At 38.2% G+C, this 72,089-nt stretch overlaps 9 protein-coding genes and 1 pseudogene across 10 annotated transcripts; 7 read left to right on the top strand and 3 right to left on the bottom strand.

The window, feature by feature from the left end:
- Window positions 1-16,578: 16,578 nt before the first annotated feature.
- On the top strand, window positions 16,579-25,902 carry LOC306757145 (von Willebrand factor A domain-containing protein 1-like; the record flags this gene model as incomplete). The annotated part of the gene is made up of 7 exons (XM_079242109.1): window positions 16,579-16,613; window positions 20,058-20,068; window positions 22,767-23,300; window positions 23,444-23,722; window positions 25,006-25,281; window positions 25,491-25,790; window positions 25,880-25,902. The coding sequence occupies 7 exons, from the start codon at window positions 16,579-16,581 to the stop codon at window positions 25,900-25,902; spliced, it is 1,458 nt and encodes a 485-aa protein (XP_079098235.1).
- A 4,452-nt stretch (window positions 25,903-30,354) lies between these two features.
- On the top strand, window positions 30,355-32,415 carry LOC306757144 (olfactory receptor class A-like protein 4; the record flags this gene model as incomplete). The annotated part of the gene is made up of 4 exons (XM_079242108.1): window positions 30,355-30,567; window positions 30,759-31,022; window positions 31,755-32,000; window positions 32,203-32,415. The coding sequence occupies 4 exons, from the start codon at window positions 30,355-30,357 to the stop codon at window positions 32,413-32,415; spliced, it is 936 nt and encodes a 311-aa protein (XP_079098234.1).
- A 2,087-nt stretch (window positions 32,416-34,502) lies between these two features.
- Window positions 34,503-35,684, bottom strand: LOC306757143 (olfactory receptor class A-like protein 4; the record flags this gene model as incomplete). Its single annotated transcript, XM_079242107.1, has 2 exons — window positions 34,503-35,510; window positions 35,598-35,684. 2 exons carry the CDS (start codon window positions 35,682-35,684, stop codon window positions 34,503-34,505), a joined length of 1,095 nt encoding a protein of 364 aa, XP_079098233.1.
- Window positions 35,685-37,460: 1,776 nt separating this feature from the next.
- On the top strand, window positions 37,461-41,271 carry LOC306757141 (von Willebrand factor A domain-containing protein 1-like; the record flags this gene model as incomplete). The annotated part of the gene is made up of 6 exons (XM_079242105.1): window positions 37,461-37,491; window positions 38,136-38,669; window positions 38,813-39,091; window positions 40,375-40,650; window positions 40,860-41,159; window positions 41,249-41,271. The coding sequence occupies 6 exons, from the start codon at window positions 37,461-37,463 to the stop codon at window positions 41,269-41,271; spliced, it is 1,443 nt and encodes a 480-aa protein (XP_079098231.1).
- A 4,440-nt stretch (window positions 41,272-45,711) lies between these two features.
- LOC306757140 (olfactory receptor class A-like protein 4) lies at window positions 45,712-47,772 on the top strand (the record flags this gene model as incomplete). Its single annotated transcript, XM_079242104.1, has 4 exons — window positions 45,712-45,924; window positions 46,116-46,379; window positions 47,112-47,357; window positions 47,560-47,772. The coding sequence occupies 4 exons, from the start codon at window positions 45,712-45,714 to the stop codon at window positions 47,770-47,772; spliced, it is 936 nt and encodes a 311-aa protein (XP_079098230.1).
- Window positions 47,773-49,888: 2,116 nt separating this feature from the next.
- On the bottom strand, window positions 49,889-51,070 carry LOC306757139 (olfactory receptor class A-like protein 4; the record flags this gene model as incomplete). The annotated part of the gene is made up of 2 exons (XM_079242103.1): window positions 49,889-50,896; window positions 50,984-51,070. 2 exons carry the CDS (start codon window positions 51,068-51,070, stop codon window positions 49,889-49,891), a joined length of 1,095 nt encoding a protein of 364 aa, XP_079098229.1.
- A 1,775-nt stretch (window positions 51,071-52,845) lies between these two features.
- LOC306757138 (von Willebrand factor A domain-containing protein 1-like) lies at window positions 52,846-56,659 on the top strand (the record flags this gene model as incomplete). The annotated part of the gene is made up of 6 exons (XM_079242102.1): window positions 52,846-52,876; window positions 53,523-54,056; window positions 54,200-54,478; window positions 55,763-56,038; window positions 56,248-56,547; window positions 56,637-56,659. 6 exons carry the CDS (start codon window positions 52,846-52,848, stop codon window positions 56,657-56,659), a joined length of 1,443 nt encoding a protein of 480 aa, XP_079098228.1.
- A 4,459-nt stretch (window positions 56,660-61,118) lies between these two features.
- Window positions 61,119-63,174, top strand: LOC306757137 (olfactory receptor class A-like protein 4; annotated as a pseudogene). Its single transcript has 4 exons — window positions 61,119-61,331; window positions 61,523-61,786; window positions 62,513-62,759; window positions 62,962-63,174. The product of its transcript is annotated as an olfactory receptor class A-like protein 4 (transcript).
- Window positions 63,175-65,268: 2,094 nt separating this feature from the next.
- On the bottom strand, window positions 65,269-66,450 carry ora4 (olfactory receptor class A related 4; the record flags this gene model as incomplete). Its single annotated transcript, XM_079242101.1, has 2 exons — window positions 65,269-66,276; window positions 66,364-66,450. The coding sequence occupies 2 exons, from the start codon at window positions 66,448-66,450 to the stop codon at window positions 65,269-65,271; spliced, it is 1,095 nt and encodes a 364-aa protein (XP_079098227.1).
- A 2,631-nt stretch (window positions 66,451-69,081) lies between these two features.
- Window positions 69,082-70,116, top strand: fndc10 (fibronectin type III domain containing 10; the record flags this gene model as incomplete). Its single annotated transcript, XM_079242100.1, has 1 exon — window positions 69,082-70,116. One exon carries the CDS (start codon window positions 69,082-69,084, stop codon window positions 70,114-70,116), a length of 1,035 nt encoding a protein of 344 aa, XP_079098226.1.
- Window positions 70,117-72,089: the final 1,973 nt, after the last annotated feature.

Genomic DNA, 72,089 nt, shown 5'->3' with positions numbered 1-72,089 from the left:
ATAAAAATCACCATACCCTACAAATCTGTAAGTATACTACACATCTCCGAAGAATTCATGTATTCTCATTCACTCATCAGTTGTTTTCCACAACTCCCAGTCCATGCATCACAAAAACTCCCTGCTGCCATCATATCTTGTTTAAATGAGTTATTGTCATGGAAATAAATGAGGTTTTTGCTCCGTTAGTTCTATTGTAAGTAATGTCAGAGACTGCAGAAAGTGGATTAATCCATACAGACCTCTTCAATCAGTCTGGTCATGTGCAGGTAGAGAAGGTCAGCCCGCTTCTCTCAAGAACTTCTCCAACTTGTCTTTCATTTTGCCTAATTTGTCCAAACCAAAAAACAAAACAATAGAACAGAAATGTGAGGCTACGCACACGCTGACAAAGAGCTGGTTTAACCTCTATCTGATCAGCAGGCTGAGCAGGGCTCTTTCTCCAACCACATCAACCAGTAATAACCAATAAATTCTCCAACTGCAGCACCCATACAGGTCTTATGCTCATACCTTTAAATAGACCTCAATATGGGCATAATGTAAATCAAGTCCCTTACAAGTGCAAGGAGGAAAATCTGACTTGGATGAACATCCCTATATCAGAGCAGTCACCATTCTCTGCTGTTTTCCTTAAAAATACAAAACAAAACAAAGAATTGTCATAAGGAGGTCAGGAGGTGTTAGTGTTGTATTCTTCTCAGTATTATTATTATAATTATTATTGTTATTATTAATATCATTAATATTTTATAATAATAATCATAATAATAATATAATAATAATAATTATTATTATTATTATTATTATCATCATTATTATTAGTATTATTATTATTATTGTTATATGGCACATTTACATCTTAAACAGTTGACATGTCTCACTTTTCATGCAATCTCTGTTATGTCTGTTGTCTTTTTCTTTTTTATTGCTGAACACACTTTCTGGAAATATGAAAACTGTTAATAAATCAGACATCATGCAAAGTTCAGTCTGAGATTAACGCAAATACAGCAGCTGAGGATAAAAAGGTTAATTAAATTAGGAAACAGAGCTCATTTTAATCATCTTGCTTTATTAAAAGACACCATCATGCTAATTATTTAAAGTTACAAGAACAGCAGTAACGCACAACACTGATTGCCTCATCTGCTCCATGCCAGGAGCTCCTGCTGTGTTTGTAGAGGAGCTCAGAACAAGTACAAACAAATTCCAGTCAAGGTATTTTCAAGGTGAACCAACTAAATAAATCACTTCTACTGATTTGAAAGCTTTTGGTTAAAACACCTCACTGGTGCCTAAGCGTGTCATCATCATCTCAGCTGCAACGCACCAGATGTTATTAAAAGTCCATTAAAACACTGTGAAAGCACCAGAAACATTATCTGATTGCGGTATCATAAATAACAGACTGCAGAGCTGTTTGCTTTTGACATCTGTGCTGCATGTGTGGGTGGTGCCTTCATGTTCTCCCTTGTTATCACAGTGCATTAGTGTTGACATTAATGTACAATGCTGGACTGGAAAACAAAGGAAACTGAGGATGAACTCAGTTTGCGAACATTAACAGGTGTAAAAAAATAAAAAGTCATATGAAGCATGACAACATACTGAGGAGTTCTAGTGTAAATGTAATGTCTCTATTTTATTGGTTGGGAACTAATGCTAATGCCTTTATCTTTAAAAACTAATTGAACATTTTTTCACAAATGGTGAGTCCATTTTGTTAGGGGTCTTCCAAGCTAGTAACCAGCGGTGTAGTCCAGGGTATACGTGGGTACACGGAGTATATCCACTTCTTTTTCAGTCAGCATAGAGTATTCCCACTTCTAAACTTCTAAGCTCCCTGTGATGCTGCTTTCATCATTACAAATGTCCCCACACATGTCGCTACGTCACCCAGCAGCTCAGCTAGGGTTACCAATGCTACACTGGTAGCATCTTATTTTTTAGTCAGCATTGAGTATACTCACTTCTAAGGCCCCTATGATGCTGCTTTTACAGTTACAAACATGCCAAATGTACGTCAACCAGCAGCTGAGCTAATGTTACTGATGCCAAACTGGTGCAGTTAGCCAGCAGCTACATTTACCTTAGCCTGCTCATTGACATAATAAAGATGTTTATGTCTAACAGCCTGACATCCGTGACCACTGATTGAGAGTATACCCACTTCTTGAAGGACCGCTAAACCTCTGATTAAGATAATTAGCAACCTAGATCAGTTCAGATCTACTGCCATCTGGAATATTTCAGCGAGATGACAGTCAATTGGACTGGTCATGCCACAAACTACAGGTAAAGCTTGTGTGGTGGTAGAGAACCATGTTGTTCTTTTTTTAAATTTTTTTTTAATTTTTATTTACGGACGTTAATTGGGCCCTTAGGGTGCATGATTAATCAGGTTACACCACTAAATCTGGGGTCATTGTGAGATCAGCTTGTGGCACGCTCTGAGAAAAACACCAACCACCACATTGGAAGACATCCTCACACTGCCTTTAGCCCTTCAGGGCCGATGAATCAAGAGTCCACCTGACTGAAAATGTTTTCTTTTCATCACTGCCTCTGCAGCACACCTGTCAGTAGCCCAGCATGTCACTTCAGGGTTTGTATGTCCAACATCAGCTGAGCCTGAAAATACAGTTTTGTGGATATAGTGCAGACACATTCACCCTTAAATCAACACAAATGCACAAATAAATAATAAAAAATAAAATGATATCCATCTTTACATTGTAAAGTATCCTTTAAGAAATTGTAGATCCAGGAGGTGATCCGGATCAGCCCCAAAACTGAATCACTTCTTTCTTATTGTATTTCAGAGATTTCAATAAAATATAATAAAAATCTGTCCAAAATGAGTTATGCAACAGGCTGACAGACAGACACAAGCGACTGAATACATGATCTCTGTCTTGTGAAGGAAATAATCAACTAGAATGTGCTTCCATACAAAAAAATACATGTTTTCACAATATATTGGCTTCTATGGCTTTAATACCAAAATAATCAATAAAGGCAGATCGCAGACTGCTTTCATCATATTTTACACAAGGCTAACTCTAATTCATTCAGTAATATGAATATAAAATATTAACCAAAGCCAGTAAACCAAAAGACAAATTACTTATAAGTGTTAAAATCAGAATAATTAAGTCAGGCTGTTGACTTTTACCTAATTTCATGTGTAAAACCTCCGGTCAGCTGCTCCCCTCTGTGCTCTGGTGTTATCTCGTTAATCACGCCTGATTAGAATCAGCCATGATTAACGAGCTAACACCAGAGTCCTGAGGTGTGACGCCGGTGATGATTGGACAGTGGCAGTCAGAAGCAGCACAGCTCTGAGACCTGCTGAGGTCGAACAGCGGGACTCTCGCAGGCCTAAGTGAAGTACGCTGCAGAATGGTGAGTGCTGGAGGCAGAAGAAGAACATGTGTGAAGAGTGCAAATTGAGAAGGACAAATGCATCTTTACAGTTGTACTAAATGTAAGGACACGTGGATGAAGATGATGTTCTAATAGAGAGATCACTGATGAAAAGGATCTGATTTATATGCATAGAAAAAGTCCATTTATATGTGTTGCTTTCTGTGTTAAAAGCCACATATGATGCTGGTGAGGAACTGCAGGAAGAAGAGAATGTAAAAATGAAGACTAATACATTTGTTGACTGGATTTTGTTGCTAAAACAGTGTAAAAAAAAAAAACCCACAAAAAAACATCATGTTTGCAAGCTATAGTGAAGAAAAACAACAAATTCTAGAAATGTTGTTAATAAAACAAATATGAAATTTAATAAACAAATAAAATGCACCTAAAGGTAAAGATCAGATTCATGTAATAATGCGATGTTTAGTTAAAGATTAAGTCTTTTTTTTTCTCCCTCTTTCTCGTTGAAGATTTATCCTGACATTTGAAATTGTACTACAGGAAACCTCAATCCTGGTCCTCGAAGGCCAGTGTCCTTCAGATTTTAGAAGTTTCCCCATTGCAACACAATTGACTCACATCAGTGGAAATTAGCAGACTTGTGCAGCTTATCATTAAATGTGAGTCTGAATCACAATTAAAGATCTCTGTTGTACAAGATTTAATGTTTACACATTATAATATTGAGCATCTGCTCAGCTCAAACGTCTTCTCTGCAGTTTTATCTTAAGGTTGGCACTGGTTCTGTATCTGCTAACCAACTGGAACTTTGTGAATTTCACATGTACATTAAACCATATGAGTTTCAAAACTTTGGATTGCATGAGGACTTCAGCGGACAAGGCTTCGAAGGCTCGAACGTCTGCAATGCAGATGATGATTGTTACATCAGACACTGGTGTGCAGGCAGATGCTAAAAGCATGAACTGACCAGTACCTTTCAGACAAGAATCCCAGTTTACTATCAAACTTCCAGAATCTGTAAACTTAAATCCAACTTTGTTTTTTTTTCTTCTGTAAAAGCTGAAACTCCTAGTCAGGCACATACAGTCTCAGGATTTGACTCTGCTTCCTCCAGCAGACTGCCTGCCATATTCAGACATGAAAGCCTTAAAAAAAATCTCCTGTAATGTGTTGAATCTGTAATCCAAACAGAGAAAACTGGTAAAGAGGTTATTATTTCCTCCCAATGTGCAGCTCTGTGAGTAAAGCCAGACTCCTAAGTTTGCCTGGAAGGGTAGATGAAAGGGAAATACTGATGAGAAGGAAACAGGTGATGGAGGTCAGTGTGGGGGAAAGTGGATGTTGGAAAGTTAAGAGAATTCAGAGGTTCAATGTAAGGAGGGGTCAGATGAGGGGGAAAAAAGAAGCGAGTTATGAAGAAATGCATGAGGATGCAGTTATTTTCAGTTCTCTCTGGAAACATCTGGTCCATTATGTGGGTCTAAACCAAAGGTGTCAAACTCCAGTCCTCGAGGGCCGGTATCCGGCAGGTTTTTGTTGTTTCCCTCTTTCAACACAGCTGATTCAACTCAAATGGACCCAGCAGCTTCTTGTCAGTCTAATTATGAACTTATGAGGTGTGTTGAAGCATGGAGACAACACAAACCTGCAGGATACCAGCCCTCGAGGACTGGAGTTTGACACCTGTGGCTCTAAACAGTGTAACTTTTGAGCTAAGATGAGCTCTCCCACCAAACCCTAAAAAAAAAACAACCCTATAATCTTAATTTTTGTTTGTACTGTGGTTCAGCAGTCCTCACTTCAGAAACATTCTGGAAGTCATTATGATTAACTAGCCTAAACATATAAAACTGGTACATGTAGCCCCAGATCTCTACCTAAAATAACTAAACTGGTCATTAAATTGTGACATTTCACAGCTGAAAAGAGAAGCTGAGAATAACATGGAAAAATGTTTCATTCTTTTTCATACCTAAAACAATGCTACATAAGTTTCTGACCTAAAGCTCTTTGCTACTGACTTGTTTTGATGGCAAAATGACATTTATTATGCAGATTAATGGAGCCTTCATTACCTGCACCACACACCAGTAAATGGATCTCAGCACACTGGCTGTTTGGCTGATTCAGCAGAGCAATCCAAACATACAGGAGTATGTCAGGAAAGGAAAGAGAGTTTGGAGAAGAGACTGAATGCAAAACTGATGCTGGATTAGCATTTTTGGGTGCAGGTGCTGATGTGTGACAATTGGGTTTTCATTGGTGTTGCTTTAAAGTCAGTCTGAAGTCTAAGTTGTGGTCCATTAATGGTTTGATTATGAAGGCTGATCATGCACAGTAAGCATATCAATCATTTAAGTCAACTTCAGGATCCATGTTGACAAAACAGAGCTGCAGAGCAAGCAAGAACAAACAACGTGTCTAAATAAACCTACTCATGAATTCAGCTTCATATCTGGGTAAAGAAAACTGAAAAATCTCCATTGCAGTCCCTGTAAATATGCTATTTCTATGTCAAAGAGTTACAACTACATGAGGGGATAGGCTGGAGATAATAACTCAATCTTGAATCTGTTTTAAAATATATATATATGTAAAAAAAAAAACAACAAAAAAAAAAACAACCCAAAGTTCTTCTTAGCATACTGGTATCAGATGTTTTGTCTGCAGGTAATTCTGAACAGCAGGCCTCTTGGCTTTCTAAGGTAGAATTACTGTTCAATATCTTTCTTCTTGTGTCAGTGCTTGGTTTCACTTTTGCTTCAGTCGGCTTCTGTGCCTGTCTGTGTCCTTTCAAGTACATAATTGGTAAATATATGACCTTTTCTCACACCGCAGGACACGCTGCTGAAAGAGAGAATAAAGTCCACTATAACACAGTCACAGACTCAAACACAATCATACAAGATCAGACTTCTGTGCTTCAAAGCAAGTTTGGTATAGCTGTGGTTCAGAGTGCCTGGGATATATGTAGGTTATGTCACTTCCATAACCTTCAAGTCAATGCTTGAAACTTAGGGTTACTGACCAAGGCTTGGTAAATTAGCAAGAAAACAGCAAAACAGCAGCACAGCAAGCTACAATAATAGTTTCATCAATATAATTTTCACCCCAGATATGTGTGGAACTGATTACAGTTTTCTATTCTGTAAAATAAGTGTTGTTACAAGGGAAATTATGATGACATTTAATATAACACCAATGGAATCTGAGGAAATCGGTGCTTTAATCAATCTGTTCCCCGTCAGCTGCTCCCTCTGCTCAAATTACAGCACGCAAACATAACAGGGGTTTAAGGGATTTTTAACAGTTGAGAAATATAGATGAGAAATCCTAATTTTTTTTCTCTATTTTCAGCTAAACTAATTAAGTTATTTATCAGCATGTTGACCTCTTATTTTAAACATGTTCTGAGTAGTCACAAATCTTGTGTTATTGCGCAAGCCCTTATTAGGTGGGCATTTCCATTTGAAACTCAAAATTCAGTTAAAGTAATAATGTATTTACCATGTCACAGCTTTCAGCAGATTAATTTTGGATTACCTGTGTGGAGATTGGACATTTGTATTTGCGATGGATTGCATCTCAAGCGAACAGTCTGTGGTTCAATGTTTTGAAGGTTCATATGACTAAATCAATGGCTGCCTCAGGGCAGATATAATTCATTTATGGCAAAATGAAAAGTATTGAAATGCAAGAGAGTGAACTGAAAAAGAGCCTAAATCGTAGCATTAGAACGCATTAGAGAAGCAGTAGATACAAGCAATTATTAGTGAATAAATATATGTACAGACCTCGAAATCAGAGGGGCAAAGCATAAACGTGAGATCATGAACAAGGATATAATACACTTGACAATTGACTACACTGTGCTGCATTCATGGCAAAGCATATTTGTCTTATTCTGTCATTTGAACAAAATGAAGTCATGAGAAAAGTCTCCGCGTGATAAGAGAGATGTCTGAAAAGAAGAGGAAAGCACAAGACACAAAGTAACAACTCCACATGGATTTCCAATGTGCACTAAATCCAGTCTAAACACTGATTTACAGTAATTTGACTCTCTCACACATATCTCTGCTTGTTGCTGAAATCATTCTGACGGTCTAAAGTAACTGAAAATCAACATTACAGTAGTTCTGAATTTAACAATAGTTGTTTGACAGTGCTGTGATGACCTGGTGTCCAGTCCAGGGTGAATAACGCCTCTCGCCTGATGATTGCTGGGATGGTCTCCAGCTTGCCTGCAGCCCTGAAATGGAACAGTATAGAAAAGGAATGAATGAATGTTTGGCAACATTAAAAATCCTAAAAGCTTAGTTTGTCCAAAGAGACGTCTGGAAGCCAAATTTCATTTGATGGGATCTGAAGATCAAGAATACATGAATCTCTTGAAACATGCAAGTGATAACCAAAGGAAATCTGAACTGTTCTGTTTTTTTTAACTATAAGATATGGGATCAGTACTTGCAAATACTGAAACCATGCTTTAATATTTTCTGAATAGAAACAGGTCACTTTGTCTCGACACAGGAAGGTGTCGTTGGACCCGAAACACCCAGTGATGCCAGGCTACAACACTGATGATGTGTCCAAGTTATGCAGCAGTAGATGTTTTCTTCACTGTTTTTCTATGATTTCTGTTTAAAGATAAAAAAATATATATATATCAATCACAGTACAACAGTGAAATATATAAGAATACCACCAAAACCATTTTATTTCCCCTTATTTCACAGCTGTTAAGGTTACTGATGACCGCTAAGTATTTTGCTTTAGTTTTATATTCAGAAAAACAAAAGTGATAGGTGCAGACATTTTTACATAGTTTATACTAACAGAACTACAATGTTGAGGAACTGAGATGTGATTTAAACTCAAGGTCTTTAAAGCAGTGCGATCCAGAAATGATGGATAATTCCTGAATCCAGATGATTATCATGACTCGCCCCCGCAGATCTGTGTGCATGAACACAGAATTGAAAACAGTATGTAACTTCCACCACTATTATACTGTAAAATATTATATTTAAAGCCAAACCAAACACTTAAACACTGACAGAAAAAAATGTTTTTGAGACCAAAAACAGCCGAACATGCAACACAGAGGTTTTTTTTAAACTGTTTATATGTCCAGCAGAGCTGTTCCTCTGGTGAACTGATGGATTTGATTAAAATGTTAATAAATATCCTGAATGACAATTTTGATGTTTTCTGTTCGAATTACTGGTGGCGAAGTTGACATGTCAGGTACTGATGCAGAAAGACGACTTACATGATGACAGTTGACAGTGTGTTGAAGATGGTGTGAAGAGCTCTTGACTGAATGTCAGCATGTATGAAACTGTACTGGTTTAGATTTTTTGTGAAGGTGTCAGATGGAAGAGCGTTTCTTTATTTCCTGTCATTTTAACTCATTCCTGAAATACAAGCTTTACCTCTTTGAAATCTGAAAACAGAATTGTCTATTATTAATTGTTTGTTTGTTTTTCCTTAATGACCATGTGCAAAAATGCAGCACAAACAAACAAAAAGATAATTTGTGTTTGGATGATTACATCTCCCCTTCAATAATACAAATAATGTTGCCTTATATGTCAGTGAAAATCCTGATTAGTCACTTTTACTAGGGAAACTTGATCCTGCTCCAGGAGAATGTGTAACACATGAGTAATCCTCCAAAATGTGCCTCGATTCTTCCACAATATTTTTTTGTTCATATTTACTTCAGTTTTGAGCTTCAAATGCTGCTCCAAATGTTGCCAGGTGTGGCTCCTGACTGATAGACATGTTGAATTGATATTCAGGAAGGATCCAGGAAGACAACGCTCTCCCCCACTAAGCCAGAATTTGAGAGTGGAGAGGAAGCTCGTTCCTTATAAGTTTTATCTCATTGTAAAGGTGACTTTCCAAATAATGTAAAATACAAGACCAATTTGGTATTATTAGAAGGAAGACAAAATAGCACAAATTCACTGTTTATTTGTTGACAAAAGAAATTAAAAGTTACTCATTTGGGCTAGTTGTGTGTAGATACTAACAACTAAACACAGAGGAAAAGGTTTATGGTCAGTTAATCAATTCGACCATAGTCTTTTCTCTGCTTTATAGGTTTCCTATTTAACAAAGTTGTGTGTGTTTCTTACCTGGATAGGAAACCATATCAGAGATCTCATTATCATCCAAGAGAAGGAATCTGGAATATTCCACAAAGCAGTTTTAAGGCATCACTGATGCATGAAGGGAACATGGATCACTGCGTTCTGCAATATGGAGAAAATATGGAAACTGAAATTAAAGTTGTATATCAGGATGGATGGCACCAAATGTAATCCCTATTTTAAGCCACAGTACAGGTTGGGTGGTTTGTTTAATGAAGCATGGGATTTTAAAAATAAAGAACATAAAACGAGGAAATATGTAGCAAATTGGGTAATTTAACTTGAATATGTAAAAATACATTCATTCATTTTCCGAACCGCTTATTCCAATTCAGGGTCACGGGGAAGCTGGAGCCTATCCCAGCTGGCTTTGGGCGACAGGCAGGGTACACCCTGGACAGCTTGCCAGTCCATCACAGGGCCATACAGAGAGACAAACAACCACACTCACTCCTAGGGGCAATTTGAAGTGACCAATTAACCTATCATGCATGTGTTTGGATGGTGGGAGGAAGCTGGAGTACCTGGAGAGAACCCACGCATACACGGGGAGAACATGCAAACTCCACACAGAAAGGCCACTGACCAAACCAGCCAAGGATTGAACCAGTGACCTTCTTGCTGTGAGGCCACAGTGCTAACCACTGCGCCACCGTGCAGCCCATGTAAAAATACAGATTATAAAATATAGAATATAAGTCAAACTGGAAAAATCTGATTTATATTTATTATTTTCTACACTTTGGACAGGGCTTGCATGTTTCAAAAGCCACACTTGATTGCTCATTTAAAACTCACTGTTTTTTAAAGAGTGGTTAGATCATTTAAAATGATTTTTGGACAGAATCATGAGGGCCACCTTGCTTCATGCATTCATTATAGAGAAACGAGACTGAAATCAAGTAATGAAATTTAAAGCAACAAAATGACAATATAGAGGCTCTGAGACCAGGCTTTGATTACAGTATTTTTATTACAACTTTCAGCATGCACAAACATTGCTGCAGACACACAACTGCTGCATGTAGCAGTGTTACACCCATTAAATTAAATTTGTCAGCCATTATTTTAAGTACCAAACCACAGGCATGGGCCACAATGACAGCTGTGTCATCCCGGGGCTGCAGTTATAATCATAACTACACTCTAACTCAGTCGATCTGGGCTTGGTGGACCTGCTTCTCTAAATTTCTGAGAACCAAACATATGTGTGTGCAGCCACAGCTCAGGGTGCACTGCAGAAACATTAAAAATGAATGCATCCTAAGGGGTCAGACATCATGTGAGATGAGTAAAAATATTTGGGGGTTCTGCACTATTGTCTGGATTTTTTTAGTCGTGAATGAAGTACAGATGATAGTTCTCATGACATACAGTTATAAGGTTAAAGTGCCAATTATTTCCATTTAAAGACATTCATGAGAAAAACAAGAAACCAAATGAAACAGCAAGCAATAAAGAGAAGAGCACAATCAGCAGCAACAAAACCTTTTTCTAAGTGCTTCATACGTGTTCCCCAGATGAGCACTAAAATATAATCACTTGACACGGCTGTCAGTGGTTTCATTTTCAGCTGAATTAAAATCTATCAACTGGTTTGATATTCATCTAAATAAGCATGCCTCTTTAGCACATCAGCCAGCATGCTGTTCAGACCCCCAACAGCAGCTCAGCACTGATTTGCATGAACAACACAAAGACTCAAGTCACTGATGTGTCACTGAGGAACTCTGATTACCGCTTTGGTCTCAGTTCACAGCAGGTCCCACTCTGCAAAAACATTTCTTCTTTTTCAATTCTTACTCAGCTCTCCAAGCAAAATTGAATTACTGAATTTGTGCATCTGCAGTTTAGGTACATGAAATATGGTGTGTGTGACTGCCATTTATGGTTGAACTAGTGGTAATTCGCTTCAGCCCTGTTTTTATAATCAGTGATAGATAGATAATGCTTATCCGCTGTGTAATCAGCCCGTTGGAGATTATAATGAAGTGGTGCTGATTACTGTAAAGGGTGAGACCATAATTTTAAGCACTTTAAGAAACTGAAGTAAAATCAGTCGCTTATTACTGAAACTTGAGACACAATTCCAGAGTAGCTTAAAAGCAAGTTGATGTGTTTGGTTTATTTGATTCAGGATTGTTTTTCAGTTAGGCTTCTTCTAATCTTCATTATATGGCTTATTATAACATAAACAAATAAAAATCATATGACCTTTAAGACATTTGCCACAGTGCAAGAAAGTGCTATTTTGTTACAAGACTTAATCACTCAAGAAAAACAGTTGTCACCATATAACTATCTACGGTGGCTGAGAAGTGCAAAATTCATTAAAAAAAAAAAAAGATCTAGAGATCTCCAACTCTGTTGTGTCCATTTAATTTAAATACGGTGTGTTTTCTTTGCAAATTAATCTGTTTATATAGTCCTTAAATCTGTGTACAATTTTCTCAGATTCAAGGCATAAATAATGGATGAAGAATGAAAAATAGTGAGATTTTATTTTATTTTAATCTGGACTTTATTTGTTCCAGAAACTGGGCTCAAGTTCCTTGACAATTACTGAAGAATGAGTTTTACTGTTTCATAAGAGTTACACACCCGTTTGGACTGAAACTACACCGCATACTTTGTGTAACTCTCCCAGTGTTTCCCACTGTGTCCCAGGAAAAACTACTAAATAAAAAAATGGCTGAATTTATAGATACATTTCATACCAAAATAAAAATGTGTTTACAATCCTTACTCTCTGGTTAAATTATTTTCCACTGTTGCTTTTTTCCATTTTTCTTTTTTCACTAATAAGCTTTAAAGTCAATCGTGTGACTTCTTCTCTCAATCAGTTTAATAATGTTAAAATCAGAAATGTGCCATTATTTATTAAACTAAAACAGATGAAAGGAGAATGGCATTCCAGCTTATAGTGAGTTGCATGGACACTTCAGATGGCAGAAAGACCTCCACCTTCACATTTAGTCAGAAGTGTCTTCATAAAATACTTTTTCCATGTTTTATGAGGCTGCTGAAGGTTACTCTTCTCCAGACTGACGCTTCAGTTTTTTTACTCTGATCCACTCATCACTCCTCCCAGCTCTGAAACTAGTGAATGAAATTTATTCAAAGCCCTTTTTTTACATATATTACTCCTACGTTATGTAACTGAGTGAATGAGCTCCTGTATGAAGTGACACTTAATGTCAGGAAAGGACTTTAAAAGAAAAAAACTAAGAAAAGTATAAGAGAGGACTATTCAAGATGCCTGATAAGAATAAATCTCTAAATGCTTCTTTGGGGTAAAAGACTGCAGGATGCCAAACAGATGCGGTACAAATATACATATATATATATATATATATATATATATACATATAACTGTATACATATAACTGTGTTTGTGTGTGAGACACATTAGTGAGAGACACATCAGCACGCTCTAAAACACCAATTTCTGCAATTATAACTCTAAAGCTGCTGTGAATTTTGATAATAAGACAGAAATGTGTAATTACGATTACTTCAGCATGATTGCAGTATTGGGTCTGTTTATTTCTACAGAGCTGATCATGAATCCTCCTTTAATGCAAGGCAGACAACCAGGGAAGCAGCTTCTAGCAGTTAGGAAAAAATGCATTTAGGCTGAAAGGAAAAATAATTCCACAAAACCTTAAATGAATACAACTTGGATCAGATCTCCTATAGTTTCCTCCTAAAGAAAAGTTTGTCCTCTGATAACATGCTTAAATGGCAAGCAATGATTATGCACAGATTGTTTTTTAACAAATGCTTTCTATTTTTATCTCCTTAATTTCACATTAATTCTCTGAATACCAATTTTCAAAAGTAACTCATTTTGACCTGTAATAATAAGCAAATTATGTGCATCCACATTAGATTAAGATTTTCTTACATAGCTGAGGGGTTAAATATGAGATTGTTTTAGCTAATTGAAGAAAACTGAAAATAACATGCATCTCCTTTATAAAAGCTTAATAAACTTTTCAAAACAAACAAAGCTTGTAATAATAATGAAAACATACCACTTCAGTTCCCATGAAAACTTCCCAAAAAATATTAACACCAGCTGAAGCAGCTGTAAATTTTAGTGGTAATTGAACCAGGAAGCCACATCTGTTACACTGAAATTTATATTTAAATGAATTATCAATAGTCTCACAAATGAGATTAATTTTAGCAAAATAAATGCCATAAAATATCTAGATTAAATTGAAATGACTCCCAGTAAACTACTAGTTTAATACTTTATCAAAAAGCAATCATGGTGTTCTATGGAGATTTGTTCAGATCTGCAGTAATTGGTCTCATAGTCTCTTTGATATTTTTTTTTATGTCAAACACATAGATTTCCACAAACACTTAAAACATGTCCAGACTCACAAACAAGCATTTTTACCAAACGGATATGCTTGTCTGTGAATTACATGCTTCCTCTGCGAATTTGTCTTCATGGGAAATTCCAGGTTTCTGTTTTTCAGGGAGCATTATGATGCCACAGGCCCAGACATGCAGTAGGCACCAGGTAAAAACTGAGCCAGGAGGAAGGAAGCTTCTATCCTTGTTAATTTGTCCTTTGAGTCAATACCTTCTAATCAATACCTGTAAATGCTCTGCATATTTCCTGCCTTTACAAGGGAGACATCTTGCTTCAAAGTCAACCTCGAGGGGTTTTTCTGCCACTGATGTAGCTCAGATGCTCACTCCACTTTGTTAAAGGCCATGTTCATAATGAAAACATTCTTACAAATAAACAAGTTAGAACTTTTTGTCTACCCATTGTTGCATAACAAACCCTGTTAACTGAGCAACAGACGGAGAAGGAGGTGATAGCACATTCATCTGAAGTTAATAAGCCATACAGTCTCAGACAGACAGGTTATCAGGGTATTGATAAATGGCTGAGGCTGTTTTATGCTAAGTATAAAGAGTTGGTAGTTAAACATGTCTTCATGATGCCTACAAAAATTGACTTGATGAAAGTGTTGAAACAAACTAGATTAATTCATTTAAGTGCATGAAAAATGTAAGAGCTGTAGCAGGAGCTAATGTCTAACATATCAGAAAAAGACTCAAATATGTTTTAAATGGGGACCCCAACACACAAGCACAGGTTTAAATATCTTAATTTAAGAATATTTTGAAAAAAGAACTGAATATAGTTAAGATGAACAAATTTATAGCTCTTTGTTTGATCCTATCATAAATGTTAATATGGCAGCCTTGGCAGGGATGGAGGCACTTAAGGTTCCACTAAAATACTAAACACAACACATTTCTGGAGTTGAAAAGTCAGCAATACTCTTACCAAATTATGTTTTTTACCAAATCTGATCCCTGACCATTGGGGAAGTGACTGGAAGGATGAAGACTGACATTGGCTAATCAAGACACCACATAGGTTTGCTGATCTTAATGAGCCACACATTGTCATTTGTAATGCTCTTTGGAATAGAAAATAAAACTTTCAGAGCTTTAAAAAATATCAAGTCTTGACTCAACAAAAGGACATATATTACTCAGAGTGTACTCAGAAAAATGATGAAAAATCATGTGTAAAAACTGATATGTGATATCAGTTCACACTTAAGTGATGTTTACTGAAACGATAAACAGAATGGACCAAGCCAAGATTTACCGCATTATACACTCAGACCTCCAATACCGAGGAGAGTTATTGGTGTTTTTTAGATAGAAGTGATGTGTCACAAAGCCTAATTGAAAATAATCTTTTAGATTAATCTGACTTTTAGGGAATTCTAATTATCTTAAATATCAGTGATAATCATTTTGTTTGTCCTTTCAATAAGTTTCAGTCCTTGTTAGTTTACAGACATGCAAGCCATTCTTGCATGTCTGTAAACCAACATAACATTCAAATTGTTGCCAGACTGTAAAAGCATATCCAATTAAGCTAAACAACATGATTTAACAACACTTAGTAAGTTTCCAACCTTAGAACTCTGCTTTTGATTCATTTTGATGGCACATTGACATTCATTATGCACATTCCTGGCGCTGTCGTTGCCCTGCAGCATCCTGAGGTTGAGAAACAACACTTCATAACTTTTTCCAGCCCAGGGCATCATGTGACCTGACTGTTGCTTTTTGCTTTGCTGCACTCCATTATAAGTCTGCAAATGGATGAAAACTCTCATTGGACATGCATCAGCTGATTCAGCAAAGAAGAGGACATTATTGAAGGATGGGCAAGAAAGCAAGTGAGAGAGCAGGAAATATGACAGATTATTTTCAAATGAGGAAAGAAAAACTCATCTCAAGAAAGCTCATTCAGTCAAATAGGTCATCTAATTTGTCTTTTATCTTGATTAGCACACATACAGAAGCAGGAATGTGGTGCAGCTGTTGCAAAAGCATAGTCAGCCTCTAAGTTACCATATCTTTCTGCATAGTGTTCATCGTGGTATTCACTGTAATCCTGTCTAATAGAGCGAATAAATGGCTGTCTCCAAAAGTGGGTTTCATTGTTGTGGTCAGCCAGGCAGTTCAAGTTCAAGGCCATTGCCAGAGAAAATGCTGATCCAAAATCCAAGGACAAAGTGCAAGAAAACAGATCTCTTTTTTTTTTTTTTTTTTTTTTTTTTTTTACTTCAGTCCTGCAGAGACTTTCCTTGCAGTGCATGGTTGTCTTCAAAAGGAGGTTTAACTTTGTGGTCAGTCAGACAGCTCAGGTTCCAAGTGTTTACAGAGAATATAGTGATATTAAAAAAAGAACACCTTTTCTTACAGCTGAGGTTTTTTAGGGTCTTTTTGGAGTGTTGGTGTTGTTCTGGTGGTAGGGTTCATGTCTGTTAATACAATCTGATAACAAAAGCAGAGCAAGACTGGCAACAAATTTCAAAATTAAAGAAAATTTGATTAAAAGAAAGTCTTGAAATATAGTTTTGATTACTTCGTTTCCTGCACGGCAGACTGGTAATCCAGTGTTTTAGGAGAAAAAAAGTGCACAGCTCAGTTTCATGAAAGCTGCGCTGAAGACGACGGAGACATGACGCAGGTGCTCGCAGAGGAGGAAGAGTCAGGGTAGGAAAGACCTGCGTAATAACTAGACTGCAGCTTTTATGACAGCGACGTGAACGATGGAAAGCGGTCCGAAGCCATTTAGACCCCAAGTTTGCCGTCTCACCTTCCTGGTTTGGTTGTGATCAGGTTCATGGCTGGTTTGGAAGTCGCTTTGAAAATATGAAGAGTTTTTTGCTTTGCTGCGTTTTTCTCTGCGCGACGCTGCAGCAAAACAACTGGCAAATTCACGCTGTACCTGCCACAGGTGAGTTGATAAATTAGACATAAGAAGAGGAAGAAGTCTGATAATTGTTTCTGAATAATGCATAAACCACACACACATACACACACACAAAGTAAAAAAAATTCTGATGTGGGAAAAGTTTCCTTTTCAGGGCAGGCTGGATAAAAAGTATTTTCAGCTTTAAAGCACGAGATGATTTTTTCCCCGCCAACAATGATTAAAATATTCAACTTGCAGAAAGTTTAATGAGTTACCACAGAGAGCAATGACAATGTTGCTTACTGATCCCGTTTAGAAACCAACAAGCAGAAGATCATTTCCACCAGGTTGGAGTGTGTTGTTGTGCCTGGAGCTAACACGTTTTTGTGTTCTTCCATTGCACAGTAGTGTTTTATTTCTTATTATTCAGGACACAGAGAGGTTGTGTCTTTTTTATGGTTACAGTCTGATTTAATTGACATAATCATTGCAGTCATTTTATTGTCTCGAAGCTGACACTGCAGGCTACAGTATCAGCTAACAAACTTTAATGGAGAACACGTTTACAATTAATGTACTTCTTCTTTAGAGACTTTAAGTTTCTGTTGCCTCAGATATTACTTCTTACTGACCTATATTAAATAAGCAAACATGAAGCTGTGGGAAATGTCATGTTTTCTTTATCATAGCACCACTTAGCACCCAAATTGGGTTTTTATTTTATTTTATTTTTTTGTAGGTTTTGAGTACGCATTTTCAAATAAACCTTACAAGTTGTGGTTTAATTAAAACATTTAGGCTGCATATGTCCTGCGCTTTGTTGTTGGCTGTTAATAAAACTTGGACAGATCGAAATGGACAGATTGGACAGATTGAAATGGACAGATCGAGACATTTATAAAGTAAAATTCATGAATGTGAAGCCGATAGGATGGTATGCAAACAGTATATCCCCTGTTTGTGTTGTTGAATTGTCATTTATTGTAATCACCTCAACATCTGGAACTTAAATCAGACATGGTTATCAGATGAGTGCACGCAGTGTGGCAAAAAAATGCCTTGATAAAGAAATGGCATATACAACAGTCATTTTATTATGCAGAAACATTGGACAAGGTCTTGTCATCAGTCTTAGCTGGGTCCAAAAGATAGACACAAGGGGAACATTTTGTTGCAATTTGCTGAAGAAGCGGACGCTGGATTGGAGGCTTTGGGGGCTGATATGTTCTAATTAGGGCTGGTTGAAGGGTTTAGATAGTCAGAATGAATTTTAAGTAATCTTCTCTCCTGGAAATGAAAAGTGAATAGATTTAAACTGATAGACAGGCAAACTATACCACTGAGACCTTTAAACCTGATTTTGAGCCAGAGCCAGGTGTTAACCCCTGATAGCAGCAATCTAGCATACAAGTCTCTTATAGAAGTGCTGATAAATTGATGACTCACATCTGGGATGCTGAACTTACTGTGCACACCTGAAGGCAAGAGCTGAAAACAACAGCAAAAAGACTCACATATAAGGCAGATGTAACAGGAGATGGGTTTCACATTTAACAATCTATACGTCCTCAACTTCCATCCTTTGAGATCTTACTTTGGCCTTTGACACAGTTGATCATCAAATTTTATTATCTTATCTTGATGCATCTGTTGGCATGAGAAGTGTCGCTCTAAACTGGTTCCAGTTGTATCAAGTAGGCATGAGTTTCTCTGTCTGTCTAGACCACTTTTCCACAGCAGTTAGTTTTGGTGTCCTACAGGGCTCCGTTCTGGGCCCAGCTCTCTTCTCATAATAGGGTTTAGACAACATGGCATTACATAAAAATAATCATTTTTGGTCAGTAAATACTTACTGGGTTGGCATGTCAGTGTCAATTATCTCAGTACTGAAGCACTTTGTGACAAACATTGATGTGATTTATCCTGGTTTTAACCCATAAGAGCCCAGTGTGACATATATGATACATACCGTTTCTGAGACATTTGGCATCACTTTATGGTTAAAACTTTGCTTAAACTCCTGTGGAACACATCTGATTTTTGTTTTATGCCACTTAATGGACACCAGATAGCAAAAGATTGTAATATAAGAATTTTGACATATCACATATGGTAAGTATTTGTAGAAATAGATTTACATTTTTAAAGGGACAAATAAAAACCTAATTTACAAAAGATTAGACTTTTCCTTCCACTCTTTTATGGGTTTGGTGTTTTAAGGTTAACTTAGCCTGGTTGTCAAGTTTTGTATCTTTTATTTCCATCTATTAAGTAAGATAAAATCATGCTTCCCCTTCAAAGATCTAGTGTCATTTATGCTTTTATCACCTGCCATTTAGTTCATTGTATTTGTCTCTATTTTGTGTATTTATTAGTCACTGCTCAGTTATTTACCAGTCGTTAGAAACACAACAGTTTGGCTTCTGACAGGGAGGAAATTATGTGAGTATATATGGCTTCACTTCAACGGCTTCCTGTACAGTTTTAGATCAAGTTATTACAAGTCCTATTACAAGTCCTAATAGCACGGCATCATCTTACCCATCAGAGCTTTTAAACTTTCACAGTCCTGTCAGAGCACTTAGATCAACGAACCATCTTCAGAGCGGATTAACAGGCAAATACAAAAATACCAGTACTTTTTCTGTTGTTGTTTCTAAGCTTTTGAACAGTTTGCCTTTTAATATCAGGTCTGTCATTATTTTAAAAAAATAACACACCTTTGTCACTGGTGTTTCCTCCAGCTTGACCATTTTCATTTGGCTTTTAATGTTCTTACATGTATCTATATTATTTTTATTTATTTTACCAATTTTTTATTGTGCCTTTTTACTTTTATATTTTATTTAATTGGACATACTTGTTTTTTTGTTTTTTTAATGTTGACATGAAATTTTATTTGTTTGGTTTTGTATAGCAGTTTGGTCAACTAAGGACATTTTTAATGTACTCTATAAATAAATCTGGTGGCTTGACTTGACCCAACTTGACTCCTCACCCTTATTCCACCTCACTAGTGATGTCAGTGGTGGCAAGGAAGACAACAAAAGAGACAGGAGTCAACTTGCTCTGAGATTTCAACAGAAAGTTAATTATGACACCAGGCAAATCTGCATTATGCGCCCATTATTTTAGTTCAAACTGGCTCTGAATTTTAAAATAACCATTGGATGTATGTATGATGTATAATTTAGCCAACTTCTCTTATGCACCGACTGTCTCTTTGCTCTTCTCTCCTTCAGATGTCTCATAGGTACTGAGGTATGAAATAAATACAAAATCCATTTTACACAGTGTTTTTTGCTAAACGAGAGCTTCAGAAACCAACGGGCAGCTGCAGATTTGTGAATTGGTGTTGTCGATCATCTCATCCAACTCTCAGCAAGAAAGTGAATAAATATAAAACATAAGTCTGAGGAAGGTCATTTATAACACAGAACTTGCCTTTAACCCTTCTTTTTTATATGATTGTCTGAGTAATAATCATTCAAACAGTCTAAGAGGACATTTTTACTACATGTAGGAAACATAATCATATATTTTGGTGTAACTAAGTTCTATGCTTGTAACAGAGCAATTAGATGCAATTGTAGTTAAATTTATAGAGTAAAAATATTTGCAAGTGGTTACAGGTGATTAAAAGTAAATATTTTACTTTATCAACTACATGAAACTTCCCACCCAAGTTCCACCAGGAATGTATGGAATTTTTCATGAACATGTGGTCTTTCCTTTCTGTAAGTCTTCATATCCAATATGTGTAAAATGTAGCGCAGACACATTGTTCTTAGACTCCAGAAGCCACTTTTTTTTACTCTGATCTTAAACTGGCTGGATGATCTGCCATCAGTCTGCTTGATGTAAGAGCATGTTGGCCGCTCTCTGTAAACTTCACAAGTGTTAACACATTCATCTTTGCTACATTGCAGTGTGGCATGTGGCTTTGGTACAGGTTGATGCCAGTTAGAAGACAGATGATGTGCTCATATCTTCCAGACATGTCATGCACCTTTCATCTCAGGAATGAAAAGACAGGGTACTTCCTCCACATCTCCATTAAATAGCCTACTGTCATCTTCACAACTGGTCTGATATCTGCAAACCCAGATACCAAACCACTTTATTGAAGTTTTTCCATCTTTTTGTCAAACTTCTTGTCATTTTTCCATTTGTTATAGTATTTTAATAATTATCTTTACCTCTGATTGAGCTGTTCTCATTGATTTCCAGTCCAATTTTTTTTTCATTTTTGTGCTGCTGAAACTTTTGCCTCCTTGTGTTGTTTAAGGACCTTTACAAAAGCAGTAGATGTACTTTCTGCTGTTGAGTTGTAAATCAGGACTAATAAGTGCAGGAGGTGAGGAATTAGAGTTTATTCATGTTCATCACTCGCAGGGTTCCTGATCTTCTGTCCAGTTTATTTTAAAAGCTCATATCAAAGTTTTGGCCATTTCCTCTTGCTGATAAGTAAGGTTTTCAGAGGACTCGTAATAAGACAGAAATGATGTGTTTTATTTAAAATCTTTCCAGTAAACTGTCTTTCTAATGGCAGATTGATGACAATAGCTTTCCCAGAAAGGACGAGGGGTTTAGACGGAAAAACCGTCCTGTGTTCATTCATCTGAACAGAGCCTGAAATAATTAAATAAACTTTTTCATTTTTCCGTTTCTCTTTTCTTTTTTTTTTTTTTTTGTAGGGATTTATGTGAAGCGCCCCTCTGCTTTCCTATGATAAGCAGACTTTTGTGGCAAATGCAGACTCTTCATTCTTCTTGAATTCTCTGCTGGAACACCATTAAATCGTGAAATTGTATCTGACTGGTGAAAGATCAGCACAGGAGATTGGTTTCACTAAAGCATGAAAACAGAAACTTATTATATCTGTTGGTATGTTTCATTCCTCATGTTAATGCCTCCCCCAAGAACAGTAACTGCACCTATGACAATAATGACACCAGTCTTCCGTCAGACACCTTAAATCGGTCTTACATTTTTATGCCATGATTTGTCAGTACACGAGATTGAGGGGAAGTGTAGGAATATCACTTTATGAAATTTCCATGGAAATTACAAAAGTGCCTCAGAGATATTGAAACTTCTTTAAAACTGGGATAGTTCATATTTCTAACCATGTTCAGTGATCTGAGGCCATTTTACAGAATAATTTCATTCAATTAAATAAATAAATAAAACCATCAATAGTCTCTGAAGGGAAATTTTAATTAAACGAATAGAAATGTACCTATCAGCTGTTTGATAGACTATTTAAAGTTTGTCCTACATCATTTCCTCCTGTTATGAACAGAAATAATGTTTTCTCTCTGAAAGTAAAATTATTTTATGCCAGCTTCAAATGACACATTGTTTTTGTAAAGAGTATGGACGTACAGTTTACAGTCTCATTGTTTTGGGTTTTTTTTTTACCATGACATTAAAACTGTGATTTACCCTTTGATACCATAGTGAAGTAGGTTTAGATTTGATTGCGGCTAGCCAAAGTAAACATCAGACTTGGAAGCAATCCTGCATAATTTTTCTTCAGTTAGTTTTATGTGAGGCTCAATGGCTCCACTATAAATAATAGATTAAAAAAGAAGTACTGTCCAAACTTTTCTCCTGATCTAAGTATTTCCCTCAACTGTTGGTCAGGACCAGAGTTAAGATATAGTAAACTCAGACTTATATTCCTAACAAACAGTATCTTAACTGAAAGACATCACTTATTGTCTTTTGGATGTAAACATACATTTTTTATGTAATTTGATTTTTTTTTTTTTTTTTTTTACAAATAACCCCTGCAAAATCAGGAAACTTATAAATGCTTGCTGTTTTTCAAATCAAGTAAAAGTAAAAACCATCCCTTACTCCAGCTGAGAGGAAAAGATGAATAACATGAGGAACAATCTTTCATCCTAAAACTAACTTTCACTTTTTCTTCTTGTTTTTCACAGAGTTGAACTCCTGTGAAGGGGACATCCTCCTCTTGCTGGACTCTTCTGGAAGCGTATCAAACTATGAGTTCTCTCGCTTTTTGCTCTTTGCTGCTGATCTGCTTCATCCCTTTTCATTGGGTCGAGGGTACACCAGAGTGGCTCTGCTGCAGGTCGGCACCAGTCCTCACCTGGAATTTGGCCTGGATGTCCACCAGGACAAGAATAGCCTGCAGAAAGCCCTGCGGAGTGTCAGCCAGCTGCAGGGAGACACTAACACTGAGGTGGCTCTACAAATGGCCACACAGATACTAACAAAGGATAATGTGCCAAAGATCCTGCTGTGGTTGACTGATGGAGTCCATCCTGGAGATGTGGACAAACCAATGTCCGAGCTGAAGGCACAAGGAGTTTCTGTGTTAATTGTTTATACTATTCATGGCAACTATCAGGTGTTAAAACGGGTGGTAACACCTCCAGAGGAGTCTCACCTATATTCTGTGGACATAGACAGCATTGACATTATAACAGAGGATCTCAGGAGGGCCATCATCAGTATGTGTGAGGTTTATGGTTGTTGATGGATTGTTGTTTTACCCAGAACAATCTTTATTTTATTATTATTGCAGTTTTATTCGCTGCAGCCTCTGGAGTTAATCTGTTTTCCTGTCTCTCCTCATCTTGTCTCATATCTATAGAAATTATTTGTTCAGAATGGCTGAGAGTGGCCCACTTGACCTCGCATAGTGCTGTGCTGCAGTGGCATCCTGTTCTGAATGCCTACAGTGGTTACTATGAGCTGTGGTATAATTCTGCGAGGAAAACCAACCCTGAGATCAGAAAGACTCTATCAGGCGACACCAGCAGAGAAGAGCTAACCAACCTGCAGCCTGAAACTACATACACAGCTTTTCTCCATCCAGAGTCCAACCAGAGGCTGTTCAACACTCTCTCCATAAACTTCACCACACTTCCAGGTATGAAGATGTAGCGCTGATTTCTGCTTTTAATACTTTTGTTTCCACATTTCTGTCATGTCACAAAAGAAGGAACAGTATAGACAGTTAAGGCAGAAACTACTGGGGAAAAGGCAATTTCTCAACTGGTTCCTCAGATGGCGTTTGCTCAGTTATCATGAAAATGTATAGAAACAACTTTCCATGGTTAAAAGTCCAGAGATCAGGCTCCTACTTGCAGTGCTGACTTCCTTTACATGTTTTAATGCCTCTCTGATATTTTGTATAAAATGAGAAATCCTGTCTGCTAATTTACATTTTGTGGTAACTGTTACAACCCTAACTCTGCTGGGTTTGGAAAAGGGGCAGCAACATTAAAGACAAATGCAAATGGTATCGGTAATCATTTATTGCCAAAAAAAAAAACAACAAAAAAAAACAAAACAACAGAATCGTTTTACATCTCAAAAACACTAACAAGATATCCAAAGACAGTCCACCATGAAGACTCTTTTAAAGGCAGCTTCAGCTTTCAACAAGTCTCCAAAAACAACTCTAAACAACCACAGCTGTCCTGAATGTTCATCAGCAGTCGGGTTATATAGTAGAGCTCCAGCTAGACAGCAGACTGGTGGGCCAATCATGGGCGAGGTATTCTGGACGGGTGATGGCACAGTTGGTTGTCTTCTGATGGAGTCAGTCCTGGTTATGATTTCTACCATGTGTCATGCATTAGCTTGTAAAATTCTCAGAATTCATTGTTACATGGGCCAGCCACTTTTTTTTTTTCTTAATTTGGCAAATTGAGGTACCATCAACAATGCAGCATGTGTAATGCAACATGTCTCCCTTTTTTTAACCTCCTATTTCTATATCATTTGTTTATATCCTGCTAATCCTAAAGTTCTGCACACTTTGAGTTCTCTAGTGTGCCTCCATAGCGGGACGTGAACTAATATCGCGACAACGGAAATGGTTAGTCTCACACACTGTTTTGACAAGATGGTGACACACATCTGCCAGTCTTCCAAGGAAAGTTAAATTCATGTGATCTATTATTACTGTGTCTGTTTTGGTTCAAGGCTTTATGTTGAATGAACTCTAAATATGTAGTTTGCAAGATGTATAGCAGTGGATGAAAGTTGAGTGGTTTGGACCAGAGTCTTGTGTAGCATCACCAGCAGTTAATGTGATCCATTTTCTCTTTATTTTGGTGTCCTGTTGATTGATTAGATTTTAAGGGCCTTTAAGTTTGATACTGTGTGTCTGTTATAGTCGACCATGTTCTTCTTGTGTTTTGCCAGATATTTTAAGTCCAGCAGAAGTCTCATTGTCCGAGTCTGGCCCTCATCAGATCCGTGTCAGCTGGGGTCCCCTGCAACCAGCTTGGGTACAAACATACACACTGGAATATGGTGCTATTCCAAGTGGACGTGTCCAGACTATGATGTTACCCAGCCAGAAAACCTCTGCTCTACTGACAGACCTGGCGCCAGGCACTCAGTATCTGGTCACAATCAGCGCTCTGCATGTGGATGGGAAAGAAAGAGCCATGTCTGTCAGGGCATGTACTCGGGAAGGTACACCATTAGATTGATGTTTTTATATCTTAGAGTCTGAGGCTGGGTCTCTGGTTAAAACCAGGACAATTGTGTTTACTTCTCCTTTAAAGTCGACACTTCAGAGCTTTTTAGTGAATCAATCCAACGTGTTGATCCTGTATCAGCTTCACTTAACAAAGCAGTAAAAATCGTTGCCTCCTCTCCTTTCTTTGTTTACCCTGTAACAGCTTTGCCTGCCCTGGCTGACCTGCAGCTGGTCCCCATAGAGGGACAAGAGGTGGAGGCAGAGGAGGTGCAAGCAATAATGCATGCTCATGAAGAGGGGTTGAAAGGCTACTGGGTAAGCTGGGAGACAAAAAACTACCAGAGTTCCCCCTCAGAACGCACCCTTTCCTCCAAATATCTGCCTCCTAGCACACCTTCAGTGAGACTCACCCACCTTGCACCGAAAAGTCGAGTGTGTGTTTCTCCAGTTTACAGCTCAGGCAGAGGAGATGGGATATGCTGCACTGCCAAGACACACCGTGGTTGGTTCAGATGAAACTATCAAGTGATTTTCTGCTCTCGTTACTGCAGTTATCTGTTTGATCACCTTTCTTTCGTCCTTTCATTCCAGCCAGTCTTGGATCCACAACATAGAGTGCAGGAGATGCATTTTTCTTTTTGCTAAGGCAAATATTTATTTTAAGGTGAGTTATTGTGACAAAGTTTAATCTCACCACACCATTCCAACATGTCAACCTACTGAGCAAGTACTTATTTTTAAGTCTCACACCAACTTATTTGTTTAAAGATATCAGTCAGGAGTGTAAACTGGTCACAGATAAGCTGCCAGTATGAGGAATTAATGCCTGAAATGATATGAAACACTAATATTTTTCAGAAATGCAAGTGTAGTGTCGAGTTTATGCTTTCACTTTTCAAGGGTCAGGCATCCTTTGAAATGTTAAAATGTTTTATTTCTATGGGGAAAAAAAGGTTTTTGTGAGCCAAGGTTTGACTGCAAAAGCTGTTTTATCTTGTTTTTGTTGAAGAACAGCTTTAGAAATGTATTGATTTTAGGTGTCTGTGGCATCATCATTTCATCACTTGAAATAGCAGCACCTGTAGTGCTCCAATAAATAGCAGCACTACAGGTGCTTAACAAGTCACTGGATTGGGGTTTTTTTTTGTTTTATTTTTTGTTTTATTTTTCCTTCATTAATATTTCTTAAAAAGAGTAAAAACATGTAAACAAGGCCAGAACCCTGCCGATTTACACTGGTCAACTTAACCCTGAAACTTTTATACTACCACCACAGTGTTTTCAGATTAATGTCTGCGTGTACAAAATGTTCCTTTTCTAATTTTCAGATCCTCTAGAATGGATTAGTTTAATTTGCTTTAAGCCAATGAAGCTTTAACCCTTTAAGGTCCCTGCCTACCATTTGGCAAATTTGCTGAGACTTTGAATTTCTTAAAAAATTGGGGAAATAAACCTGCCAGAGCCATCTCTACCAATTGGTTTGGGTATGTAAAACCCAAACTAAGTGCTTGTTAAAACACGACTGGTTCAAATTTCAACCATTTCACTCTTGTTATATTATTATTATTAACTTCTTATTTTTAACATCTCAACTATTTACTAAGAACATTTATTCTGTTTATTCTTGTCCAAAACAAATGGAAAAAACACAAACATTTTTCTCTGGCCTCTGTTAAAGGGTTAAATGTAAGATGGCTGTGTGGCCTTGAGGGTAGTTTTCTAATGAGTTCACAGTGATTTACTTGTGATAATATGAACAAACACATAAAACATTGGCAGAATAGGTGAAAGAACACTTTGACTACTAATTCACACAAGTGGAGGGAGTTCTTATGGAAGAACTTGATTCAGTTTTTTATGTCCCCACTTATTAAGAGGAAATGGCTCGACCAGAACCTGTCATGTATTTTGGATGGGTCCAAAGATAGAGCCCTTTTGGGAAAATGTAAATCAGGCATTGAGGTGAATTTTGGGCGATAGTTTGCAACTGAATGTTTCTGTTTTGTGCCATTGTAAACATTGACATGAATGTGCACAGGCATCTAATTAGATTCTAACAGTCACTTGTAAAAAGGTAAATAACAAGAAGGTGGAACCAGGCAGAACCGCAGACTCTGGACCAGTGGAGTCAAATTGTTTTGGAAATGATGCATTGATGGAAAAACTGATACATGTAATAAGACTCCAGAAGGCCAACATGGAGGAAATTGACAAGATTTAAGAAGAAGACCAGCGACACAGACACCTGAAAGAAGATGTATTGTTATACTTATGAGACTGAGTAGACCAGCATCACCTGTAATGTAGTGTTACTTACCTGGACAGCTAAGTTTATGTTCTTTCCTATCATTGTTTCACTCAGTAATTAACATTTTGTGGCTGAATCGAATGTAGCGCTGAGGTCACAGTGATTCCCTTCTTTCTGCAGTTCTACCAGTGATGAGATGTAAATGGTGATGTAATGTGTGTGAAGCAAGACCATATGTTTTCTACCAGTAAAAAGAGGTTTGTCTCATTATACTGGTACTGTTTAATTATTTGATGCCAACAGCTCATATGTACCGTGATAATTGTTGGAAATGAACTTACAGTATATTCTGTCATAGACCGGTAACCTGTCCAGAGTGAACCCTGCCTCTCGCCTGCTAAATCCAGCTTAACCACAACCCTGAACTGGAATAAGTATTATAGAAAATAAATTAACAAATATTCATTTTAATGGTACTGAATTCATTTAAGAACATAAAGGTCAATTACAAAAATGTACATACAAAATAAATAAGTAAAATACCACATCATGTTTTCTCTGGTGTTAGAAAATCTGGTTGCTGTTGGTTGTAATCAGATATTGTAAAAATATTACATGGAAAACATTATGACTAATTTAACATTACTACAGGTCATACATAAAAATGTGTTTTCAAGAAGAGATTCATATTCCTAATCTGCAATAATTTAAATCATAAGCAATACAATGGATGGGGCTGCATAACGCACCACTTAAATCCTATTTGTATTATTGATAGAAAAACGTTTCTTTTTGCTCATTCACATTTAACTTATGCTTTAAGTGCGTTAGTGCGGCTGCTCTTCATTGACTTTTCCTCAGCCTTCAACTCAATTCAGCCACATCTACTGGCAGAGAGACTTAAATATATGAATGTGGATGGAACTTTGATTCTATGGCTAATTGACTTTCTAACATGCAGGACTCAGCAAGTTAGAGTCAACAGCATTCTGTCTGACTCTCTGGTTTCCTCCACTGGTGCACCTCAGGGTTGCATTTTGTCTCCCTTGTTGTTTGTATTGTACACAAATATGTGCCAAAGCCTCCATGAGAACCGCCATGTCATTAAGTTTGCTGATGATTCTGTCATAGTTTCTCTGGTCTCTGGTGATGTTCTTGATCATGGCCCTGTCTTGACTGACTTTCTTGAGTGGTGTCAGTCTTCTTTCCTGCACATAAATGTGTCAAAGACAAAAGAATTGTTGATAGATTTTAGGAAATCCACTCCTGCCCTCCCTCCTGCCCTGATAAATGGACAGGTAGTTGAGGTGGTGCATCAGTACAAGTACTTGGGAACAGTACTGGACAGTAAATTAACATTCGACACCCAGGTTGATGCTGTCTGTAGTAAAGCTCACCAGAAAATGCACTTCCTTCGTAAATTGAGATTTTTTAACGTTGACAATGTTTTTATGAAAATGTTTTATTCCTGTTTTGTGGAGTCAACTCTTACCTTTGCTTTTCTTTGCTGGTTTGGCATGTTAAATCTTAAAAATCGAAACCGCTTACAAAGCATAGTTAAAAGAGTGCAGCAAAATTACTGGCTGTCATTTAAGTGATTTGTGGGATCTTTACAAATGCAGGGCTGTATGCAAGGCAAAGAAAATCCTTGCAGATCCTGCCCATCCTCTGCACAGGCAGTTTCAGCCATTGCGCTCAGGCAGAAGATATTGCGTGCCTAAGTTTAAAACCAATAGAGTCAGAAACTCCTTCATCCCAAGAGCCATTGGATTTTTAAATGAATCATAGTTGTTAATTTGCTACTTTTGGCGTGGCTTCATGTGCTGTGATGTTCTCATCTTACCGTGTTTCCACTGTTATTTAACTTGCCTTTTATTATTTTATTATTTTTATTGTTTGTTGTTGTTGACTGATTGCACTTTTATGCTACTGGCTGCACACAAATTGCCCTACGGGGACCTAATAAAGTATTGAATTGAATTGAATTGAATTAATATTTTTGTAAACTCTCTTTTTAAAATCTGTGTACCGGTTAATGGTGAATATTGGTTTGTATTGGATGTGTGCCTGGAATGTCATGCTCCAGTCAAAACATATCGACACCCTGACATGCTCCTTTTTGTGTGCTTTTGTTGTAGTTTCCAACAAGTTGGAATTTGTTGAAAAGTTTGTAAAAACTAAAATGTAATGAGGATAGTCCCCGCAGCTTCATGCACTGTTTTAAAAATGCTGCCATTGACAACTAATCCCCACTAATGACATAGTCAAAATGTAAGATTGCTCACATTTGTTTTAGTTTTCTTTTTTTTTTTTTTTGCCTCATCTGTTGAAATACACCTAATCAGCAGTACATACACACTAACAGGTCTCCACTTCCCTCAGGGTCTTGAGCATTACATGGTAAAGTTGCAATGGCAGCACATAACATTCTGACAAACTGATTAATCTCTTGTGTTTCATTAACATGCACCCTCAGTCCCCATGAGGTGTAAAACATCATGATGCTTTGCAATATATCAAACTTTTTTCTTTTTTTATTTTTTTGCTGTGGTGTTACATGCAAGATCATTTTCCTTCACAGGCTCCTAAGAAACTTAGGTAACTGCACGTAAACGGGAAACATACAACTTATTCTTATGGCTGTGTACTCAATGTGTTAATGTTGGCTGCATTATTGCAAGTTTAAACTAATTTATATTTGCTGTACATTCATCCGACGGGAAGACTTTGTGACCGGCTGTTGCAGCTACTTCAGATGCAGGATTTTGAAAGAGAGACTGACTCCATGGCTGAACATAAAAACGCAAAACTTGTAGCGATGTCATCTGTTCAGATTGCCCTTTACATCATTCTGGTGATCCTGGGCATTTTTGGTAATGCCATTGTGATTGGGGTCATTGGGAAGAGTGTGATCACAGACCGGACTGGAGGACATAACTCGGACATCATAATTATTAATATGGCTCTATCGAACTTGATGGTGTCTCTGACGAGGAACCTACTGCTTATTATCTCAGACTTGGGCTTACAGGTAAGTTGTATTTGAAATTACACACTTTGGTTTGTGTTCTGCTCCCAATGCCATGTCAATGATTCTGTTCAAACAAAGATCATTTTGTGTGCATGACAATACATAAGTAATATGTGCAAAAGAAATAAATTAAACAGTTGTACCTGAACTGGAGGTTTTTGTCTGCCTTGACAACCATGTTTTCTTTCCAGCTGTACTCATCTAAAGGCTGGTGTCAGTTCCTCATGGGAATCTGGGTGTGGCTGCGATCGGTCAACGTGTGGTCAACACTCTTCCTCAGTGCATTCCATCTGCAGACTCTGAGGCGCGTGGCTCCTACTGTTGGGATTATTCAAGCCTCTCGCAGCATCCCAACCACACTGCTGCTGAGTTTGGGCTTCATCTGGTTAATCAACCTTCTCTACTCCACTCCTGCTTTTATCTTTTCCATGAATGGAAACGTAAATTCTACAGAGGTGAAAACAACAATGGGACACATTAGCTTTAACTAAACTATATTAACCAAATTGTAATTCCAAATTGTAATTCATTCTATATATTAAATTATTAAAACTGTATATTTTAAAAAATATACCAATATATACCTCTACTTTTGGTGGTATGTATCAAAAACATGGTATCTTAAATGCACAAAAAGCTATATCTATTTCTATTCCTATGTCTATACCTGTATGTATATATTTATGTGTATGTATGTATATATTTATGTGCATATATTGTTATTCTCAGATATGCAATTGGTTGAAATAATTAAAAAATAAGTCGATTTTCAGTGGTTTGTTGTCAAGTCCTGCACAACCCTCCCAATGACCCACTAATGTGAGTCAGGTGTGTTGCAGTAAGGAAACGTGTAAAAAAAAAAAAAAAAAAAAAGCAGGACAGTAACCATCAAAGACTGGAGTTATTGATCTCTGCTCCACACCATGAAAAATGGTTGGTGAGGTCATCTTGTATTCACTGGTAACAGTGATCTGGTCTTTTGGAGAAAAATCACACAAACTGCAAGTTGATTCTGCTACAAACTCATGAAAAGAGTGTTTTCATGTGTGGACTAGCTCTTCTGGATTTGTCACTTAAAAGCAGCGTAGTATAGTTAGAAAAAATGTAGCTGTATGTCAAAAAGGTTTTCCTTTCTTCGGATTAATCCCTCTACATTGACTACACTTATCCTTTTTCTCTTTTTTTAGACCTTGATGCTGGTAAGCGGTACAACGCGCCCCCTGCTGGGCTGCATTTGGAACTTTCCTTCCATCTACAATGGCCTGGCTTATGCCACCACATCCATGGTGTTACATGAAATATTTCCGATCATCCTGATGGCAATTACCAACCTGGGTTCCCTGTACAGACTTTACAACCACGGTAGAGTCCGGAGTTCAGTGCAAGATGCACCTGTTACAAAACGAATACCAGCTGAGAAGCGAGCTGCCAAGGTGAGAAACAGACAGGATCTCTGTTTGGAAGGCACTCAATTTGTGTTATTTGACAACAAAGAAACAGTTGTAATTAGTAATAATCAGTAGACAATTTCAACTAGGGTCATCTATGGCTCACAACTACTTTGTTTAATATTTACTGTATCTTTTCTTTATTCTTTTCAGTAAGAGAATGTCTTTCCCTTGTGTGATTTTCCAGGTGATTCTCACTCTCATCATGCTCTTTATCATATCTTGGGGAACCAGCATTATCTCTGTAAACTATTTCAACTACAACAAGGACTCATCAGCTGAATTTCTTCTGATCATCTCTAGATTTGCAAATATTCTCTTCATCGCCATGTCACCTCTTGTTCTGGCAGCTGGACATCGGCGGCTCCGTTCCTGTGTTAAGTCTTTCCTCACACACTAACAAAGCTTTCTGAATGACATCCTGAAGAAGCCCTTTGGGCTGCAGTAAAGACAATGGAGAGACATTATAAGCGTCATCTTTAATGTTAATACTGTTAATACTGATTCAACTAATTTTCAAGTAGTCTATGTTTCTCCAAAGATTGAACTGATCCGGAAATCGAGCTGACATTTAAAGAACATTTACATGATGTCATGGAGTAGCAGAAACTTCTCTAAATTTGGAGACTTAAACCTGGACTTTGGCTTGCACTGTGCTCTTTACACAACATTGTGTCATTCAGGTGTGGCCAACTCCGGCCAATTAAAAGCTGTGGTTCTGCCAGCGTTAGGCGTTTCACTGCTACAACACACCTGACACACATCAGACTTAATTAGCAGACTTGTGCAGAGCTTGACATCAAGCACTGCTCAAATCTGCTAATTTCCCACTGATTTGAGTCAGGTGTGTCGCAGCAGGGAAATGCCTAACACTGGCAGGACTGTGGCTCTCAAGTACTGGCGTTGGCCACCTCTGCTGTAATTGTGTGCATTTTGGATATTTCTGTGTAGCATCATGAGACAACATTCCTAAAACCTACACTAATGTTTAAATGATCGACAGAAACTATTAATATTTTATTATTATTTAAGAGTTTTGCATGTATCTACGTTTCAGATAGCCAACATAATTTCTTTCTTTTATTTTTAACACAAGTCGTCGCAAATGTTTTTTTAAACATCCAGGAAATCTTTGGGAATACTTTAACCCTAACCTTGTCATATATAAGCACATGCATAGTTGGCCTTGAGAAATGAAGTGTTACTGGTGGCAGCTTTGCCATTTGAACCATTACATGATTTTACTTAAATTGACATTTCAATTTTAAGAAGAAAAAACTCAGTTATACACTCAGCCGGTCTTTTGTTTGTCTTTTTGTTTAATTTCTGTTGCCATATTCCTATAAATAATGATAAAGACCCCTTGACTGCTGCCACATGCAGTGATGTCTGCCATGTTTCTTTCAAGTTATATTCAAGTTTAATTTATTTAATAGGGATTATGGTTTTACATTTATATCAATGTTACTGCTTATTTAAGTTCACTTATATTGAAATGTGATTTGTTGCTTTGTGACCTGTGATTAAATCAATTCACACATCACACAGATACATATGAAATCATTTATCTATCCAGTAATATACTTTACTTCTATGAGTTTGCCTGTTAATTGATCAGTAAATGATCACAATTGTACAGAGCAACAATAAATTCCTAATGTTTACCGAACCTACATTATTACAAGCACAGGCTGAGGAACCGTGGATTCAACCAAACACACAGCAAACGTTCTTCAAACTTCCCACAACATCAACTTTCAAAGATCTTTAGAGAAACAAAAACAACTCATGACATCAGAACAGCTTTACTAATGAACTAAAAGACTGTCAAATGAGAGAACATCTCTGCAAAAGAAACATGATTCCTGTTACACACAGAATGTCCTATGAAAAACAGTTATCATTTGCAACAATTAGAAGTATTTTTAATCAGAAAATCTTCCAAAATGGTTCAAACTGATTTATATTAACACCATAAAGCCATAATGAAGCTTGGAGGAAAATACTGTATGACAGATCACTTCTATCATTTTAAAATATTTGATGCTTGTAGGTCCTTAAAGGAGGTTGGAGTGATAACATATGAGGGTCAGATATATTTCTCATATTGTTGACAAGAAACCAGAGTGAAACAGATTTTACTTATAGTGCTCCATTTTTGAGGGGATATTTTCTTTGTTGTGATATAAAACCTATGTAACTTGAGCGTTGATGCTATAGTCTTATTAACCCTTGAAACTTTGAGAGTAATATTGGCCAACACAAATAAAAATGACAGTGGTTAGTAGAATTAAGAAAAATTAAATAATACATTGTTACTCTAATAAAAAAAAAAGCATAAAAAACGGTATTGTTGAGAAAATTAATTTAAAGCACCTGCTTTAATCCACTGTTTTGGCCGTATTTAGGTTTAACTTGCCTCAATCTGCCAATAATTTGGATTTAAATGATTTTACATATTATTTTTACAACCCCACTTTTCTCCCATCATGTGTTCAATTTAACTTTTGCTTTCAACTTCATGTCTTTTTGAACAACAGAAACAGTTTCCTTTCCCTTCTTTTCATTGGTCTTTGGGGATCTACATTCCTCTCCAATTTCCTTATTGTAACATTGGAGAACTTTTGTCCACACCATTATCATACCCCTGATTTTCCTCCTTAGCTTCCCATGACCCAGAGCCACCACCATGGGGCTGAATCCCACAAACAGTGAAGCAGAGAAATGAGCTACAGTAAGCAGCCCTTCAGCGTGGTGTCCACCATCATGGTTGTAGTATATAACTGCAGCAACCTGCAGAGCCCAGCAGACCACAAAGAGCAACACCAGTGACATGATTACATGAGCTGCATTACGTTCAGTGGACACGTGTTTATCCAGTTCTCCGTGGCTTCCCCCTGACTCTGATGTAACAGCTCGGATGTGCTTGACCAGAGCATGAAGTGTAGCCAAATTGGTGCAGACCATCAGCACCAGCGGCAACACCTCATTGAGTGCAAGTGAAGTGGAGGAGAAAGCTGAGCCTTGTTGTTCAGATGGGAACTCCCAGATACAGCCTAACAGAGGCCTGGTTGTGCAGCTGATCACCATCAGCTCCACAGTGGCGTTGCCGTGAACATGAGTGCTGTACACCAGTGCAGGGATAGAGAAGACCAAGTTTGCCACCCACACCAGTCCCAACACGATCCATACCCATCGCCTCTCCCTCTGTACTGCAAGTGGTCCAAAGGTCACATGCTGTCGCTTCAGTGTGGTGCAGTGGAAGACACTGAGTGCCAGAGTCACCCAGCAACCCACAGCTCTCCACCACACCCACAGCAACATAAAAACTCTACACCATCCTGGAGACAGAGACACATCCAAGCCCAGGTCCGACACAAAAATGGGCACCGTGCGGAAAAGTGAAGTCAGAAGATTGGCCAGTGACAGGTGCACCAAAATCGTGTCAGAGGGAGATAGTCTCCGAGAAGGACTCTCAAAGGCCGTCTGAAACACCTGACATTAAAAACAGACGGAAGTCAGTCTCACTCAAAACATTCAGTCCACCAAACAATTGAAAAGAAACAGCATATGTTCACTCACCACATGAATGACCAAGATGTTTCCAATAATGCCAGAAAAAACCAAGAACCCAAACAAAATAGCATCTACAGTCAGGACCTTTGACATGGCATCATCCTCTGTATGGCAACATAGTGTGAGTTCTCTTTGTGATTAACATGTACCTGAGAATAATGCATTGGTGCTTCGCACACAACACTGCCGCTGTTGCTGATTCTCATCGTGTTTTATATGTGCACATACTGACAAACAAGTCATTGCTGACCAGGTTACACGGTTAGTTTAACTCAGTATGTTGGCACTTTCCATGTTTTCTGCCTTCATCACAGATCAACTGTAAACGCAATGCTATCTCAGCCGTATCAACACTTTTCATTTTAATTACATGACAGAAAGCCTGTATGTTTCCATGGGTCGTGAGTGTTTACCTTAATGTTACTTTTTTTCCTCTTATCTTTTGCATGTTCAGTGATGAGCCAAACTAAATAATAAGAACTGGTATCGGGTAATCATTATGTATCACTGATCACATTGACTAAGCCAGTGATCCTCATCCTTAACCTAATAGCTAAAGCTGTTCCACAGATTCAGCTTTTATTTTTTACCCTTTTAGTCAGCCATCCGGTCCTGCAATGGACTGGTGACCTGTCCAGAGTGTACCCTTCCTCTTGCCCAATGAATACTGGGATTGGCCCCAGCTTCCCTGCCACCTTTAATTGGACCAAGCAGTAAAGAAAATGAATGAATGAATGAATGAATGAGTCAGCCATCTACACTCTCCCTTGGTACTCATTAGTACTAACAGGTTCCCAACTCTTTCTCTTGGGAGAAGGCAATTATACCTTGGAATAATCTCACCTAAGCAATGTTTAATCAAATAAAGTGTTCAAAGAAGTTAACCATATTTGTCTCACACCTGCATTTGCATATTTTCCTTTTAGCCTGAATAAATCATCATCAAGAAAGTTTTCTTCCTTCATGCAACAAAAAAAATTTTTAAGTAAATTTCTCATTTTACATTATATTCTTACCGTTGATCATTACTTTCCCTTTCAATCAGCAGTCACCATTCAAAGATTCCAATACAGAAATACCCTGTTTGATTGTCCTGCAGCTTTTCAATGTTTCTCTGCTCCAACACACCGGACTCAAACTGAACAAATCCAACAGTGTGTTTTCAAACTGCACAATGATTAATTCTTTTAAGTCAGGTGTGTTAAAGGTAAGGCAAGTTTATTTGTATAGCACCTTTCATGTACAAGACAATTCAAAGTGCTTTACATGAAACATTAAAAGCATCACAGACACAAAAAAAACATAAAAGAAAATTCAAATAGCAAAATCACAATAAAATAATAAATTATATTAAAATAATTAAAAGCAGAATTAATTCAAAGTTACTGTGCAGATGTCAAGCCTAGGCACATAGGCTTATGCAGGAAAACATCTGAAATCTGCAGAACAGAATATCTCAGCCGCTTGTCCAAGTGCACCAGGCAAATTTTCTTGATGCTGTTTTTTTCTGCTCCACACAGTTACATTTTATTGGTGGCTGAACTATAAAAAGCATTTTAAAATTAAACATGTTAATGATGCCATCTGTTCTACCAAATTAAGAAAATAGTTGTTTTATTGTTTTGATTTTATTTTGTATTTGTATATTTGTATGAGAGGGGAGATCATCTGTAGATCACCAGACAGTTGATAATGTTCATTTTTCCAGGCTGAATAAAATGTCAGGACACCGAAATAAATCGTACACTGACTAAGTAGGCTATGTGAGCCTAAAACTGTGGAAAACCACCAGAAAACAGTCATTTGTCCACTCTTCTCCAGGTGAACTGCATTGCATTGCTTAAACCAGTGTTTTTCAACCACTGTGCCATGGCACTAGTGTGCTGTGAGAGATTATCAGGTATGCCATGAGAAATTACCCAATTTCACCTAGTTGGTCTGAAAAGCAGCTGTGTTCATCCAAACAGGCCCCAGTAAAAGACAATAAAATTCCTTTTTCTTGTGTTTATCTGATTCCTATTCAAGAGGCTTTGACAAGCTGGACTTTTTTTTTTTTTTTAACATTTTGGTTTGGGGTGTGCCTTGTGATTTTTCAGAGAAAAAAGTGTGCCTTTGCTCAAAAAAGGTTGAAAAACACTGGCTTAAACTCTCCATCCTTTTAGGTTTTACAAACTTTGATTGATATTTTACAAACTTTTCTCCTGATCTAAGTATTTCCCTCAACTGTTGGTCAGGACCAGAGTTAAGATATAGTAAACTCAGACTTATATTCCTAACAAACAGTATCTTAACTGAAAGACATCACTTATTGTCTTTTGGATGTAAAAATACATTTTTTATGTAATTAGATTTTTTTTTTTTTTTTTTTTTTTTTTTTACAAATAACCCCTGCAAAATCAGGAAACTTATAAATGCTTGCTGTTTTTCAAATCAAGTAAAAGTAAAAACCATCCCTTACTCCAGCTGAGAGGAAAAGATGAATAACATGAGGAACAATCTTTCATCCTAAAACTAACTTTCACTTTTTCTTCTTGTTTTTCACAGAGTTGAACTCCTGTGAAGGGGACATCCTCCTCTTGCTGGACTCTTCTGGAAGCGTATCAAACTATGAGTTCTCTCGCTTTTTGCTCTTTGCTGCTGATCTGCTTCATCCCTTTTCATTGGGTCGAGGGTACACCAGAGTGGCTCTGCTGCAGGTCGGCACCAGTCCTCACCTGGAATTTGGCCTGGATGTCCACCAGGACAAGAATAGCCTGCAGAAAGCCCTGCGGAGTGTCAGCCAGCTGCAGGGAGACACTAACACTGAGGTGGCTCTACAAATGGCCACACAGATACTAACAAAGGCTAATGTGCCAAAGATCCTGCTGTGGTTGACTGATGGAGTCCATCCTGGAGATGTGGACAAACCAATGTCCGAGCTGAAGGCACAAGGAGTTTCTGTGTTAATTGTTTATACTATTCATGGCAACTATCAGGTGTTAAAACGGGTGGTAACACCTCCAGAGGAGTCTCACCTATATTCTGTGGACATAGACAGCATTGACATTATAACAGAGGATCTCAGGAGGGCCATCATCAGTATGTGTGAGGTTTATGGTTGTTGATGGATTGTTGTTTTACCCAGAACAATCTTTATTTTATTATTATTGCAGTTTTATTCGCTGCAGCCTCTGGAGTTAATCTGTTTTCCTGTCTCTCCTCATCTTGTCTCATATCTATAGAAATTATTTGTTCAGAATGGCTGAGAGTGGCCCACTTGACCTCGCATAGTGCTGTGCTGCAGTGGCATCCTGTTCTGAATGCCTACAGTGGTTACTATGAGCTGTGGTATAATTCTGCGAGGAAAACCAACCCTGAGATCAGAAAGACTCTATCAGGCGACACCAGCAGAGAAGAGCTAACCAACCTGCAGCCTGAAACTACATACACAGCTTTTCTCCATCCAGAGTCCAACCAGAGGCTGTTCAACACTCTCTCCATAAACTTCACCACACTTCCAGGTATGAAGATGTAGCGCTGATTTCTGCTTTTAATACTTTTGTTTCCACATTTCTGTCATGTCACAAAAGAAGGAACAGTATAGACAGTTAAGGCAGAAACTACTGGGGAAAAGGCAATTTCTCAACTGGTTCCTCAGATGGCGTTTGCTCAGTTATCATGAAAATGTATAGAAACAACTTTCCATGGTTAAAAGTCCAGAGATCAGGCTCCTACTTGCAGTGCTGACTTCCTTTACATGTTTTAATGCCTCTCTGATATTTTGTATAAAATGAGAAATCCTGTCTGCTAATTTACATTTTGTGGTAACTGTTACAACCCTAACTCTGCTGGGTTTGGAAAAGGGGCAGCAACATTAAAGACAAATGCAAATGGTATAGGTAATCATTTATTGCCAAAAAAAAAAACAACAAAAAAAAACAAAACAACAGAATCGTTTTACATCTCAAAAACACTAACAAGATATCCAAAGACAGTCCACCATGAAGACTCTTTTAAAGGCAGCTTCAGCTTTCAACAAGTCTCCAAAAACAACTCTTAACAACCACAGCTGTCCTGAATGTTCATCAGCAGTCGGGTTATATAGTAGAGCTCCAGCTAGACAGCAGACTGGTGGGCCAATCATGGGCGAGGTATTCTGGACGGGTGATGGCACAGTTGGTTGTCTTCTGATGGAGTCAGTCCTGGTTATGATTTCTACCATGTGTCATGCATTAGCTTGTAAAATTCTCAGAATTCATTGTTACATGGGCCAGCCACTTTTTTTTTTTCTTAATTTGGCAAATTGAGGTACCATCAACAATGCAGCATGTGTAATGCAACATGTCTCCCTTTTTTTAACCTCCTATTTCTATATCATTTGTTTATATCCTGCTAATCCTAAAGTTCTGCACACTTTGAGTTCTCTAGTGTGCCTCCATAGCGGGACGTGAACTAATATCGCGACAACGGAAATGGTTAGTCTCACACACTGTTTTGACAAGATGGTGACACACATCTGCCAGTCTTCCAAGGAAAGTTAAATTCATGTGATCTATTATTACTGTGTCTGTTTTGGTTCAAGGCTTTATGTTGAATGAACTCTAAATATGTAGTTTGCAAGATGTATAGCAGTGGATGAAAGTTGAGTGGTTTGGACCAGAGTCTTGTGTAGCATCACCAGCAGTTAATGTGATCCATTTTCTCTTTATTTTGGTGTCCTGTTGATTGATTAGATTTTAAGGGCCTTTAAGTTTGATACTGTGTGTCTGTTATAGTCGACCATGTTCTTCTTGTGTTTTGCCAGATATTTTAAGTCCAGCAGAAGTCTCATTGTCCGAGTCTGGCCCTCATCAGATCCGTGTCAGCTGGGGTCCCCTGCAACCAGCTTGGGTACAAACATACACACTGGAATATGGTGCTATTCCAAGTGGACGTGTCCAGACTATGATGTTACCCAGCCAGAAAACCTCTGCTCTACTGACAGACCTGGCGCCAGGCACTCAGTATCTGGTCACAATCAGCGCTCTGCATGTGGATGGGAAAGAAAGAGCCATGTCTGTCAGGGCATGTACTCGGGAAGGTACACCATTAGATTGATGTTTTTATATCTTAGAGTCTGAGGCTGGGTCTCTGGTTAAAACCAGGACAATTGTGTTTACTTCTCCTTTAAAGTCGACACTTCAGAGCTTTTTAGTGAATCAATCCAACGTGTTGATCCTGTATCAGCTTCACTTAACAAAGCAGTAAAAATCGTTGCCTCCTCTCCTTTCTTTGTTTACCCTGTAACAGCTTTGCCTGCCCTGGCTGACCTGCAGCTGGTCCCCATAGAGGGACAAGAGGTGGAGGCAGAGGAGGTGCAAGCAATAATGCATGCTCATGAAGAGGGGTTGAAAGGCTACTGGGTAAGCTGGGAGACAAAAAACTACCAGAGTTCCCCCTCAGAACGCACCCTTTCCTCCAAATATCTGCCTCCTAGCACACCTTCAGTGAGACTCACCCACCTTGCACCGAAAAGTCGAGTGTGTGTTTCTCCAGTTTACAGCTCAGGCAGAGGAGATGGGATATGCTGCACTGCCAAGACACACCGTGGTTGGTTCAGATGAAACTATCAAGTGATTTTCTGCTCTCGTTACTGCAGTTATCTGTTTGATCACCTTTCTTTCGTCCTTTCATTCCAGCCAGTCTTGGATCCACAACATAGAGTGCAGGAGATGCATTTTTCTTTTTGCTAAGGCAAATATTTATTTTAAGGTGAGTTATTGTGACAAAGTTTAATCTCACCACACCATTCCAACATTTCAACCTACTGAGCAAGTACTTATTTTTAAGTCTCACACCAACTTATTTGTTTAAAGATATCAGTCAGGAGTGTAAACTGGTCACAGATAAGCTGCCAGTATGAGGAATTAATGCCTGAAATGATATGAAACACTAATATTTTTCAGAAATGCAAGTGTAGTGTCGAGTTTATGCTTTCACTTTTCAAGGGTCAGGCATCCTTTGAAATGTTAAAATGTTTTATTTCTATGGGGGAAAAAAAGGTTTTTGTGAGCCAAGGTTTGACTGCAAAAGCTGTTTTATCTTGTTTTTGTTGAAGATCAGCTTTAGAAATGTATTGATTTTAGGTGTCTGTGGCATCATCATTTCATCACTTGAAATAGCAGCACCTGTAGTGCTCCAATAAATAGCAGCACTACAGGTGCTTAACAAGTCACTGGATTGGGGTTTTCTTTTGTTTTTTTTTTTGTTTTATTTTTCCTTCATTAATATTTCTTAAAAAGAGTAAAAACATGTAAACAAGGCCAGAACCCTGCCGATTTACACTGGTCAACTTAACCCTGAAACTTTTATACTACCACCACAGTGTTTTCAGATTAATGTCTGCGTGTACAAAATGTTCCTTTTCTAATTTTCAGATCCTCTAGAATGGATTAGTTTAATTTGCTTTAAGCCAATGAAGCTTTAACCCTTTAAGGTCCCTGCCTACCATTTGGCAAATTTGCTGAGACTTTGAATTTCTTAAAAAATTGGGGAAATAAACCTGCCAGAGCCATCTCTACCAATTGGTTTGGGTATGTAAAACCCAAACTAAGTGCTTGTTAAAACACGACTGGTTCAAATTTCAACCATTTCACTCTTGTTATATTATTATTATTAACTTCTTATTTTTAACATCTCAACTATTTACTAAGAACATTTATTCTGTTTATTCTTGTCCAAAACAAATGGAAAAAACACAAACATTTTTCTCTGGCCTCTGTTAAAGGGTTAAATGTAAGATGGCTGTGTGGCCTTGAGGGTAGTTTTCTAATGAGTTCACAGTGATTTACTTGTGATAATATGAACAAACACATAAAACCATTGGCAGAATAGGTGAAAGAACACTTTGACTACTAATTCACACAAGTGGAGGGAGTTCTTATGGAAGAACTTGATTCAGTTTTTTATGTCCCCACTTATTAAGAGGAAATGGCTCGACCAGAACCTGTCATGTATTTTGGATGGGTCCAAAGATAGAGCCCTTTTGGGAAAATGTAAATCAGGCATTGAGGTGAATTTTGGGCGATAGTTTGCAACTGAATGTTTCTGTTTTGTGCCATTGTAAACATTGACATGAATGTGCACAGGCTAATGATGAGCATCTAATTAGATTCTAACAGTCACTTGTAAAAAGGTAAATAACAAGAAGGTGGAACCAGGCAGAACCGCAGACTCTGGACCAGTGGAGTCAAATTGTTTTGGAAATGATGCATTGATGGAAAAACTGATACATGTAATAAGACTCCAGAAGGCCAACATGGAGGAAATTGACAAGATTTAAGAAGAAGACCAGCGACACAGACACCTGAAAGAAGATGTATTGTTATACTTATGAGACTGAGTAGACCAGCATCACCTGTAATGTAGTGTTACTTACCTGGACAGCTAAGTTTATGTTCTTTCCTATCATTGTTTCACTCAGTAATTAACATTTTGTGGCTGAATCGAATGTAGCGCTGAGGTCACAGTGATTCCCTTCTTTCTGCAGTTCTACCAGTGATGAGATGTAAATGGTGATGTAATGTGTGTGAAGCAAGACCATATGTTTTCTACCAGTAAAAAGAGGTTTGTCTCATTATACTGGTACTGTTTAATTATTTGATGCCAACAGCTCATATGTACCGTGATAATTGTTGGAAATGAACTTACAGTATATTCTGTCATAGACCGGTAACCTGTCCAGAGTGAACCCTGCCTCTCGCCTGCTAAATCCAGCTTAACCACAACCCTGAACTGGAATAAGTATTATAGAAAATAAATTAACAAATATTCATTTTAATGGTACTGAATTCATTTAAGAACATAAAGGTCAATTACAAAAATGTACATACAAAATAAATAAGTAAAATACCACATCATGTTTTCTCTGGTGTTAGAAAATCTGGTTGCTGTTGGTTGTAATCAGATATTGTAAAAATATTACATGGAAAACATTATGACTAATTTAACATTACTACAGGTCATACATAAAAATGTGTTTTCAAGAAGAGATTCATATTCCTAATCTGCAATAATTTAAATCATAAGCAATACAATGGATGGGGCTGCATAACGCACCACTTAAATCCTATTTGTATTATTGATAGAAAAACGTTTCTTTTTGCTCATTCACATTTAACTTATGCTTTAAGTGCGTTAGTGCGGCTGCTCTTCATTGACTTTTCCTCAGCCTTCAACTCAATTCAGCCACATCTACTGGCAGAGAGACTTAAATATATGAATGTGGATGGAACTTTGATTCTATGGCTAATTGACTTTCTAACATGCAGGACTCAGCAAGTTAGAGTCAACAGCATTCTGTCTGACTCTCTGGTTTCCTCCACTGGTGCACCTCAGGGTTGCATTTTGTCTCCCTTGTTGTTTGTATTGTACACAAATATGTGCCAAAGCCTCCATGAGAACCGCCATGTCATTAAGTTTGCTGATGATTCTGTCATAGTTTCTCTGGTCTCTGGTGATGTTCTTGATCATGGCCCTGTCTTGACTGACTTTCTTGAGTGGTGTCAGTCTTCTTTCCTGCACATAAATGTGTCAAAGACAAAAGAATTGTTGATAGATTTTAGGAAATCCACTCCTGCCCTCCCTCCTGCCCTGATAAATGGACAGGTAGTTGAGGTGGTGCATCAGTACAAGTACTTGGGAACAGTACTGGACAGTAAATTAACATTCGACACCCAGGTTGATGCTGTCTGTAGTAAAGCTCACCAGAAAATGCACTTCCTTCGTAAATTGAGATTTTTTAACGTTGACAATGTTTTTATGAAAATGTTTTATTCCTGTTTTGTGGAGTCAACTCTTACCTTTGCTTTTCTTTGCTGGTTTGGCATGTTAAATCTTAAAAATCGAAACCGCTTACAAAGCATAGTTAAAGAGTACAGCAAAATTACTGGCTGTCATTTAAGTGATTTGTGGGATCTTTACAAATGCAGGGCTGTATGCAAGGCAAAGAAAATCCTTGCAGATCCTGCCCATCCTCTGCACAGGCAGTTTCAGCCATTGCGCTCAGGCAGAAGATATTGCGTGCCTAAGTTTAAAACCAATAGAGTCAGAAACTCCTTCATCCCAAGAGCCATTGGATTTTTAAATGAATCATAGTTGTTAATTTGCTACTTTTGGCGTGGCTTCATGTGCTGTGATGTTCTCATCTTACCGTGTTTCCACTGTTATTTAACTTGCCTTTTATTATTTTATTATTTTTATTGTTTGTTGTTGTTGACTGATTGCACTTTTATGCTACTGGCTGCACACAAATTGCCCTACGGGGACCTAATAAAGTATTGAATTGAATTGAATTGAATTAATATTTTTGTAAACTCTCTTTTTAAAATCTGGTTTGTATTGGATGTGTGCCTGGAATGTCATGCTCCAGTCAAAACATATCGACACCCTGACATGCTCCTTTTTGTGTGCTTTTGTTGTAGTTTCCAACAAGTTGGAATTTGTTGAAAAGTTTGTAAAAACTAAAATGTAATGAGGATAGTCCCCGCAGCTTCATGCACTGTTTTAAAAATGCTGCCATTGACAACTAATCCCCACTAATGACATAGTCAAAATGTAAGATTGCTCACATTTGTTTTAGTTTTCTTTTTTTTTTTTTTTGCCTCATCTGTTGAAATACACCTAATCAGCAGTACATACACACTAACAGGTCTCCACTTCCCTCAGGGTCTTGAGCATTACATGGTAAAGTTGCAATGGCAGCACATAACATTCTGACAAACTGATTAATCTCTTGTGTTTCATTAACATGCACCCTCAGTCCCCATGAGGTGTAAAACATCATGATGCTTTGCAATATATCAAACTTTTTTCTTTTTTTATTTTTTTGCTGTGGTGTTACATGCAAGATCATTTTCCTTCACAGGCTCCTAAGAAACTTAGGTAACTGCACGTAAACGGGAAACATACAACTTATTCTTATGGCTGTGTACTCAATGTGTTAATGTTGGCTGCATTATTGCAAGTTTAAACTAATTTATATTTGCTGTACATTCATCCGACGGGAAGACTTTGTGACCGGCTGTTGCAGCTACTTCAGATGCAGGATTTTGAAAGAGAGACTGACTCCATGGCTGAACATAAAAACGCAAAACTTGTAGCGATGTCATCTGTTCAGATCGCCCTTTACATCATTCTGGTGATCCTGGGCATTTTTGGTAATGCCATTGTGATTGGGGTCATTGGGAAGAGTGTGATCACAGACCGGACTGGAGGACATAACTCGGACATCATAATTATTAATATGGCTCTATCGAACTTGATGGTGTCTCTGACGAGGAACCTACTGCTTATTATCTCAGACTTGGGCTTACAGGTAAGTTGTATTTGAAATTACACACTTTGGTTTGTGTTCTGCTCCCAATGCCATGTCAATGATTCTGTTCAAACAAAGATCATTTTGTGTGCATGACAATACATAAGTAATATGTGCAAAAGAAATAAATTAAACAGTTGTACCTGAACTGGAGGTTTTTGTCTGCCTTGACAACCATGTTTTCTTTCCAGCTGTACTCATCTAAAGGCTGGTGTCAGTTCCTCATGGGAATCTGGGTGTGGCTGCGATCGGTCAACGTGTGGTCAACACTCTTCCTCAGTGCATTCCATCTGCAGACTCTGAGGCGCGTGGCTCCTACTGTTGGGATTATTCAAGCCTCTCGCAGCATCCCAACCACACTGCTGCTGAGTTTGGGCTTCATCTGGTTAATCAACCTTCTCTACTCCACTCCTGCTTTTATCTTTTCCATGAATGGAAACGTAAATTCTACAGAGGTGAAAACAACAATGGGACACATTAGCTTTAACTAAACTATATTAACCAAATTGTAATTCCAAATTGTAATTCATTCTATATATTAAATTATTAAAACTGTATATTTTAAAAAATATACCAATATATACCTCTACTTTTGGTGGTATGTATCAAAAACATGGTATCTTAAATGCACAAAAAGCTATATCTATTTCTATTCCTATGTCTATACCTGTATGTATATATTTATGTGTATGTATGTATATATTTATGTGCATATATTGTTATTCTCAGATATGCAATTGGTTGAAATAATTAAAAAATAAGTCGATTTTCAGTGGTTTGTTGTCAAGTCCTGCACAACCCTCCCAATGACCCACTAATGTGAGTCAGGTGTGTTGCAGTAAGGAAACGTGTAAAAAAAAAAAAAAAAAAAAAGCAGGACAGTAACCATCAAAGACTGGAGTTATTGATCTCTGCTCCACACCATGAAAAATGGTTGGTGAGGTCATCTTGTATTCACTGGTAACAGTGATCTGGTCTTTTGGAGAAAAATCACACAAACTGCAAGTTGATTCTGCTACAAACTCATGAAAAGAGTGTTTTCATGTGTGGACTAGCTCTTCTGGATTTGTCACTTAAAAGCAGCGTAGTATAGTTAGAAAAAATGTAGCTGTATGTCAAAAAGGTTTTCCTTTCTTCGGATTAATCCCTCTACATTGACTACACTAATCCTTTTTCTCTTTTTTTAGACCTTGATGCTGGTAAGCAGTACAACGCGCCCCCTGCTGGGCTGCATTTGGAACTTTCCTTCCATCTACAATGGCCTGGCTTATGCCACCACATCCATGGTGTTACATGAAATATTTCCGATCATCCTGATGGCAATTACCAACCTGGGTTCCCTGTACAGACTTTACAACCACGGTAGAGTCCGGAGTTCAGTGCAAGATGCACCTGTTACAAAACGAATACCAGCTGAGAAGCGAGCTGCCAAGGTGAGAAACAGACAGGATCTCTGTTTGGAAGGCACTCAATTTGTGTTATTTGACAACAAAGAAACAGTTGTAATTAGTAATAATCAGTAGACAATTTCAACTAGGGTCATCTATGGCTCACAACTACTTTGTTTAATATTTACTGTATCTTTTCTTTATTCTTTTCAGTAAGAGAATGTCTTTCCCTTGTGTGATTTTCCAGGTGATTCTCACTCTCATCATGCTCTTTATCATATCTTGGGGAACCAGCATTATCTCTGTAAACTATTTCAACTACAACAAGGACTCATCAGCTGAATTTCTTCTGATCATCTCTAGATTTGCAAATATTCTCTTCATCGCCATGTCACCTCTTGTTCTGGCAGCTGGACATCGGCGGCTCCGTTCCTGTGTTAAGTCTTTCCTCACACACTAACAAAGCTTTCTGAATGACATCCTGAAGAAGCCCTTTGGGCTGCAGTAAAGACAATGGAGAGACATTATAAGCGTCATCTTTCCTCAACTAAAACACTCGTGGGTGTGAATGAAGTGTTAATACTGATTCAACTAATTTTCAAGTAGTCTATGTTTCTCCAAAGATTGAACTGATCCGGAAATCGAGCTGACATTTAAAGAACATTTACATGATGTCATGGAGTAGCAGAAACTTCTCTAAATTTGGAGACTTAAACCTGGACTTTGGCTTGCACTGTGCTCTTTACACAACATTGTGTCATTCAGGTGTGGCCAACTCCGGCCAATTAAAAGCTGTGGTTCTGCCAGCGTTAGGCGTTTCACTGCTACAACACACCTGACACACATCAGACTTAATTAGCAGACTTGTGCAGAGCTTGACATCAAGCACTGCTCAAATCTGCTAATTTCCCACTGATTTGAGTCAGGTGTGTCGCAGCAGGGAAATGCCTAACACTGGCAGGACTGTGGCTCTCAAGTACTGGCGTTGGCCACCTCTGCTGTAATTGTGTGCATTTTGGATATTTCTGTGTAGCATCATGAGACAACATTCCTAAAACCTACACTAATGTTTAAATGATCGACAGAAACTATTAATATTTTATTATTATTTAAGAGTTTTGCATGTATCTACGTTTCAGATAGCCAACATAATTTCTTTCTTTTATTTTTAACACAAGTCGTCGCAAATGTTTTTTTAAACATCCAGGAAATCTTTGGGAATACTTTAACCCTAACCCTAACCTTGTCATATATAAGCACATGCATAGTTGGCCTTGAGAAATGAAGTGTTACTGGTGGCAGCTTTGCCATTTGAACCATTACATGATTTTACTTAAATTGACATTTCAATTTTAAGAAGAAAAAACTCAGTTATACACTCAGCCGGTCTTTTGTTTGTCTTTTTGTTTAATTTCTGTTGCCATATTCCTATAAATAATGATAAAGACCCCTTGACTGCTGCCACATGCAGTGATGTCTGCCATGTTTCTTTCAAGTTATATTCAAGTTTAATTTATTTAATAGGGATTATGGTTTTACATTTATATCAATGTTACTGCTTATTTAAGTTCACTTATATTGAAATGTGATTTGTTGCTTTGTGACCTGTGATTAAATCAATTCACACATCACACAGATACATATGAAATCATTTATCTATCCAGTAATATACTTTACTTCTATGAGTTTGCCTGTTAATTGATCAGTAAATGATCACAATTGTACAGAGCAACAATAAATTCCTAATGTTTGCCGAACCTACATTATTACAAGCACAGGCTGAGGAACCGTGGATTCAACCAAACACACAGCAAACGTTCTTCAAACTTCCCACAACATCAACTTTCAAAGATCTTTAGAGAAACAAAAACAACTCATGACATCAGAACAGCTGTACTAATGAACTAAAAGACTGTCAAATGAGAGAACATCTCTGCAAAAGAAACATGATTCCTGTTACACACAGAATGTCCTATGAAAAACAGTTATCATTTGCAACAATTAGAAGTATTTTTAATCAGAAAATCTTCCAAAATGGTTCAAACTGATTTATATTAACACCATAAAGCCATAATGAAGCTTGGAGGAAAATACTGTATGACAGATCACTTCTATCATTTTAAAATATTTGATGCTTGTAGGTCCTTAAAGGAGGTTGGAGTGATAACATATGAGGGTCAGATATATTTCTCATATTGTTGACAAGAAACCAGAGTGAAACAGATTTTACTTATAGTGCTCCATTTTTGAGGGGATATTTTCTTTGTTGTGATATAAAACCTATGTAACTTGAGCGTTGATGCTATAGTCTTATTAACCCTTGAAACTTTGAGAGTAATATTGGCCAACACAAATAAAAATGACAGTGGTTAGTAGAATTAAGAAAAATTAAATAATACATTGTTACTCTAACAAAAAAAAAGCATAAAAAACAGGGTATTGTTGAGAAAATTAATTTAAAGCACCTGCTTTAATCCACTGTTTTGGCCGTATTTAGGTTTAACTTGCCTCAATCTGCCAATAATTTGGATTTAAATGATTTTACATATTATTTTTACAACCCCACTTTTCTCCCATCATGTGTTCAATTTAACTTTTGCTTTCAACTTCATGTCTTTTTGAACAACAGAAACAGTTTCCTTTCCCTTCTTTTCATTGGTCTTTGGGGATCTACATTCCTCTCCAATTTCCTTATTGTAACATTGGAGAACTTTTGTCCACACCATTATCATACCCCTGATTTTCCTCCTTAGCTTCCCATGACCCAGAGCCACCACCATGGGGCTGAATCCCACAAACAGTGAAGCAGAGAAATGAGCTACAGTAAGCAGCCCTTCAGCGTGGTGTCCACCATCATGGTTGTAGTATATAACTGCAGCAACCTGCAGAGCCCAGCAGACCACAAAGAGCAACACCAGTGACATGATTACATGAGCTGCATTACGTTCAGTGGACACGTGTTTATCCGGTTCTCCGTGGCTTCCCCCTGACTCTGATGTAACAGCTCGGATGTGCTTGACCAGAGCATGAAGTGTAGCCAAATTGGTGCAGACCATCAGCACCAGCGGCAACACCTCATTGAGTGCAAATGAAGTGGAGGCGAAAGCTGAGCCTTGTTGTTCAGATGGGAACTCCCAGATACAGCCTAACAGAGGCCTGGTTGTGCAGCTGATCACCATCAGCTCCACAGTGGCGTTGCCGTGAACATGAGTGCTGTACACCAGTGCAGGGAAAGAGAAGACCAAGTTTGCCACCCACACCAGTCCCAACATGATCCATACCCGTCGCCTCTCCCTCTGTACTGCAAGTGGTCCAAAGGTCACATGCTGTCGCTTCAGTGTGGTGCAGTGGAAGACACTGAGTGCCAGAGTCACCCAGCAACCCACAGCTCTCCACCACACCCACAGCAACATAAAAACTCTACACCATCCTGGAGACAGAGACACATCCAAGCCCAGGTCCGACACAAAAATGGGCACCGTGCGGAAAAGTGAAGTCAGAAGATTGGCCAGTGACAGGTGCACCAAAATCGTGTCAGAGGGAGATAGTCTCCGAGAAGGACTCTCAAAGGCCGTCTGAAACACCTGACATTAAAAACAGACGGAAGTCAGTCTCACTCAAAACATTCAGTCCACCAAACAATTGAAAAGAAACAGCATATGTTCACTCACCACATGAATGACCAAGATGTTTCCAATAATGCCAGAAAAAACCAAGAACCCAAACAAAATAGCATCTACAGTCAGGACCTTTGACATGGCATCATCCTCTGTATGGCAACATAGTGTGAGTTCTCTTTGTGATTAACATGTACCTGAGAATAATGCATTGGTGCTTCGCACACAACACTGCCGCTGTTGCTGATTCTCATCGTGTTTTATATGTGCACATACTGACAAACAAGTCATTGCTGACCAGGTTACACGGTTAGTTTAACTCAGTATGTTGGCACTTTCCATGTTTTCTGCCTTCATCACAGATCAACTGTAAACGCAATGCTATCTCAGCCGTATCAACACTTTTCATTTTAATTACATGACAGAAAGCCTGTATGTTTCCATGGGCCGTGAGTGTTTACCTTAATGTTACTTTTTTTCCTCTTATCTTTTGCATGTTCAGTGATGAGCCAAACTAAATAATAAGAATTGGTATCGGGTAATCATTATGTATCACTGATCACATTGACTAAGCCAGTGATCCTCATCCTTAACCTAACAGCTAAAGCTGTTCCACAGATTCAGCTTTTATTTTTTACCCTTTTAGTCAGCCATCCGGTCCTGCAATGGACTGGTGACCTGTCCAGAGTGTACCCTTCCTCTTGCCCAATGAATACTGGGATTGGCCCCAGCTTCCCTGCCACCTTTAATTGGACCAAGCAGTAAAGAAAATGAATGAATGAATGAATGAATGAGTCAGCCATCTACACTCTCCCTTGGTACTCATTAGTACTAACAGGTTCCCAACTCTTTCTCTTGGGAGAAGGCAATTATACCTTGGAATAATCTCACCTAAGCAATGTTTAATCAAATAAAGTGTTCAAAGAAGTTAACCATATTTGTCTCACATCTGCATTTGCATATTTTCCTTTTAGCCTGAATAAATCATCATCAAGAAAGTTTTCTTCCTTCATGCAACAAAAAAATTTTTAAGTAAATTTCTCATTTTACATTATATTCTTACCGTTGATCATTACTTTCCCTTTCAATCAGCAGTCACCATTCAAAGATTCCAATACAGAAATACCCTGTTTGATTGTCCTGCAGCTTTTCAATGTTTCTCTGCACCAACACACCGGACTCAAACTGAACAAATCCAACAGTGTGTTTTCAAACTGCACAATGATTAATTCTTTTAAGTCAGGTGTGTTAAAGGTAAGGCAAGTTTATTTGTATAGCACCTTTCATGTACAAGACAATTCAAAGTGCTTTACATGAAACATTAAAAGCATCACAGACACAAAAAAAACATAAAAGAAAATTCAAATAGCAAAATCACAATAAAATAATAAATTATATTAAAATAATTAAAAGCAGAATTAATTCAAAGTTACTGTGCAGATGTCAAGCCTAGGCACATAGGCTTATGCAGGAAAACATCTGAAATCTGCAGAACAGAATATCTCAGCCGCTTGTCCAAGTGCACCAGGCAAATTTTCTTGATGCTGTTTTTTTCTGCTCCACACAGTTACATTTTATTGGTGGCTGAACTATAAAAAGCATTTTAAAATTAAACATGTTAATGATGCCATCTGTTCTACCAAATTAAGAAAATAGTTGTTTTATTGTTTTGATTTTATTTTGTATTTGTATATTTGTATGAGAGGGGAGATCATCTGTAGATCACCAGACAGTTGATAATGTTCATTTTTCCAGGCTGAATAAAATGTCAGGACACCGAAATAAATCGTACACTGACTAAGTAGGCTATGTGAGCCTAAAACTGTGGAAAACCACCAGAAAACAGTCATTTGTCCACTCTTCTCCAGGTGAACTGCATTGCATTGCTTAAACCAGTGTTTTTCAACCACTGTGCCATGGCACTAGTGTGCTGTGAGAGATTATCAGGTATGCCATGAGAAATTACCCAATTTCACCTAGTTGGTCTGAAAAGCAGCTGTGTTCATCCAAACAGGCCCCAGTAAAAGACAATAAAATTCCTTTTTCTTGTGTTTATCTGATTCCTATTCAAGAGGCTTTGACAAGCTGGACTTTTTTTTTTTTTTTAACATTTTGGTTTGGGGTGTGCCTTGTGATTTTTCAGAGAAAAAAGTGTGCCTTTGCTCAAAAAAGGTTGAAAAACACTGGCTTAAACTCTCCATCCTTTTAGGTTTTACGAACTTTGATTGATATTTTACAAACTTTTCTCCTGATCTAAGTATTTCCCTCAACTGTTGGTCAGGACCAGAGTTAAGATATAGTAAACTCAGACTTATATTCCTAACAAACAGTATCTTAACTGAAAGACATCACTTATTGTCTTTTGGATGTAAAAATACATTTTTTATGTAATTAGATTTTTTTTTATTTTTTTTTATTTTTTTTTTACAAATAACCCCTGCAAAATCAGGAAACTTATAAATGCTTGCTGTTTTTCAAATCAAGTAAAAGTAAAAACCATCCCTTACTCCAGCTGAGAGGAAAAGATGAATAACATGAGGAACAATCTTTCATCCTAAAACTAACTTTCACTTTTTCTTCTTGTTTTTCACAGAGTTGAACTCCTGTGAAGGGGACATCCTCCTCTTGCTGGACTCTTCTGGAAGCGTATCAAACTATGAGTTCTCTCGCTTTTTGCTCTTTGCTGCTGATCTGCTTCATCCCTTTTCATTGGGTCGAGGGTACACCAGAGTGGCTCTGCTGCAGGTCGGCACCAGTCCTCACCTGGAATTTGGCCTGGATGTCCACCAGGACAAGAATAGCCTGCAGAAAGCCCTGCGGAGTGTCAGCCAGCTGCAGGGAGACACTAACACTGAGGTGGCTCTACAAATGGCCACACAGATACTAACAAAGGCTAATGTGCCAAAGATCCTGCTGTGGTTGACTGATGGAGTCCATCCTGGAGATGTGGACAAACCAATGTCCGAGCTGAAGGCACAAGGAGTTTCTGTGTTAATTGTTTATACTATTCATGGCAACTATCAGGTGTTAAAACGGGTGGTAACACCTCCAGAGGAGTCTCACCTATATTCTGTGGACATAGACAGCATTGACATTATAACAGAGGATCTCAGGAGGGCCATCATCAGTATGTGTGAGGTTTATGGTTGTTGATGGATTGTTGTTTTACCCAGAACAATCTTTATTTTATTATTATTGCAGTTTTATTCGCTGCAGCCTCTGGAGTTAATCTGTTTTCCTGTCTCTCCTCATCTTGTCTCATATCTATAGAAATTATTTGTTCAGAATGGCTGAGAGTGGCCCACTTGACCTCACATAGTGCTGTGCTGCAGTGGCATCCTGTTCTGAATGCCTACAGTGGTTACTATGAGCTGTGGTATAATTCTGCGAGGAAAACCAACCCTGAGATCAGAAAGACTCTATCAGGCGACACCAGCAGAGAAGAGCTAACCAACCTGCAGCCTGAAACTACATACACAGCTTTTCTCCATCCAGAGTCCAACCAGAGGCTGTTCAACACTCTCTCCATAAACTTCACCACACTTCCAGGTATGAAGATGTAGCGCTGATTTCTGCTTTTAATACTTTTGTTTCCACATTTCTGTCATGTCACAAAAGAAGGAACAGTATAGACAGTTAAGGCAGAAACTACTGGGGAAAAGGCAATTTCTCAACTGGTTCCTCAGATGGCGTTTGCTCAGTTATCATGAAAATGTATAGAAACAACTTTCCATGGTTAAAAGTCCAGAGATCAGGCTCCTACTTGCAGTGCTGACTTCCTTTACATGTTTTAATGCCTCTCTGATATTTTGTATAAAATGAGAAATCCTGTCTGCTAATTTACATTTTGTGGTAACTGTTACAACCCTAACTCTGCTGGGTTTGGAAAAGGGGCAGCAACATTAAAGACAAATGCAAATGGTATAGGTAATCATTTATTGCCAAAAAAAAAAAACAACAAAAAAAAACAAAACAACAGAATCGTTTTACATCTCAAAAACACTAACAAGATATCCAAAGACAGTCCACCATGAAGACTCTTTTAAAGGCAGCTTCAGCTTTCAACAAGTCTCCAAAAACAACTCTTAACAACCACAGCTGTCCTGAATGTTCATCAGCAGTCGGGTTATATAGTAGAGCTCCAGCTAGACAGCAGACTGGTGGGCCAATCATGGGCGAGGTATTCTGGACGGGTGATGGCACAGTTGGTTGTCTTCTGATGGAGTCAGTCCTGGTTATGATTTCTACCATGTGTCATGCATTAGCTTGTAAAATTCTCAGAATTCATTGTTACATGGGCCAGCCACTTTTTTTTTTTCTTAATTTGGCAAATTGAGGTACCATCAACAATGCAGCATGTGTAATGCAACATGTCTCCCTTTTTTTAACCTCCTATTTCTATATCATTTGTTTATATCCTGCTAATCCTAAAGTTCTGCACACTTTGAGTTCTCTAGTGTGCCTCCATAGCGGGACGTGAACTAATATCGCGACAACGGAAATGGTTAGTCTCACACACTGTTTTGACAAGATGGTGATACACATCTGCCAGTCTTCCAAGGAAAGTTAAATTCATGTGATCTATTATTACTGTGTCTGTTTTGGTTCAAGGCTTTATGTTGAATGAACTCTAAATATGTAGTTTGCAAGATGTATAGCAGTGGATGAAAGTTGAGTGGTTTGGACCAGAGTCTTGTGTAGCATCACCAGCAGTTAATGTGATCCATTTTCTCTTTATTTTGGTGTCCTGTTGATTGATTAGATTTTAAGGGCCTTTAAGTTTGATACTGTGTGTCTGTTATAGTCGACCATGTTCTTCTTGTGTTTTGCCAGATATTTTAAGTCCAGCAGAAGTCTCATTGTCTGAGTCTGGCCCTCATCAGATCCGTGTCAGCTGGGGTCCCCTGCAACCAGCTTGGGTACAAACATACACACTGGAATATGGTGCTATTCCAAGTGGACGTGTCCAGACTATGATGTTACCCAGCCAGAAAACCTCTGCTCTACTGACAGACCTGGCGCCAGGCACTCAGTATCTGGTCACAATCAGCGCTCTGCATGTGGATGGGAAAGAAAGAGCCATGTCTGTCAGGGCATGTACTCGGGAAGGTACACCATTAGATTGATGTTTTTATATCTTAGAGTCTGAGGCTGGGTCTCTGGTTAAAACCAGGACAATTGTGTTTACTTCTCCTTTAAAGTCGACACTTCAGAGCTTTTTAGTGAATCAATCCAACGTGTTGATCCTGTATCAGCTTCACTTAACAAAGCAGTAAAAATCGTTGCCTCCTCTCCTTTCTTTGTTTACCCTGTAACAGCTTTGCCTGCCCTGGCTGACCTGCAGCTGGTCCCCATAGAGGGACAAGAGGTGGAGGCAGAGGAGGTGCAAGCAATAATGCATGCTCATGAAGAGGGGTTGAAAGGCTACTGGGTAAGCTGGGAGACAAAAAACTACCAGAGTTCCCCCTCAGAACGCACCCTTTCCTCCAAATATCTGCCTCCTAGCACACCTTCAGTGAGACTCACCCACCTTGCACCGAAAAGTCGAGTGTGTGTTTCTCCAGTTTACAGCTCAGGCAGAGGAGATGGGATATGCTGCACTGCCAAGACACACCGTGGTTGGTTCAGATGAAACTATCAAGTGATTTTCTGCTCTCGTTACTGCAGTTATCTGTTTGATCACCTTTCTTTCGTCCTTTCATTCCAGCCAGTCTTGGATCCACAACATAGAGTGCAGGAGATGCATTTTTCTTTTTGCTAAGGCAAATATTTATTTTAAGGTGAGTTATTGTGACAAAGTTTAATCTCACCACACCATTCCAACATGTCAACCTACTGAGCAAGTACTTATTTTTAAGTCTCACACCAACTTATTTGTTTAAAGATATCAGTCAGGAGTGTAAACTGGTCACAGATAAGCTGCCAGTATGAGGAATTAATGCCTGAAATGATATGAAACACTAATATTTTTCAGAAATGCAAGTGTAGTGTCGAGTTTATGCTTTCACTTTTCAAGGGTCAGGCATCCTTTGAAATGTTAAAATGTTTTATTTCTATGGGGGAAAAAAAGGTTTTTGTGAGCCAAGGTTTGACTGCAAAAGCTGTTTTATCTTGTTTTTGTTGAAGATCAGCTTTAGAAATGTATTGATTTTAGGTGTCTGTGGCATCATCATTTCATCACTTGAAATAGCAGCACCTGTAGTGCTCCAATAAATAGCAGCACTACAGGTGCTTAACAAGTCACTGGATTGGGGGTTTTTTTTGTTTTTTTTTTTGTTTTTTGTTTTTCCTTCATTAATATTTCTTAAAAAGAGTAAAAACATGTAAACAAGGCCAGAACCCTGCCGATTTACACTGGTCAACTTAACCCTGAAACTTTTATACTACCACCACAGTGTTTTCAGATTAATGTCTGCGTGTACAAAATGTTCCTTTTCTAATTTTCAGATCCTCTAGAATGGATTAGTTTAATTTGCTTTAAGCCAATGAAGCTTTAACCCTTTAAGGTCCCTGCCTACCATTTGGCAAATTTGCTGAGACTTTGAATTTCTTAAAAAATTGGGGAAATAAACCTGCCAGAGCCATCTCTACCAATTGGTTTGGGTATGTAAAACCCAAACTAAGTGCTTGTTAAAACACGACTGGTTCAAATTTCAACCATTTCACTCTTGTTATATTATTATTATTAACTTCTTATTTTTAACATCTCAACTATTTACTAAGAACATTTATTCTGTTTATTCTTGTCCAAAACAAATGGAAAAAACACAAACATTTTTCTCTGGCCTCTGTTAAAGGGTTAAATGTAAGATGGCTGTGTGGCCTTGAGGGTAGTTTTCTAATGAGTTCACAGTGATTTACTTGTGATAATATGAACAAACACATAAAACATTGGCAGAATAGGTGAAAGAACACTTTGACTACTAATTCACACAAGTGGAGGGAGTTCTTATGGAAGAACTTGATTCAGTTTTTTATGTCCCCACTTATTAAGAGGAAATGGCTCGACCAGAACCTGTCATGTATTTTGGATGGGTCCAAAGATAGAGCCCTTTTGGGAAAATGTAAATCAGGCATTGAGGTGAATTTTGGGCGATAGTTTGCAACTGAATGTTTCTGTTTTGTGCCATTGTAAACATTGACATGAATGTGCACAGGCTAATGATGAGCATCTAATTAGATTCTAACAGTCACTTGTAAAAAGGTAAATAACAAGAAGGTGGAACCAGGCAGAACCGCAGACTCTGGACCAGTGGAGTCAAATTGTTTTGGAAACGATGCATTGATGGAAAAACTGATACATGTAATAAGACTCCAGAAGGCCAACATGGAGGAAATTGACAAGATTTAAGAAGAAGACCAGCGACACAGACACCTGAAAGAAGATGTATTGTTATACTTATGAGACTGAGTAGACCAGCATCACCTGTAATGTAGTGTTACTTACCTGGACAGCTAAGTTTATGTTCTTTCCTATCATTGTTTCACTCAGTAATTAACATTTTGTGGCTGAATCGAATGTAGCGCTGAGGTCACAGTGATTCCCTTCTTTCTGCAGTTCTACCAGTGATGAGATGTAAATGGTGATGTAATGTGTGTGAAGCAAGACCATATGTTTTCTACCAGTAAAAAGAGGTTTGTCTCATTATACTGGTACTGTTTAATTATTTGATGCCAACAGCTCATATGTACCGTGATAATTGTTGGAAATGAACTTACAGTATATTCTGTCATAGACCGGTAACCTGTCCAGAGTGAACCCTGCCTCTCGCCTGCTAAATCCAGCTTAACCACAACCCTGAACTGGAATAAGTATTATAGAAAATAAATTAACAAATATTCATTTTAATGGTACTGAATTCATTTAAGAACATAAAGGTCAATTACAAAAATGTACATACAAAATAAATAAGTAAAATACCACATCATGTTTTCTCTGGTGTTAGAAAATCTGGTTGCTGTTGGTTGTAATCAGATATTGTAAAAATATTACATGGAAAACATTATGACTAATTTAACATTACTACAGGTCATACATAAAAATGTGTTTTCAAGAAGAGATTCATATTCCTAATCTGCAATAATTTAAATCATAAGCAATACAATGGATGGGGCTGCATAACGCACCACTTAAATCCTATTTGTATTATTGATAGAAAAACGTTTCTTTTTGCTCATTCACATTTAACTTATGCTTTAAGTGCGTTAGTGCGGCTGCTCTTCATTGACTTTTCCTCAGCCTTCAACTCAATTCAGCCACATCTACTGGCAGAGAGACTTAAATATATGAATGTGGATGGAACTTTGATTCTATGGCTAATTGACTTTCTAACATGCAGGACTCAGCAAGTTAGAGTCAACAGCATTCTGTCTGACTCTCTGGTTTCCTCCACTGGTGCACCTCAGGGTTGCATTTTGTCTCCCTTGTTGTTTGTATTGTACACAAATATGTGCCAAAGCCTCCATGAGAACCGCCATGTCATTAAGTTTGCTGATGATTCTGTCATAGTTTCTCTGGTCTCTGGTGATGTTCTTGATCATGGCCCTGTCTTGACTGACTTTCTTGAGTGGTGTCAGTCTTCTTTCCTGCACATAAATGTGTCAAAGACAAAAGAATTGTTGATAGATTTTAGGAAATCCACTCCTGCCCTCCCTCCTGCCCTGATAAATGGACAGGTAGTTGAGGTGGTGCATCAGTACAAGTACTTGGGAACAGTACTGGACAGTAAATTAACATTCGACACCCAGGTTGATGCTGTCTGTAGTAAAGCTCACCAGAAAATGCACTTCCTTCGTAAATTGAGATTTTTTAACGTTGACAATGTTTTTATGAAAATGTTTTATTCCTGTTTTGTGGAGTCAACTCTTACCTTTGCTTTTCTTTGCTGGTTTGGCATGTTAAATCTTAAAAATCGAAACCGCTTACAAAGCATAGTTAAAGAGTGCAGCAAAATTACTGGCTGTCATTTAAGTGATTTGTGGGATCTTTACAAATGCAGGGCTGTATGCAAGGCAAAGAAAATCCTTGCAGATCCTGCCCATCCTCTGCACAGGCAGTTTCAGCCATTGCGCTCAGGCAGAAGATATTGCGTGCCTAAGTTTAAAACCAATAGAGTCAGAAACTCCTTCATCCCAAGAGCCATTGGATTTTTAAATGAATCATAGTTGTTAATTTGCTACTTTTGGCGTGGCTTCATGTGCTGTGATGTTCTCATCTTACCGTGTTTCCACTGTTATTTAACTTGCCTTTTATTATTTTATTATTTTTATTGTTTGTTGTTGTTGACTGATTGCACTTTTATGCTACTGGCTGCACACAAATTGCCCTACGGGGACCTAATAAAGTATTGAATTGAATTGAATTGAATTAATATTTTTGTAAACTCTCTTTTTAAAATCTGTGTACCGGTTAATGGTGAATATTGGTTTGTATTGGATGTGTGCCTGGAATGTCATGCTCCAGTCAAAACATATCGACACCGTGACATGCTCCTTTTTGTGTGCTTTTGTTGTAGTTTCCAACAAGTTGGAATTTGTTGAAAAGTTTGTAAAAACTAAAATGTAATGAGGATAGTCCCCGCAGCTTCATGCACTGTTTTAAAAGTGCTGCCATTGACAACTAATCCCCACTACTGACATAGTCAAAATGTAAGATTGCTCACATTTGTTTTAGTTTTCTTTTTTTTTGCCTCATCTGTTGAAATACACCTAATCAGCAGTACATACACACTAACAGGTCTCCACTTCCCTCAGGGTCTTGAGCATTACATGGTAAAGTTGCAATGGCAGCACATAACATTCTGACAAACTGATTAATCTCTTGTGTTTCATTAACATGCACCCTCAGTCCCCATGAGGTGTAAAACATCATGATGCTTTGCAATATATCAAACTTTTTTCTTTTTTTCTTTTTTTGCTGTGGTGTTACATGCAAGATCATTTTCCTTCACAGGCTCCTAAGAAACTTAGGTAACTGCACGTAAACGGGAAACATACAACTTATTCTTATGGCTGTGTACTCAATGTGTTAATGTTGGCTGCATTATTGCAAGTTTAAACTAATTTATATTTGCTGTACATTCATCTGACGGGAAGACTTTGTGACCGGCTGTTGCAGCTACTTCAGATGCAGGATTTTGAAAGAGAGACTGACTCCATGGCTGAACATAAAAACGCAAAACTTGTAGCGATGTCATCTGTTCAGATTGCCCTTTACATCATTCTGGTGATCCTGGGCATTTTTGGTAATGCCATTGTGATTGGGGTCATTGGGAAGAGTGTGATCACAGACCGGACTGGAGGACATAACTCGGACATCATAATTATTAATATGGCTCTATCGAACTTGATGGTGTCTCTGACGAGGAACCTACTGCTTATTATCTCAGACTTGGGCTTACAGGTAAGTTGTATTTGAAATTACACACTTTGGTTTGTGTTCTGCTCCCAATGCCATGTCAATGATTCTGTTCAAACAAAGATCATTTTGTGTGCATGACAATACATAAGTAATATGTGCAAAAGAAATAAATTAAACAGTTGTACCTGAACTGGAGGTTTTTGTCTGCCTTGACAACCATGTTTTCTTTCCAGCTGTACTCATCTAAAGGCTGGTGTCAGTTCCTCATGGGAATCTGGGTGTGGCTGCGATCGGTCAACGTGTGGTCAACACTCTTCCTCAGTGCATTCCATCTGCAGACTCTGAGGCGCGTGGCTCCTACTGTTGGGATTATTCAAGCCTCTCGCAGCATCCCAACCACACTGCTGCTGAGTTTGGGCTTCATCTGGTTAATCAACCTTCTCTACTCCACTCCTGCTTTTATCTTTTCCATGAATGGAAACGTAAATTCTACAGAGGTGAAACCAACAATGGGACACATTAGCTTTAACTAAACTATATTAACCAAATTGTAATTCCAAATTGTAATTCATTCTATATATTAAATTATTAAAACTGTATATTTTAAAAAATATACCAATATATACCTCTACTTTTGGTGGTATGTATCAAAAACATGGTATCTTAAATGCACAAAAAGCTATATCTATTTCTATTCCTATGTCTATACCTGTATGTATATATTTATGTGTATGTATGTATATATTTATGTGCATATATTGTTATTCTCAGATATGCAATTGGTTGAAATAATTAAAAAATAAGTCGATTTTCAGTGGTTTGTTGTCAAGTCCTGCACAACCCTCCCAATGACCCACTAATGTGAGTCAGGTGTGTTGCAGTAAGGAAACGTGTAAAAAAAAAAAAAAAAAAGCAGGACAGTAACCATCAAAGACTGGAGTTATTGATCTCTGCTCCACACCATGAAAAATGGTTGAGGTCATCTTGTATTCACTGGTAACAGTGATCTGGTCTTTTGGAGAAAAATCACACAAACTGCAAGTTGATTCTGCTACAAACTCATGAAAAGAGTGTTTTCATGTGTGGACTAGCTCTTCTGGATTTGTCACTTAAAAGCAGCGTAGTATAGTTAGAAAAAATGTAGCTGTATGTCAAAAAGGTTTTCCTTTCTTCGGATTAATCCCTCTACATTGACTACACTTATCCTTTTTCTCTTTTTTTAGACCTTGATGCTGGTAAGCAGTACAACGCGCCCCCTGCTGGGCTGCATTTGGAACTTTCCTTCCATCTACAATGGCCTGGCTTATGCCACCACATCCATGGTGTTACATGAAATATTTCCGATCATCCTGATGGCAATTACCAACCTGGGTTCCCTGTACAGACTTTACAACCACGGTAGAGTCCGGAGTTCAGTGCAAGATGCACCTGTTTACAAAACGAATACCAGCTGAGAAGCGAGCTGCCAAGGTGAGAAACAGACAGGATCTCTGTTTGGAAGGCACTCAATTTGTGTTATTTGACAACAAAGAAACAGTTGTAATTAGTAATAATCAGTAGACAATTTCAACTAGGGTCATCTATGGCTCACAACTACTTTGTTTAATATTTACTGTATCTTTTCTTTATTCTTTTCAGTAAGAGAATGTCTTTCCCTTGTGTGATTTTCCAGGTGATTCTCACTCTCATCATGCTCTTTATCATATCTTGGGGAACCAGCATTATCTCTGTAAACTATTTCAACTACAACAAGGACTCATCAGCTGAATTTCTTCTGATCATCTCTAGATTTGCAAATATTCTCTTCATCGCCATGTCACCTCTTGTTCTGGCAGCTGGACATCGGCGGCTCCGTTCCTGTGTTAAGTCTTTCCTCACACACTAACAAAGCTTTCTGAATGACATCCTGAAGAAGCCCTTTGGGCTGCAGTAAAGACAATGGAGAGACATTATAAGCGTCATCTTTAATGTTAATACTGTTAATACTGATTCAACTAATTTTCAAGTAGTCTATGTTTCTCCAAAGATTGAACTGATCCGGAAATCGAGCTGACATTTAAAGAACATTTACATGATGTCATGGAGTAGCAGAAACTTCTCTAAATTTGGAGACTTAAACCTGGACTTTGGCTTGCACTGTGCTCTTTACACAACATTGTGTCATTCAGGTGTGGCCAACTCCGGCCAATTAAAAGCTGTGGTTCTGCCAGCGTTAGGCGTTTCACTGCTACAACACACCTGACACACATCAGACTTAATTAGCAGACTTGTGCAGAGCTTGACATCAAGCACTGCTCAAATCTGCTAATTTCCCACTGATTTGAGTCAGGTGTGTCGCAGCAGGGAAATGCCTAACACTGGCAGGACTGTGGCTCTCAAGTACTGGCGTTGGCCACCTCTGCTGTAATTGTGTGCATTTTGGATATTTCTGTGTAGCATCATGAGACAACATTCCTAAAACCTACACTAATGTTTAAATGATCGACAGAAACTATTAATATTTTATTATTATTTAAGAGTTTTGCATGTATCTACGTTTCAGATAGCCAACATAATTTCTTTCTTTTATTTTTAACACAAGTCGTCGCAAATGTTTTTTTAAACATCCAGGAAATCTTTGGGAATACTTTAACCCTAACCCTAACCTTGTCATATATAAGCACATGCATAGTTGGCCTTGAGAAATGAAGTGTTACTGGTGGCAGCTTTGCCATTTGAACCATTACATGATTTTACTTAAATTGACATTTCAATTTTAAGAAGAAAAAACTCAGTTATACACTCAGCCGGTCTTTTGTTTGTCTTTTTGTTTAATTTCTGTTGCCATATTCCTATAAATAATGATAAAGACCCCTTGACTGCTGCCACATGCAGTGATGTCTGCCATGTTTCTTTCAAGTTATATTCAAGTTTAATTTATTTAATAGGGATTATGGTTTTACATTTATATCAATGTTACTGCTTATTTAAGTTCACTTATATTGAAATGTGATTTGTTGCTTTGTGACCTGTGATTAAATCAATTCACACATCACACAGATACATATGAAATCATTTATCTATCCAGTAATATACTTTACTTCTATGAGTTTGCCTGTTAATTGATCAGTAAATGATCACAATTGTACAGAGCAACAATAAATTCCTAATGTTTACCGAACCTACATTATTACAAGCACAGGCTGAGGAACCGTGGATTCAACCAAACACACAGCAAACGTTCTTCAAACTTCCCACAACATCAACTTTCAAAGATCTTTAGAGAAACAAAAACAACTCATGACATCAGAACAGCTTTACTAATGAACTAAAAGACTGTCAAATGAGAGAACATCTCTGCAAAAGAAACATGATTCCTGTTACACACAGAATGTCCTATGAAAAACAGTTATCATTTGCAACAATTAGAAGTATTTTTAATCAGAAAATCTTCCAAAATGGTTCAAACTGATTTATATTAACACCATAAAGCCATAATGAAGCTTGGAGGAAAATACTGTATGACAGATCACTTCTATCATTTTAAAATATTTGATGCTTGTAGGTCCTTAAAGGAGGTTGGAGTGATAACATATGAGGGTCAGATATATTTCTCATATTGTTGACAAGAAACCAGAGTGAAACAGATTTTACTTATAGTGCTCCATTTTTGAGGGGATATTTTCTTTGTTGTGATATAAAACCTATGTAACTTGAGCGTTGATGCTATAGTCTTATTAACCCTTGAAACTTTGAGAGTAATATTGGCCAACACAAATAAAAATGACAGTGGTTAGTAGAATTAAGAAAAATTAAATAATACATTGTTACTCTAACAAAAAAAAAGCATAAAAAACAGGGTATTGTTGAGAAAATTAATTTAAAGCACCTGCTTTAATCCACTGTTTTGGCCGTATTTAGGTTTAACTTGCCTCAATCTGCCAATAATTTGGATTTAAATGATTTTACATATTATTTTTACAACCCCACTTTTCTCCCATCATGTGTTCAATTTAACTTTTGCTTTCAACTTCATGTCTTTTTGAACAACAGAAACAGTTTCCTTTCCCTTCTTTTCATTGGTCTTTGGGGATCTACATTCCTCTCCAATTTCCTTATTGTAACATTGGAGAACTTTTGTCCACACCATTATCATACCCCTGATTTTCCTCCTTAGCTTCCCATGACCCAGAGCCACCACCATGGGGCTGAATCCCACAAACAGTGAAGCAGAGAAATGAGCTACAGTAAGCAGCCCTTCAGCGTGGTGTCCACCATCATGGTTGTAGTATATAACTGCAGCAACCTGCAGAGCCCAGCAGACCACAAAGAGCAACACCAGTGACATGATTACATGAGCTGCATTACGTTCAGTGGACACGTGTTTATCCAGTTCTCCGTGGCTTCCCCCTGACTCTGATGTAACAGCTCGGATGTGCTTGACCAGAGCATGAAGTGTAGCCAAATTGGTGCAGACCATCAGCACCAGCGGCAACACCTCATTGAGTGCAAATGAAGTGGAGGCGAAAGCTGAGCCTTGTTGTTCAGATGGGAACTCCCAGATACAGCCTAACAGAGGCCTGGTTGTGCAGCTGATCACCATCAGCTCCACAGTGGCGTTGCCGTGAACATGAGTGCTGTACACCAGTGCAGGGAAAGAGAAGACCAAGTTTGCCACCCACACCAGTCCCAACACGATCCATACCCGTCGCCTCTCCCTCTGTACTGCAAGTGGTCCAAAGGTCACATGCTGTCGCTTCAGTGTGGTGCAGTGGAAGACACTGAGTGCCAGAGTCACCCAGCAACCCACAGCTCTCCACCACACCCACAGCAACATAAAAACTCTACACCATCCTGGAGACAGAGACACATCCAAGCCCAGGTCCGACACAAAAATGGGCACCGTGCGGAAAAGTGAAGTCAGAAGATTGGCCAGTGACAGGTGCACCAAAATCGTGTCAGAGGGAGATAGTCTCCGAGAAGGACTCTCAAAGGCCGTCTGAAACACCTGACATTAAAAACAGACGGAAGTCAGTCTCACTCAAAACATTCAGTCCACCAAACAATTGAAAAGAAACAGCATATGTTCACTCACCACATGAATGACCAAGATGTTTCCAATAATGCCAGAAAAAACCAAGAACCCAAACAAAATAGCATCTACAGTCAGGACCTTTGACATGGCATCATCCTCTGTATGGCAACATAGTGTGAGTTCTCTTTGTGATTAACATGTATCTGAGAATAATGCATTGGTGCTTCGCACACAACACTGCCGCTGTTGCTGATTCTCATCGTGTTTTATATGTGCACATACTGACAAACAAGTCATTGCTGACCAGGTTACACGGTTAGTTTAACTCAGTATGTTGGCACTTTCCATGTTTTCTGCCTTCATCACAGATCAACTGTAAACGCAATGCTATCTCAGCCGTATCAACACTTTTCATTTTAATTACATGACAGAAAGCCTGTATGTTTCCATGGGTCGTGAGTGTTTACCTTAATGTTACTTTTTTTCCTCTTATCTTTTGCATGTTCAGTGATGAGCCAAACTAAATAATAAGAACTGGTATCGGGTAATCATTATGTATCACTGATCACATTGACTAAGCCAGTGATCCTCATCCTTAACCTAACAGCTAAAGCTGTTCCACAGATTCAGCTTTTATTTTTTACCCTTTTAGTCAGCCATCCGGTCCTGCAATGGACTGGTGACCTGTCCAGAGTGTACCCTTCCTCTTGCCCAATGAATACTGGGATTGGCCCCAGCTTCCCTGCCACCTTTAATTGGACCAAGCAGTAAAGAAAATGAATGAATGAATGAATGAGTCAGCCATCTACACTCTCCCTTGGTACTCATTAGTACTAACAGATTCCCAACTCTTTCTCTTGGGAGAAGGCAATTATACCTTGGAATAATCTCACCTAAGCAATGTTTAATCAAATAAAGTGTTCAAAGAAGTTAACCATATTTGTCTCACATCTGCATTTGCATATTTTCCTTTTAGCCTGAATAAATCATCATCAAGAAAGTTTTCTTCCTTCATGCAACAAAAAAATTTTTAAGTAAATTTCTCATTTTACATTATATTCTTACCGTTGATCATTACTTTCCCTTTCAATCAGCAGTCACCATTCAAAGATTCCAATACAGAAATACCCTGTTTGATTGTCCTGCAGCTTTTCAATGTTTCTCTGCTCCAACACACCGGACTCAAACTGAACAAATCCAACAGTGTGTTTTCAAACTGCACAATGATTAATTCTTTTAAGTCAGGTGTGTTAAAGGTAAGGCAAGTTTATTTGTATAGCACCTTTCATGTACAAGACAATTCAAAGTGCTTTACATGAAACATTAAAAGCATCACAGACACAAAAAAAACATAAAAGAAAATTCAAATAGCAAAATCACAATAAAATAATAAATTACATTAAAATAATTAAAAGCAGAATTAATTCAAAGTTACTGTGCAGATGTCAAGCCTAGGCACATAGGCTTATGCAGGAAAACATCTGAAATCTGCAGAACAGAATATCTCAGCCGCTTGTCCAAGTGCACCAGGCAAATTTTCTTGATGCTGTTTTTTTCTGCTCCACACAGTTACATTTTATTGGTGGCTGAACTATAAAAAGCATTTTAAAATTAAACATGTTAATGATGCCATCTGTTCTACCAAATTAAGAAAATAGTTGTTTTATTGTTTTGATTTTATTTTGTATTTGTATATTTGTATGAGAGGGGAGATCATCTGTAGATCACCAGACAGTTGATAATGTTCATTTTTCCAGGCTGAATAAAATGTCAGGACACCGAAATAAATCGTACACTGACTAAGTAGGCTATGTGAGCCTAAAACTGTGGAAAACCACCAGAAAACAGTCATTTGTCCACTCTTCTCCAGGTGAACTGCATTGCATTGCTTAAACCAGTGTTTTTCAACCACTGTGCCATGGCACTAGTGTGCTGTGAGAGATTATCAGGTATGCCATGAGAAATTACCCAATTTCACCTAGTTGGTCTGAAAAGCAGCTGTGTTCATCCAAACAGGCCCCAGTAAAAGACAATAAAATTCCTTTTTCTTGTGTTTATCTGATTCCTATTCAAGAGGCTTTGACAAGCTGGACTTTATATTAATTATATGGACTTTTTTTTTTAAAACATTTTGGTTTGGGGTGTGCCTTGTGATTTTTCAGAGAAAAAAGTGTGCCTTTGCTCAAAAAAGGTTGAAAAACACTGGCTTAAACTCTCCATCCTTTTAGGTTTTACGAACTTTGATTGATATCCGTCACTGATAGACGCCTTAAACACTGCATGGGATGATGACTCACTAAACTGAATACTGATAACTACAAATATTTCGTGCACGCACCCACGCTCCCAAGCACTGCGCGACGCGCGCTCCTCCACGCGCACTCCCAAACAGCAGGCATCAAAGCCTGTACGCCAAACCAGACAGGAAGAAGAAGGCAACTGTGATGGCACGATAGCAGAGTCCTCTGATCCTACACCGGAATAAGTACATGATTTTCATAAATGCATGTGAGCTGTGAGCCAATGTTAGGTTAGGCTACTTATATCTTGCCTTTTTTTTTTTTTTTTTATTCCGCCTGCCCATGCAAGGTCATAGTCGATTGTTTTACTCTCTGGCTGTATGATATTTGCTATTTCTGTTGCAGATGACCCATGAGCGAGATGTCTTGTTTCACGCGGATATCGTTGTGTGCACTGAAGTAGAGCTGATCTTATGGCAGCTTGCCTTTGTGCCATCGCCCATCTGATCCACTGTGAGAGAAAATAACACGACGTGAGATGACAGCCAGACATCGACCATCCCTGCTCGCCTTATCGGCACTCCTACTTTGCACATTGCTGCACAAGACGGCTTGGTCCCATCGCAGCGGATCGTCATCGTCGTTGTCTTTGACGTCCTCATCAAAGGTGAGAGGCAGGAATAATGAGGAGACGGCCTCTAACTGGCTCAAACAGATTTCCAACTCTGCTCATGGCAATCACAGCCATGATAGTAGGCTATCAGCGGAGCTTAAAGAGACAGAGGACCTTGTGAACAGCTTCTCGGTCAACGTCAGCCAAGACAGTAACATCACTGTCATATCTGGAAGATCTGGCCATGCACTGACTCTGAGACCGGACCAAGGGGTGTCACCAATATGTGCCTATAGGGTGATTGAGGGAGGCATTTGGGGGCAGCTATGTTTTCGACGTACACTGTTTGGGTACAAGTGTCATAAGTCAGACTGCAGGACAGCGGTGTCTTTGGGAAACCTAGTGGCAAATATCCTTATTAATGGCAGCGTACTGTTACAGTGGACCCTCGAGGGAGACTCCACGGTGAATGGCCCAAACATAAAAACTGCAGGGTCTGCAGCTAGTCGTAGGAGTAGCAGGGATCCTGGTGCATATGTAACACAGGAAACTTCCAAATTCAGCCCTGTTGTCGGAGAACGACGCCACAGACGTGGAGGTTATGAGCTGAGCTGCTGGTGGAACGGGAGCTATACTCAGTTTGAGTGCGCAAGTGTCCATCTGGGACAGGGTTGCAGGGACTTTCTCCTGGCCGAGCTGCACGAAAACATCCCATACCGCATCTGTTTGCGTTTCCCGACTCTCTCGGATCCAGATAAGAGATCAGACCGGCGGGACTGCGTGGAGTTTACGCTGCCTCCATCTGGGATGCAGGACATTGTGATCGCCATGACAACGGTGGGAGGAGCAATTTGCGTTATGCTGGTCATCATTTGTTTGCTGGTGGCATACATCACAGAAAACATAATGAGTCCCACAACACGGCAAACGTACTCCTACCGCACTCATTCACGTCACTGATTTATTAGTAAAGAAATAAGATGGCAACATTTTACATGTTTCAGTCATTGTCAATGTCAGCTGGCTGAACATTTTTTCCCCATATTATGATATTATCATTATGACCTACAGAAGCACAATCTACTGTGGATCTGCAAATAAAATGCCTTTTTAACCTCTGCCTAGATGCACTAAACCAAAATTATATATAACAATACAATAGTTTATTGTGTTTTTGCTAAAGGTCGTCTCTCCTCTGCCACCAGGCAGCATATAAACAGCAATACAAATAGCCTTTTAAAATGGCTTTGAGTGCAGCAGAATCACCGGCGTTTTGTTTTACTTGCAGTGTGTGATGGTGTCTATGGGACAGAAAAAAGTAAAACATATTTCCACTTGACTATGGCATTCCTCTTCTCTTTCTGCTTTTAGTTGTGTATTCATTAGGCAATGTTTTTTGGGGGGTTTTGTGAAAGGCAATACATTGTAGTGTACAATCTTCAACCCTGTGCCAAACATCTACAGCTAGAATGCCTTTGTCCCACTGACTACAAATAAAACTCCATGAGATTATTTTTAATACTGGGTAGCCATCTTTACTTTTCTTTATTTTTCTTGTGTGTGAATGCATTCTTTGCTATCATTTATTTTCAGATAAAACTAGCTAAAGATATTTAAACAAAACCACTTGAGAGATTGCATAGCAGACTTATAGGAAAATATGGGATGGTAAAATGCTGACATCGGTAGCCTGCATCTTAATAACTTACTCTGGCCCGTTGGAACTAAGCACAAGGCTACTGGCCAAAAATCTGCCTGTTCTAGGGAGTAACATTTCTAGAAACTGCTCCCAGAACAGCTATATTAAATCTGGTGCTGATTCTGACAGTCTACAAGCAGATCGTTCTCTTTGAACATGTCTTTCTCAATGAGAAAATGAGCAAATACTGAAAGAATATTGCAGGTGTGAGTGGAAAGGATAGCAGGTAAGTCCCACTGCAACATTGATTGCTTTAGTTAGATGACTAAAACAAGCTGAGTATCTCAGGAGCATTAAACTAAGGGCCATAAAGTAAACCTCTGAGAGAGCAATAATTACTTCACACTGGCCATAGAGAGTGCTGCCTGGAACTAAATTATTATTATTTATTTATTTATTTATTTATTTCCCAAATGATCAAATACATGAGACTGATAAAAATGTAATTTATGCTGTAAGATAAAAATAATTGATTAAAGTAAGAGAAAAAAAAACATAACAAATCTAGTATGCACATCTTCAGCATGCAAAAGAGATCGCTGCCATTGGACAGAGTATGGCAAATTCACTCTTGACAACCAGTTTTATGGAAACAAAAGTAAATGTGTTTTCTGGAGAACAAGCAGAACAAATCAGCATATCCAAAAGAAGGATATAATCTCTCTCTCTCATGCGCTAACTTTGTTGATAAACTGATATCTATACTTTAAGTTAAACACAACAACACCAAGACAAGAACAATTATCACAAAGATAAAAAAAAAAAAAAAAAATCTAAATCAGCTGTCCAGTATGTCTGAATCACAATACAAGAGTTTTTTACCTTCATCATAACTTACTCATAGTAAATCATCCATTTGTTTATAAAAAAAAAAAAAAAACTAAATAATCAAGTTAAAAAAAAAGTATGCAAACATTGTGTGTTTTACAGTGCTATTGATTTATTTTCTGAAAAAAGAATCCAGTGCTGGCATTGCTGACACTGCACTGGCTGTTATGCCATCCATTCATTATTATTATCATAAATATTATTTTCATCCTGTTTAAGATTGCAGGAGGTTCTTGTGCATCTCAGGATCTTTGCCATCATCATGCAGCTAGATTAGGCCTACAAACTTTATATTTGCAATATTTAAAACTTTTTTAGCCTACTTTCTACCGCATATTGTCCCAATTCGTGTGTGAAACGTGGTTTCATCTTTGTAATTCAAAATATCTATTGAGATAAAAACACA

The sequence above is a fragment of the Telmatherina bonti genome (genome assembly GCF_933228915.1).
Source record: "Telmatherina bonti genome assembly, chromosome: 6".
Classification (NCBI taxonomy): Eukaryota; Metazoa; Chordata; class Actinopteri; order Atheriniformes; family Telmatherinidae; genus Telmatherina; species Telmatherina bonti.
Note: the sequence above shows the minus strand (reverse complement) of the source record. Positions and strands in the feature narration are given on the sequence as shown.